The sequence below is a fragment of the Lutra lutra genome, chromosome 4 (assembly GCF_902655055.1).
Source record: "Lutra lutra chromosome 4, mLutLut1.2, whole genome shotgun sequence".
In the NCBI taxonomy this organism is placed as follows: domain Eukaryota; kingdom Metazoa; phylum Chordata; class Mammalia; order Carnivora; family Mustelidae; genus Lutra; species Lutra lutra.
In genome coordinates, this window is record NC_062281.1 from 164,202,963 (window position 1) to 164,275,051 (window position 72,089).

General features: G+C 42.8%; 2 protein-coding genes across 2 annotated transcripts; one reads left to right on the forward strand and one right to left on the reverse strand.

Annotated features, from left to right (window-relative positions):
* Positions 1 to 5,491: 5,491 nt before the first annotated feature.
* Positions 5,492 to 6,439, reverse strand: LOC125098817 (olfactory receptor 2A12-like). Its single transcript, XM_047727981.1, has one exon. It carries the CDS (start codon positions 6,437 to 6,439, stop codon positions 5,492 to 5,494), a length of 948 nt encoding a protein of 315 aa, XP_047583937.1.
* Positions 6,440 to 25,533: 19,094 nt separating this feature from the next.
* LOC125098760 (L-amino-acid oxidase-like) lies at positions 25,534 to 32,824 on the forward strand. Its single transcript, XM_047727851.1, has 7 exons — positions 25,534 to 25,549; positions 27,199 to 27,413; positions 27,853 to 27,965; positions 29,054 to 29,255; positions 29,771 to 29,839; positions 30,057 to 30,193; positions 30,717 to 32,824. Exons 1-7 carry the CDS (start codon positions 25,534 to 25,536, stop codon positions 31,540 to 31,542), a joined length of 1,578 nt encoding a protein of 525 aa, XP_047583807.1. The 3' UTR covers positions 31,543 to 32,824.
* The last annotated feature ends 39,265 nt before the right edge of the window (positions 32,825 to 72,089 follow it).

Below are 72,089 nucleotides of genomic sequence, written 5' to 3' on the forward strand. Positions count from 1 at the left end.
TGAGCAGAGAGCCCAATGCAGGGCTCAATCCCAGGACTCCGGGATCATGACCAGAGCCAAAGGCAGAGGCTTTAACGCACTGAGCCACCCAGGCGCCCCGGTAGAGCTTTTTACTTTTTTTTTTTTAAGATTTATTTATTTATTTATTTATTTGATAGACAGAGATCACAAGTAGGCAGAGAGGCAGGCAGAGAGAGAGAGAGGGTGGGGAAGCAGGCTCCCTGCTGAGCAGAGAGCCCAATGCGGTGCTCGATTCCAGGACCCTGGGATCATGACCTGAGCCGAAGGCAGAGCCTTTAATCCACTTAGCCACCCAGGTGCTCCTGGGTAGAGCTTTTGAAATAAACATTTCTTCAAATCTAAACTGAGTGATAATGGTGTTACAAGAGTACTCGATGCAAGAGGATACTGGCGGGAATGGCAGGATATAATGATCATAATGGTGCTGGCGTGTTTTACCAGTGTCAGAACTCTTCGCCTGTAGCTGTGGCCCCATAGACTGCCCAGCACCTTGGAGGAGGCACAGAAAAGTTGCTCCACAGAATCTCAGCAATTGAACTGACCACCCAGTGCCTATCAAAAGAGGCAGGCAATACTCCAGAAGCAAGAAAGTAAAGCAACACCTCAGTGAAGCCTGGATTAGAAAGGTAAGCTTTCATGAGGAGCCCCTACTGACCTTCACAAAATCTCCAAGTTTTGCCTTCACCCTTTCTACCACCAGGAAAAAGAAAGGAAAGAAGCAGGACTTCCTGGCATTAATTTTATCCTTGTCATGATTCTGAATTCCCATAGTCCACAAAACTATCCCAGCTTTTCCTGTTCCAAATTTGGCTTTGAATTTGAAATCTAAATCACCTAATGGATAAAAGTGAAGGGTTATTCAGTGGAATGATGCCATGGAAAAGTATTGTTAGATTCTCGCTTTGAACACAAAGGAAATTCGAAACTATTAAGCCACCTTGTGATTAATATCAGGCCTCTTTAACCTCAGAATTATGGAACCGCCATTAACTGATAGTCCTCAATAAAACCATATTGGTTCCAACAAAAGTTATACAGAGGGGCACTGGGTGGCTCAGTGGGTTAAAGCCTCTGCATTCGGCTCAGGTCATGATCTCAAGGTCCTGGGATGGAGTCCCACATCGGGCTCTCTGCTCAGCAGGGAGCGTGCTTCACCCCCCACCACCTGCCTCTCTGCCTACTTGTGATTTCTGTCTGTCAAATAAATAAATAAAATCTTTAAAAAAAAAAGTTATACAGATTCAACCCAACCAGATATCACTGAAGGTGTTTTGAACTCAGCAAATCAAGTAGTAATAATTGTGGTATTAATGGCAGTTATTACTATAACTTGAATTTGGAAGGATAATATTTGGCCTCACATTTCACAGCTGGTTATAAGACATTTACTGAACATATTTCAGAAAGCAGTAAGGAAGGGGGCTTGAGGAGAGATGCTGGGCATTGGGAGAGAGCAAGCAGATACCACACAGAAGGATTGACAGGACACACCAAGCCCCCAGATTACATGGGCAAAGAATGGATAGTAGAGCTATTACGGGAGTTAGTTATGCTTTCCAGGCTACTTCAAGATAATAGTGGTACAAAATGGGAGGAAATGGAAGGACGAAGGGATTCAATTAGGCCAGAGAACAGTGTCGTGGTATTAAGGGTTAGAGAGAACTGGGGGAGTTCTGGAGGAGAGGAAGAATACAGGAAATTTAGACTTCAAGGTGCACAATATTCCAGGTGATTAGGAAAAAAATTAATGCAAGAGATGCAAGAGTGTTGCCTCTAGGGAAAATTCAAGGACACTCTACTGGGAAGGGAGTAAAAACCAAAGCAAAAAACAAAAAACAAAAAAACAAAAACAAAAACAAAACCTAATTCATTGATACCCAAATTAACAGAGAATTTATTTAACAATAATTTCTTTTCCTAAAGGTTTTGTTTATTTATTTGACAAAGAGAGTGAGTGAAAGAGGAAACACAAGCAGTGGGAGCAGCAGGCAGAGGGAGAAGCAGACTTCCCACTGAGCAGGGAGTCCAATGCAGGGCTCCATCCCAGGACCTCAGGACCATGACCCTATCCGAAGGCAGATGCTTAACCAACTGATCCACCCAGGCATCCCTAACAATAATAATTTCTAACTCCATCCCTGAATATACATCTGCATCCTATGAACTGTGCTGGTTTGTAGACCAAATTCCAAGAGGACAGGGGCTGTGACTTCTTTCTGCAGTGCCAGGGATCTGGGAATGACAATGGGCAATCAACTGGCTCCCATCCACGAACTATAGGGAAGCAGAGATGGAGGTGGCTGGCTTAAGTAAAACCTTGCTAGCTTTCTTGATTTCTCCATTTCACCAACACACCAAGGCATCACGTATCCTCCCTTCTTCCTTTGTCACATCTTTCAGCATCTCCCCATTCAGTGCCGCCATCCATGACAAGCCCCTTCACAAACCATGCCGAGATCTCCCTCAGTAAGTACTCTTTAATCCAACCCCTCATCAGGTATCCCAAGCCATTCTTCTGAAAATATTGCATCACTACCTCTCCTCCACCCCATCCCTCACCCCTGATGCTTAAAAATACAGGTTGTTCATCATTGTTAAAATAAAATCCATTTTCACCCTGAATTACAAACTGTAGCAATCTGTCCTTGTAGAAAAACTAATAAAACCTCATCACACTTTAGCCACAAGACTCACCTCTCCACTACCCTGATCCCTGACTGTCTAGTTGTAAAAGAGCCACCAGGTGGACATCCCACCTTCTGGAAGGAACTCCAACAGCCACGAAGACATCTCTCCCATTATCGAGAAAGCCCACTTCCCCACAAGGCCTGAAGCAGGAAGCTCTCATCAGCTACCAAGTTCCCTCCACCAATGCCATAGCTTCCTACCCCGTCCCCAGATGGGGGAAACACTTCAAAAACCCACGAGACCCTTCACTTTCTGCCTGAAGCCCTCTGGAACTGCTGCCCGGCTCTTTGTCATGCCAGATACTGGAGCCCATTGGTGCAGCTGTACCCACCCACCCAAATGCCCTGCCTAGCCCAGCGCTGTTTCATCATTGAGTAAATGCTTTTGGACAATACTAGCACCCAAATCTGCACCTAAGTACCAAAATCTCTACCACCCCAAAACCCTGAACTCTCTAGTCATTCATTATTCCCAGACTCTGCACAGCCCCCCCCCCTCCATTTACCCAAGTCCCCACTTCTCCCTTTCCCCAGTTCTGCCTCTCTTGCTATCTTGGCCTCATATTCAGCCACTGTGCCCACAGTATCTTTAACCTGGAATTCTCCCTGGGGACACCACACCCCCTGACGCTTTCTAAGAGAGAAGTGCTTTGTTCTCATTCCTAACCTGTGAGTTCCCAGACATTCTCAACCCTATGACCTCTTCTCCCACTTCCTTTCTGGTCATCTCAAGCCACACCCACAATGGAGTTCATCACCCCTAAAACTGCACTGCTCCTCAGTAAGAATCCAAACATTCCCACTGCACTGAGCATAAAGTAAACACTTTCTAAAGGGCTCATTAGGACTATCTCTTTCCTACTTCTCAATGTCATCTCTACCTCTCCTGCTCACTTTATGGTGACCATGGGAGCCTTCTTCCAGTTCTTTGGAAAATGCAAAGTCCTTTCCTGACCTGAGGCCTTTCTACCTAGTATCCGCTTGCCTGAAATGCCATTTTCTTGGCTCTTTGCAAGGGTGACTCCTCTCATCCACAGGTATCAGCTAAACCTTAAACCTTACCAGGGCCTTAACCTGTTAGCTTTCAGTAAGTAGATTTCCCTCCATTTTTCTCTATTACAGAAACTACTTATGTCCTGAGACAACTGTAACTTCATTTCTCAATAACTGAGCTTATTTTCCATTTTGAGCTATCACTCCAGTGGTGAGAAAAACAATACTCATTTTCTAGGGATTTCTATCTCCCTCCCCCTGACTCCAAGTTCTGGAGAATTTACAAAGTGTTGGGGTATACAGTGGTGAATAGGAGTGGGACGAGAGGTAGCCTGATCTTCTGTGCCTGGCACCCATTGAAAGAACCTCATTCCTATGAGGTCATCAGCCCTTCAGAGTCACTATGGCATTGGGTTTGGCATTGTCATTTCATGACTGTAAATCTCTCCACATATCTGTTTTGGTTTCCCCAAGGCTTGATACTGGGCCAAAATGGATGCTCAAGAAATAATGGAACTGAATTGACTCATCCCTGAGGCCTTTGGGCCACCACTGAGGCATGAAAGGAAGCTGCATGTTCATGCTAACTCTGAGCCCCCATGCCAGGATTCTTAGCTTCATATGTCATTTAAATCCCTTGAAAGAATGAGAGTCACTGCTATGTGTGCTGCCCACTGTAGTTTACAAAAGACAATGCACGTGCAGCGACTTTTATTCTTCTAGGTTCTCCTTAACCCGTTTTGTGGTTCAGAGAGGATTCACAAGTTTACCGCATTCAAGTTTCATTTACTCCACCTTCTGTGGCATAGAATTTTAGAGATACAGAGGTCTTGGATACCATTACATTTAAGATGATCATTTTATAGATGAGGAAAGTGAGATTCAGAGAAAGAAAGTGAATTGCCCAGAGTCATAAAACAAGTTACAAGGTTGGAACTAGAACCCAGGTCTCTTAATATCAGATTCTGTGTCCTTCTGCAACACAATGCAGAACATACCATTGGCTCCATGAACCACATTGGTTCTGTACACCAAGTCAGGTATCGGGCTACCTTGGTTCCATATACCAGTGGCTTAATTTTCAATGTTAGCTACATATATTCACTGTTTGCATGTACCACTTTGATCGCCTACATCATCTTGGCCCTCTACTGTGTCCATGTACCATGTCATTTACAATTACCATGTTTCATGTTGGTTACATGTATCCTATTCCTATACCATTATGGTAGATTATATTACCACCCCCATTATTGCTGCTTTCACTATAGAAGAATTCTATATCTATACTGCTGCCACATGACATGCATTACTTTTCTGTGGGAAGAAAATACTTCCTGCCCTTTTGCTATTGGGTTTGACCATATGATTGCTTTGACCAGTAGGATATCAGCAAAGAGATGTGTTTCACTTCTGAGCAGGAGCTTTAAGAGCCATCATGTGTCTTTCTCTTTGTCACAAGAATGGGATATTCCAGATAGAGTCTCCCCTTTCAGATTGGATCCAAGAATCCAATGGCAGAAGGCCAAAGTCCACCTACAACTGACATGGAAAATGAGCAATAAATGAGCTTCTGCTGTTGTGAGCCAGGAAGATTAGGGAGTTCTTTGTCACTGTACCACAATGTAGCAAGTTCAGCAAGACGGCCCTGTTGGTTTCATGCACCACATTTGTTCCACTGACTAGGTGCTATATTTGTTCCAATGTGCAGTACTGTTTGCAGACATTATAAATGCTGTCCTTTTCCTTAGCACTGGACACTTTACTTCAGGCCTCTCCTGTCTCCTAATTTACCAGGCCACCCTACCCCACCCCATCACTTTGAAAAAAGCCCCTTTAATGTCCTTGTTCCTCAGACTGTAGACCACAGGGTTGAGGAAGGCAGTAAAGACATTGTAAAAGAGTGAGATCTCCTTGTCTCGCTCAGGAGAATAGCTGGAGTTGGGCTTCATGTAGATGTATATGGCTGGAGCATAAAAGAGTGTGACCACGGTCAGGTGGGAAGCACAGGTGGAGAAAGCCTTGCAGCGGCCCTGAGTAGACTTGATCTTGAGAATGGTCTGGCCAATACGGATGTAGGAGGCCAAAATGAGGGACAGTGGGACAAGAACCATGAAGATACTGATGACCAGGTCCACCATCTCAATGAAGTGGGTATCCATGCAAGCCAAGCTTCGTACTGAGGGGCCTTCACAGAAGTAGTGGTTGACCATGTTGGGCCCACAGTATGGCAGCCTCATGGTGAGGAAAGTATGGATCAGAGAGAAGAAGAAACCACAGGCCCAGGTCCCAGCTGTCAGCTGTGTACAGAGGTCCCAGCTGAGGATGACAGTATAACGCAGTGGGTGGCAGATGGCCACATATCGGTCATAAGCCATGACTACAAAGAAAATACACTCAGTTAGGCCCAGGGCACCAAACACATACATCTGCAGCCAACATCCAGCGAAGGAGATGGTCTGAGAGTGAGCGAGGAGATGCACCAACATCTGGGGGATGGTGGTGCTGACATAGCTCATATCTAGCAGGGAGAGGATGCAGAGGAAGAAGTACATGGGTGTGTGGAGCTGCATGTCCAGGCAGATCAGGGTGATGATGAGCGCATTGCCCAGGACTGAGCTCAGGTAAAGGAGAAGGAAGGCAATAAAGAGGACTCTGTTAGATGTGGGGTCACTGGAGAAGCCAAGAAGAATAAACTCAGAAACCCAGCTTTGGTTCTGCCGTGGAGGCGTCCACATGGTGGGGCCTATAAGGGAATCACACTCGTTTAAACATCATCTGAATCCAGCAAGAATGTTGGCCCTCGAGGCAGGGATTTTAATTCTGACCCCCATGACTCTACTGTCTTGAACAAATTACTTAACAGCTCGTAACACTCATCTCTCAGGGGCTTTATGAGGAGTAGAGGATATATAGATATAGATATATACAGATATAGATATATATCTATATATAATCTTAGAGGATATATATTATACATCTAAAGCATCTGATACAATGCCTTCAAAGAATACAGAATGCCAAGTGCTCATACGCAATCACCCCAGTCTTACTCCCCACCCCTCGACGGACAAATTGGTTGCCCGTGTCTAGCGACAATCTATGTACATCACATCAGCTCCAGCCCTCAAACCTTTAGAGGTCGAGTTCCCCTCTGCCCTAGAGATCCTTTGTCTGGAAGTGCTACTACAAGCCTCTCCTCATTCCGCAAACCTTTCTCCTTGGCTGGCAGTCAATGTGAGGCTTCGTCAATAGAGAGCGCTAGAGGGGCACTGTGATGTGCTAACCCCGGGAAGGCACTGAGGTTGGGATTTCAGTCCTTCACTCAGTTTGAGAGCCAGTAGCACTCACCTCAACTGACCTCAGTGGACCAACTGTAGTCACACACTCAGGCCACACTCTTCCCATCCAGTGGCCACTCCTATGCAAACCCTGGCCACCAGCAGCTGACAGGTATCCCTGTGGTAGCCACACCCTCTTTGAAAAAGTATGAAATCCGTCTTTTTTTGGGGGGGTGGGCAGGAGCGGGGGTGGAAGAGAAAGAGGTTCTAAATAGTCAGTTCCCGGGGCGCCTGGGTGGCTCAGTGGGTTGGGCCTCTGCCTTCGGCTCAGGTCATGGTCTCGGGGTCCTGGGATCGAGTCCCGCATCGGGCTCTCTGCTCAGCAGGGAGCCTGCTTCCCTTCCTTTCTCTCTCTGCCTGCCTCTCTGCCTACTTGTGATCTCTGTCAAATAACTAAATAAAATCTTCAAAAATAAATAAATAAATAAATAAATAGTCAGTTCCCCTCAGTGTGTCCTTTCGTTCAGCCATGAGATAGGAGCTGCTTCCCCCCCGCCACCCCACTTGCTATTTATGGATCTCTTTCATCCTTTTTAGTAGTTACCCACGTTTTACCAGTTAATGATTCTTTATATTGAATTTTCCCTGTTCACACAACTGATGTGCTCTGTTTCCTGACAGCACCCTAACTGGTATGGATGCTAATTCTATGTCAAGTGAATTTGATAAGGAATGGAATGGGACATAGTTACAGGCTCTCTATCTATAAAGTATTATTAACTACCTAAGTAAGAAGTAATAGCTCTCAGTGGAGAAACTGGGCAATATCTTAACTGAGCGATTACAGTTAACATCACCATTAAGGAACAGATAGACACACTGTGTCTCCATATCTGAAATCCTAACAATATAGCATCTATATATTAGTTCAGCCCCAAACACAAAATCTAAATCTAATTATGAGGAAACATCAAAGAAACCTAAATTGAGGGATACTCTATAAAAATAACTAGCTTTTAATCTTCAAAAATATCTTCATCACAAAAGACAAAAAGAGGCTGAGAATCGGGGTGCCTCAACGGCTCAAGCCGTTGAGGCTCTTACACTCAGTTCATGATTGCAGGGTCATGGGATCAAGCCCCAAGTTCCCCTCAGAGCTGAGCAGGGAGCCTGCTTAAGACTCTCTCTCTCTCCCTCTGCCTCTCTCCTCACTCATCCTCCCGCCCCACATGCGCTCTCTTGCGCTCTCTCTCTTTAAAAAAAAAAGAAGAAAGAAAGGAAAGGAAAGGAGAAAGGAAGAAAGAAAGGCAAGCTGAGACTCAATATAGGTGGAACGATACTGAAAAACAAAGCATAACAATTAATGCAATGTGTAATTTGGGAAGGGACGAATGGCATAAATAACATTACTGTGACAACTGATAAAATTGAAATATGAATTAGATTAGATAAATGTGTTGTTAAATTTCCTGAATTAGACAACTACTATATAAGAGAATATTCCTTTATTCTCAGGAACTATTTACGAAAGTATTAAAGGGTAAAGGAATGTGATGTCTGGAAATTACTCTCAAATCATCTGGAAATTATAACATTAACATGACAAATTATTAAAAATTAATAAATCTGGGTGTGGGGCATACGGGATTTTTTTGTAGTATTCTTTCAGCCTTTCTATAAATTTGAAATTATTCCCAAAAAGTCTTTTAAAAATTAAAAAAAATATTTAAATGTGAAATAACTTTTTCAGACAAACAAAAAGTAAGATTATGTGAAGGGAGTTCTTCAGGCAAAAAGAAAGTGATAGAAACATGAAAATGCAAAAAAGAAGGGCAAGTCCTTCAAGGAAAGGATAAATATGTGGGTAAATATAAATTTAAAATGAACATAAAACAATAATAAACTCTTGTGGAATTTTAAAAAATGAAGGGCAAAGATCATGATAACAATAAGACAAGAAATTGAGGGGGAAATAAAGTCAGAGTTTTCTAAGTATGCAGTGTAACTGGAAAAATGGTAAAATTAATTATTTGCATTAGACTTTAACATGCAAGATTTAGGTTGTACCTCTAAGGAGATCATTAAAAGACTAAATAACGTGGGGCACCTGGGTGGCTCAGTGGGTTAAAGCCTCTGCCTTTGGCTCAGGTCATGATCTCAGGGTCATAGGATCAAGCCCCCTGCATCGGGCTCTCTGCTCAGCGGGGAGCCTGCTTACCCCCACCCCCGCCTGCCTCTCTGCCTACTTGTGATCTCTGTCTGCCAAATAAATAAATAAAATCTTTAAAAAAAAAAAAAGAATAAATAATGCATTACTAACAATCTAAAGTAGTAGAAAATGGACAAAAAAATGTTTACTAATCCAAAATAATGCTCTTTTGAGAGAGGGAAAATAATCAAACAGAAAAGAGGTAGACCAAATAGAAAATAAATAGAAAGATGGTAAATATGAACTTAAGTACTTAAGCAATTACTTCAAATGCAAAAGGACTAAATATTTTAATAAAAGTCATATTTTCAAACTGAGTTTAAAAAAACCCTACATATTACTTACAGGAAAAGCACCTTAATCATTTTCCAATATTTCAATGTATCAAATCAATGCACACCTTAAACTTACATAATGTTATGTCAATTATAGCTCAATAAGGTGGGATGGAGGAGAGGAACACATTTTAAGGACACCGGTGCACTAGGAAGAAAGAACAGAAGAAAATATACCATGCAGAGACTAATCAAAAAAAATGTCGCTTCATGAAACATTTATCAAAATTGACCATATGTTGCATCAGAAATGTAACATCTGGGGGCGCCTGGGTGGCTCAGTCAGTTAAGTGTCTGCCTTTGGCTCAGGTCATGATCCCAGGGTCCTGGGATTGAACCCCACACTGGGCTCCTTGCTCGGCAAGAGCCTGCTTCTCCCTCTGCTTCTGCCTGCCCTTCCCCCTGCTTGTGCTCACTTGTGTGCGCGCTCGCTCTCTCTGTCAAATAAATAAATAAAATCTTTTAAAACAGAAAAAGAAAAGAAATGTAAGGTCCCAAAATCCAAAGGATGGAAGTCATTTAGAGTATATTCTCTGATTACCGTGAAATTGGCTAAAAATCTATTTCAAAATAAATACAATAGGAAGCACTGTTTCTCCCCTTACTAAAAATCCTTTAAGTGTTCCCCATGACCCCTCACTTTAGACAGATTCACAGAGCCCTTCCTAAAAGATCTGTCCCCCACCCCTGACTTCTTCAGCCTCAGGACCCAACCCTCTCCCTGCGCATCTCCTTCCCTACAAGTCTAGTCTCCATACAGGTGTGCCCAATTTCCTGTATGTGTCTACCTCTGTCACACCTTCACACCTTTGCCGAGGTCTTCAGCATGGAGGAGTACCACCTGCTGTGTCCCTCCACCCACATGCACTCCGCTGTGGTCCAGCCCTTATTCCTACATCAGGTTTCAGTTTAGGTGTCATCCCACCAGGAAGCCTCCGCCGCTGACCTACACCACCATCTCCCACTCCTAAACCTCCACTAGATGCTGCCTCTATTTCTCCCAGGACGCCTGTGCTTACCGGCAAGTTGTAATCCCAGCAATCCTAGAGGGTTCTGATATGCAGCTGGAGATCTAATATCTTGGGAAATCTTTCTCCCGTTAACTTAATTCCCACCAATTGAGTTGGAATACCTGTAATAAAGTATGGATATATGGGTGAATTTATAACCTCCTTTTCAACAACAACAATAATAATAATAATAGATAATATTTAACTAATTAACTAATATAATATTTAACTAATTTCTGTGTGCCACGCATTGTTACACTACCTCATCTTCACAACAGCCCCTTGAGGTAAGTACGATGACCTCCATTTTACAGAGGGAAAAATAAAGGCACACAGAGAGAAGTGATTCAGTCCAAATAATGGGGTCTGTGTCGTGGAACTGGGGTTTGAGTGGAGGCAATGTGGTTTCAGGGCCAACTCTTAATTATTAACTTCACTTGCTTCCAGCAAACAGGCTGTACGTGGGAAGGGTGAAGAAAGCAAACTTCCCCATCAATGCATCAGTTTGATCTTGAGATTTGTCGGGAGCTGCTCAATGGAATCATGGCCTCTGAGGTTCAGACAGCCACTGGACAAGACTGGATTGGAATCCTCCAAAGGCAAAGGACTAACTAAAGTGGCAGCCACAAGCTCTCTCTCATCATAAAGTTCCCTCCATCTGCTCCCATCATATGGGTATGAGGAGCCACAGGATTGCACTAGAAGCAGACAGAATCCATGGAAGAGGGGGCGCCTGGGTGGCTCAGTGGGTTAAAGCCTCTGCCTTCGGCTCAGGTCATGATCTCAGGGTCCTGGGATCGAGTCCCACGGCGGGCTCTCTGCTCAGCAGGGAGCCTGCTTCCCTGCCTGTCTCTCTGCCTACTTGTGATCTCTCTCTGTCAAATAAACAAATAAAATCTTAAAAAAAAAAAAAAGAATCCATGGAAAAGGACTTGGGAAAGTATTGCCATTCTGGAATTTAGCAAATCTTCATAAAAGCCTCTCTCAGAGTCATAGTTGATTTCCATGGGATGGGGGACATCATTTAGTTTCAAAAAACAACAACAACAACAACAAACTTCTGAGATTCTGTCAGCCCAGTAGTCTCTGTCTTAATAGACAATACCCAAGCCAGACTTGTGAGAGCACGGAGGGGGGTCCTAGTCATCATGGCGACCCCTGTCATTGTTGCAGGCTTCTCCCAAGATAACTATCATCATTATCCTTTCATGGATATAGCTTTCAGCTAGACTGGGAGATCCTTAAGCTTAGGAAATTATATGATTCATTTCTCTGTTTCTAGCCCTTAGAAAGTGGCTTAACACAGGGGAACTATGAATAAATATTTATTAAATAAATGAGTGAAAGAAGGGGGTCTAGGAAGAAGAAAGGAATGGCAGGGATTGAAGTGTGAAGTGGTGAGGTAAGAACACTAGGAAATAAGGAAACAGGGCCGGGGGGTGTTGGTGGGGAGGTCCAGAGAAGACCCAGGGACTAGGGGACTGGGTTACTTCTGATTCCTAGGCCCTATACACGCCTGGATCCTGACCACAGTCCCAAGCCCAGTGACCATCCCACCCCTCAGATAGCCACAGAAACAAGTCATAGAGAGGCTGTCACTTGAACTTGAGGAAAAGACTTAACAGGAGCACACCTGGGCAGTTGAGTCCAGTGTATCAGAATTCCAGACAACCTAGTCTCCAGAAAAGCATGAGACTTCTGAGAGGTTGGAGGCTGAACCCCCTCCCTTCTCTCCATTGTGCAGCTGTCTGCACCTAGCCCGGCAGCTCTGGCTCCTGAAGGCCTTGACTGTCTGGTCCTGGGGCACAGGAAAAGGGAGTTTTGGCTATCTCAGGCTCTCCTCAGTGGACCAAGCTGCTGAGGCTTTATGGACCTGCTCCTTACCAGGCTCTCCTAGGTGACCTGAAGAAGGGCCATCCCTCTGTCTCTTGCCGCCACCATCCCTGTCCCTGGTGAGGATGGCAAATGGTATTCTCTGAACATAGTTAACAAGAACGTTACAAGGAAGAGGCCTTTGGGGACAAAGCAAAAGCAAACAACACCCAGGTTGGGGCGGGGGACGGGGGGCGGGGAAGGGTGGTAACCTGACTTTCCTTTTCCAGCCTTTTGGAGGATATGCTCAGCCAGAGGAGAAGGGGTTGGACCTGGTCAACTTGAAGAAATGTTAAGAACTTTAGGAAGGCCTCATTCTCATTTGCCTCTTAACTTCCCAAACCCCTGTTCCCCCAACTTGTCAATTAGACCATGTTTGAGTCACATCTCTATTGCCTACTGAACCACCTGGGACAAATCACAATCCTCCCCCAATTCCCCACCAGTCAAATACCTTGGACAAGTTACTCAGCCTCTCCAATGATAATTAAAGAGTTGACCATGAAGCACCTACCCTATGCCAGGTCTTGAGCCAGTCCTGGCAAATAGTATCTGGAAAGGAAATGGAGCAGTCTTATTTGCATATAAGGAAGTTGAGGTCCGGAGGAGTAAGGAACTTGCCCAAGGGCTTACATCTTATGAGTACAGAACCAGAACTCAAAGCAGGATCTATCAAGATCTTGTGCCTGTTCTCTTAAACTTGCTGTTAGCCTGCCTCAGCTTTCTCCTCTGTAAAATGATAATAATTTCTTAATATCCCCAACCTTCTCTGTAAAATGATAATAATTTCTTAATATCCCCAACCTTCTCCGTAAAATGATAATAATTTCTTAATATCCCCAACCTTCTACAGTGGCTGGGAGAATTAAATATGATAATGTGTTGAAAGCCCAGGCATGAGTCCTGGCCATGCTTCCATGACTATGAGTTCTCGCACCTGCCTTCTGTCTGGGCCTCGGTTCCCGGTCTATTCAGAATGAGGAGGTTGGGCTCTGATCACCTCCCCCACCAGCCACAGGTCACAGAGCCCATTTGAATGTTCAGAAATGTCATCAGATGGTTACTAAACAAAGCCATTATTAAAGTCAATCTATGTAAACAAGGATAAGTAAATGACACCAACACAAATGGCAATGGACCTTGAGGTTATTATGCTAAGTGTAATAAATCAGGCAAAGACAAATACTGTATGATCTCACTTATTTGTGGAACACTAAAAACATCAAGCTCGGAAACAAGAATGGTTGTCAGACCCGGCAGGGTGGGGGAGATGGAGAGGCTGGTTAAGAGGTACAAACTTTCATTTATGATCAACTTCCAGGGACCTAATGCACAGTGTGTGACTACAGTTAGCACTACTGTACTGTACGCTTGGAAGTTGCTATGAGAGTACAGCTATAACGTTCTCATGACAACAACAAAATGGTAATTACATGAGGTGAGGATGTGTTAACTAACTTTATAGCAGTGAACATTTTACAATATATACCTGCATCAAATCATCACATTTGTATACCTGAGACTTATGCAATGTCATATGTCAATTATAGCTCAATAATTTGGAGCAAAAAATCAGCTTACAAAATGAAAAATGAAGACCAAAAAGTGCTCAAAACTCTTCATACCTTAATTATTCTACATTTTAGCGTTCTCCATGTTCTAGAAGTTGTTTGCATGTACTGGATCTGTATGATGGAAATACTCCATAATGAGGTAATTCTGTGCATCTCCTCCCACCTCTGGGTGCAGTGACATCATGTTTTTAGCTTGAAATTGGCCATGATGGGTTATTAATGCCATAGAAATCTGCAAGCGATACAAATCAGAACCCCTCTCTCCCTTCCAGGAATGATAATTACACATTTACCAGCACATCACTGCTTCTAGTCCTGAGTCCTAAGAATCTAGATATCTCAGGATAATCTAATGGTGGAGGCATTGGTAGGAGTCAGGAGAGCCCTGGAGGAACAGCCTCATCCAGGAGAGGCACAGCCTACCAGCTCCAGTCCTTCCCCCGCCCCAGCCCCCAACAGAGGCTCCCAGACAGTCTGGCATAGCCCCTGGCCCTTCCCTCCCTTCGGTCTGGACCTTTGTCAGCCTCCTCAGACCCATGGTCGAGGCCTTCTGATGCAGACCATGTAGCAGGCTGGCTCTGCCATTTGGCTGTTCAGCAAGTAGAAGCGCCTCCCAGGCCCCAGTGGAAGCAAAGGACAAAATCCCTCCAAGCTTAGTTTGCATGGGCACCACTTCAGCCTCAGGGGACAGGGATGTACAGGTGAAGAAACAGTAGGGAACTTGCCAAAGGTCACATGGCTGAGAAGCAGAGGAACACTGGGGCAGTGTCCAGGGCTGCCTCAGATGAGACAAGCTGAGTTCACACGTCTCTAAAATAGGGAACACTTCCCTCTCCCACTCTGTTACGATGCAAATCAACAGATGGTGAGAGATGGTATGGGTGTGTGTGTGTGTGTGTGTGTGTGTGTGTGTGTGTGTTGGAGCCCAGGGTTTAGCATAGAAGAAGCACTCAGTAAAGGTTAATCTCATCCCTGTATCTACTTCCTGATCTCCCTTCACAGTCCCCCTGCCTCGAGTCACACCTGGCAGGGAGGGGACACATTCACTCCTGCGTGGCATCTCTGGAGCTTGCTCTATTGCGTGCCTCTGAAAGGAGCTTTCATGGAATTCGCTTTGTGGTTCCTTGGGAGGGGTGGGGTAAGGGGAACTATGATCCCAAACCTCTCTCCAACCCCCAGCTCTTCCTCAGCCTCAGCTACACTCTCAGGGGACTGCCCTAGGGTAGTCTTCCCCTGTACCCCAACCACATCCCCCCACTTCCCCCAGCCCCTCCTGATGAGCTCACAGATTCAGGGGAGGACCGAGTTTGGGTGAAGAACTCAGGATGATAAACACATGCCTCATTCAATTCTCTTTCTCAGAACCATGATGCAAACGATAAGCACCCCTTGCTCAGACCCAAGGCCCTGAAGTACTTGTCTTGTACCCTCACCTCAGATGTGAAGAGGTATCCATGCCGGTGCCCACCTTCTCACTAAATGGAGGAGAAAAACTGGGGCCCAGGCAGGTACACTGACTTGCCCCAGGTCAGAAGCAATCTAGGGTCATAAACAGGATGAAACTTGGGACACCCTGAGTTTTCCATGATGGAATTACTTAAAGACTGCCAAGCATAGTCTACCCTCTGTTTCCCAGAAAATGAAACATGGCCAGAAAGAGCCAAGGGATTTGGCCAAAACCACACAGCTAAACAATGGAACAGCCAGCACCGGAATCCTGGTGCCTGCCTCCTGGGCTGAGGCTGTGTCCACAATATCACATGCTTCAGTACTCCAATCTGGACTGATGGCTATACAGGACCTCTAACTGAAATCCTGCCTGCTGTCCCCAGAGCTGGTTGCAGTCGCTAGTGGGGGTGAGGTCAGCCAGGAGTTGGCATGAGAGAGAAGATTGTACTCCAGCTGCTTGATTCTGGACCCAGGGGCCCGCAGGCCTCAAAGAGCAGAGGGTGGGCTCTTGAGAAGGGGAGGGCTGGGGCCCACAGTGCTAACCACCAGGGCTGTCTAATTGGCCCCAGGAGGAGAACGCCTCTGGGAGGGACCCTGTGGGAATTGGCCCTCATTTGCTAAGACAGGTGCCCCAGAAAGTTTTCTGGGTTTGTGTCTAGGAGAGAAGCTGAACAGATAGTAGGAGGTGGTGATGATTCTAATGATCAAGATTATCTTATTGGTGCTTTGGGACAGGCTCATAGCACTTTACAGTTTACAGAGCACTTTCACATGTGTTGTGTTTTTTTTAAAGATTTTATTTATTTATTTGACAGACAGAGATCACAAGTAGCCAGAGAGGCAGGCAGAGACAGAGGAGGGGAAGCAGGCTCCCCACCGAGCAGCTCCCTGCCGAGCAGATAGCCCGATGCGGGGCTCGATCCCAGGACTCTGAGATGACCTGCGCTGAAAGCAGAGGCCTCAACCCAGTGAGCCACCCAGGCGCCCTCACATGTGTTTTTTATCACCAGGTCCTCTAAGCACTCCTGTGAGGAAGGTGTTATGGTCCTCATTTCACAGATGATGAGAACAATGGTGACAGACACTTGCTGGGCACTTGTCACAGGCCAGGTCCTCAAGTAGGCATTGATAGTGGTTTTGGTCACTTTGCTGCTGAGGTCAGAAGGGGCCTTCAAGGTCAGCATGCCCAGCTCCCCACTCCTCTTCCACAGCCAGGAAAATTAAGCCCGGAGAAGGAAAGTCATGGGCCTATATGACTTAGTGGAGGAGACTAGAACCCAGACCTCCTGCCTCTTGGCCATGGGTCCATTCCATCATCTCCAAGCTTCCTCCCCTGCTCTGCTCTCTGGGAAATTGGAAGAACAAGCTGTCCATCTGACCAGCAATAATGAGTCACTCGCAGGGACCCAACCATGTATCCCCTCAGCATCTTGACTCCTGGGTGTCTGTATCCCCCCAAGGCTGTGAATCTTGTGTGAGTCAATGGCAGCCACCCAGACAAGCTACAGGGATAGAATAATAGTAACAGCAAAGACAGTGATACTGATCATGGTAATGATAGTAGTCACAGCCAGCCCTTATGAGGTATTGCTTCCTGAGTGACTGGCACTCTTCTAAATCCTTTACTTACAGTAACTCATTTAATATTCAAAACATTCTTATGAAACAGATGGTGTAATCTTCATTATTTTGCAGATGAGGAAACTGAGTCATGGAGATTTGTAATATGAACAATGTCTGAGAGCCACTAACTGACAGTGTAGATACTAACAAGTGGTATAATGTTAAACGTTTAACAACCAACTCCCTAGAAAGAAAGGAAGGAAGACATGCACCCAGGTCAGCCTTGGTGAGTCAAAGTCCAAGTCACTAAGCCCATGCCTATCCTTCCTCCTTGCTACCATGGCCACTTTGTTCATGAACCCATTGAGCAGTGATTGTGGTGGCTGGGGAAAGAGGCTGACTTATAGATAGAACATATTGTTCTACCCACTTGATTATTAAAATCCAGTTCTAGGGCACCTGGGTGGCTCAGTCAGTTAAGTGTCTGCCTTTGGCTCAGGTCGTGATCCCAGGGTCCTGGGATCTCTGCATCATAGGGCTCTCTGCTCAGCAGGGAACCGGCTTCTCCCTCTGCCTCTCCCCCTACTTGTGTTCTCTCTGTGTCTCTCTCTGTAAAATAAATAAATAAAATCTTTATAAATAAATAAATAAATAAATAAATAAATAGAATCTTCTGCTGGGGACACCCTTTGGTGAGCATTCATACGGAACCCAAACATCATCACATTCTTTGTTAGCTGGAAGAGGACTACCCTCAGACCTGGTCTCTCCAATTTTCTTCCAAGTCCAAGTCCCCAGCCATCTAGCCAACCCACTGGCTACAGTCCACTAATTAATATAGATTCTTACCTCTTGCCATTTTTCCTTCCAGATGAAATGAACAACCAAGTACCCGGCTTGATGTTCTACCGCCTAGGAGGATTTCTTTCCACCGTGGGCCTTCAGGGGTGTCCCAGAAAGGACCCAGAAAGTAGTACAGCTGTCCACTTCCAGATGGTGCCTGTTTATCATGCAGACCCATCTGTAAACTGGGCCTGAGTTTTCTCTTCCTCATCAGTTAATCACAGGGGACCCCCACGAGACCACAGGCATTTGGGCTACTTTCTCATGCAAATTACTTGTACCTTCAGGGATTGCTGGAGTCCAGTTGTACACATTTCAATTCTATTTGATGGTGTGGTATTACTGTGCATGACAACGTTGGAACTGGTAAGTCAGACAACAAGACCAGGTTCACAGTGGGAGTTTAGATGACAAGCTCATTTGGTGGTTCATGGTCAAGCCTTCAGTCTCTATGAGAGCCCAATAGCAAGCCAAAAGCTGTTTTTCAAAAAGAGAGTAATTATCCTCAGAGGGTATCAAAGCTTTACTCCAAAATCCTCAGAGTCTGTGTTGTGATTCACCTTTAGTGGCCTGTCAGAGGCCCCAAACAACATCCCTATCTGCTGCTGACTTGAGCTCCACGAGATCTGCTGGACCATATGGTTCAAATCGCAGAGCAGCTTGCATGGCAGTCTGGACTTGCTGCAGAACTTTGTCTTGTCTTGGGCTTCACTCAAAACTAAAGGCTTCTTAATCTCATCACCAATTTAACCCATCTTCAGATTATATTCTATGCCCTTAGTGCTGCTCCCCCAAGATAGTCATCAAGTGGGAAGTTTAATCAAATCCCTATCACTCCCTTTCAAAGAGTGGAGAGAGAGAGAGTTGCCCAATGCATTTTATGAATCGAATTTACCCTTGACACCAAAACTAAGTAAGGGCAACACAAGAAGAGAAAATCATTGACTAACCCCCAAATGAATATAAGTACAAAAATCACAAATAGCGAAGTCTGAAGTCCCTCCTCCTCAATTCTAAAAACAACAACAAAACTCTGAAAACCAATTTCTTTCATAACTTATTTAGAGGCAAAACCTGGAACAGATTGATCTGACCTAACCTGGTTTGAACATTTATACATTTTGGTGCTGAAATATTTAATTACAGCATGCTGCCCTACACCCACCTGTGTTCTGTAAGTTAGGATTTGGAGGAGCCTGAAGAGACAGGACAACCAGAAGTGGTGGCATCCTGGGTGATCTTGGAAAAGAGAAAGGACATTTTGGGGAGGACAGTAAAAATAAGGAAATCTAAATATAGACCAGTTAATAGTGATACATTGATGTTGGTTCATTAATTGCAACAAACGTACCATAATAACATAAGATGCTGATAACAGGGGAAACATGGTATGGGGTATATGAGAACTCTTTATACTATCTTTGTAATTGGGTTTATTCAAAACAAAACAAAAACAAAAGCAAACAAAAAAAACCTCTTCTGACTCCACTTCATCCTGCAACTACCTACCTATTTTTCTGCTGTCCTTTACAGCAAATTTCCTCAAAAAAGCTGATCTACTCACTATCCCAAATTTCTCCTGTCTTTCTCTTTTGAATCCACTGTAATCAGCCCCCTGTTTTTATTTTTATTTTATTTTTTCAGTGTTCCAAGATTCATTGTTTATGCACCACACCCAGTGCTCCATGCAATATATGCCCTCCTTAATATCCACTACCAGGCTTACCCATTCCCCCATCCTCCTCCCCTCCAAAACCCTCAGTTTGTTTCTCAGAGTCTACACTCTCTCATGGTTCGTCTCCCCCTCCAATCTCCCCAACTCTCTTCTCCTGTTTTTAAACCAATTCTCGGTCATCATTCCCATTGACAGCACTTATACAACTGATCACTCCTTCCTTGAAACATTCTCTTCATGTGGATTCCTGGACATGGACCGCTCACTTCCTGTATTCCTCCTACCTCTCCAGTTCCCCTTCTCAATCTCCTTTGCAGAGTCTACTTTTTAAAGACGGTGTGAACCTGGCTCAGTTGTGGAACTTGTTCTCTCCTCTCTCTGTTGAACTCTTTGCTGTCTTCAAACATTTGCTCCTCTTCAGGAAAAGAAAGAACACCTCCAAGGGCAGAGGTAGAGAGGAAAGCAGAAGCAGAAGGCAGAGCTACAGGCCCAGAGGGTGGAGCGGTGAGGCAGGAGAGCAGAGCATCAAGCCATAAAGCATTCTTTTCCAGCCTTGAAACCTAATGGAATTTGCTGTACTGGATCTCAAACTTGCTTGACACCTGTGACACCTTTATTTCTTCCACATTCTACTTCTTTAAACAGGATGTTTACTCTTTGTCTTTCCACCATTGTATTTGAAAGCATGTAACTGGTTTTTCAGGTTCCCATGTCCACCATGGAAAGGAATTTTGTCCTACAATGGATCATACCCAGAGTCTTCCCCATACCAGATCTAGATGATTCAGAAAACCACATTTGGGACTTTGAGCTGACAATATTTAGACGAGATCTTGGATTAAGATGATACTGTCAGGTATCAAAACTTTGAGGGACTTGAGGCCAAATATGTTTGGCACGTGAGACAGACATGAATTTGGGGAGGCAAAAGGTAGACTGCAGTGAGCTAAAGAGTGGCCCCCCCAAAAGCAATGTTCAAGTCTTAACCTTTGGAACCTGTAAATGTGACCTTATTTGGGAAAATGGTCTGTTCAGATGAAATTAAGTTAAAGATTTTTGAGAGGAAATCATCCTGGTTTAGGATGGGACCTAAACCCAGTGATGTCCTTATAAAAGAAGGCAAAGAGAGATTTGAGACACTTAGACATGAAAGAGGAAGACCATGTAAAGGCAGAGACTGGTGGTAGGCAGCCCCAAACATAAGAACACCTAGAGTCACCGAAAGCTGGGGGAGGCAAGAAAGAATCTTTCCCTAGAGCACTAAGGGAAGTGCCCAAAGAGCATGACCCAGGCAACAGCTGTGATTGAGAACTTGTACCTTCTATAAATGTGAGAGAGTAAGTTTCTCAGGCGCTAATCTGTTATGGCAGCCCTAGGGAACTGCTAGAATAGCCAAAATAACTGAAAATAAGTGCTCAAATAATTGTTAAACAAATGTACATAGCAGCACTATCCACAATAGTGAAATGGTGGAAACATCCTAAATGTCCTTTAAATGATGAATGGATCAACACAATATGGTATACATATACAATAGAATATTGTGCAGCTATTAAAAGTAAGGAAGTACATACAGATACATGCTATATGTGGATGAACCTCCAAAACATTATGTTAAGTAAAAGAAGACAAACACAAAAAGTCACATATAGTATGATTCCATTTATATGAAATATCCAAAATTGATAAATCCACAAAGAAAGAAAACTGCTGGTGGTCAGGAAATGCAGGGATGGAGGAATGGGGAGTGGCTGCTTAATGGGTACAAGGTCGTCCTTTGGGATGATGAAAATGCCTGGAACTTTTGATAGAAGTGTCAGTTGTACAATACTGTGAATGTGTTATGAATTCATAGTTAATGTGCCCCTGAATTGTACACTTTAGAATAGTTACTTTTATGTTGTATGAACTGCACCTCATAAGAAAAAGTTCTTTAAAAACAAAAGTACAAAAATCATACTCTGAAAACTATAAAACATTGTTGGAATAAGTAAATACTATCCAAATAAATGGAAAAACACCCTGGTTTATGGATCAAAAATAATATTGTTAAAATGGCAATACTTCTCAAATTGATCTATAAATTCAATGCAATCCCTATCAGAATCCCAGCTGACTTCCTCATAGAATTTGACAAGCTGCTTCTAACATCCATATGGAAATTCAAGGGACTTGGAATAACCAAAACAATTTTCAAAAAGAAAAATAAGGTAGGAAGACTCACTTCCCAATTTAAAAACTTACTATAGAATGTTCATCAAGACAGTAGGAGAGTCCAGAAATAAAACCACATGTCCATGCTCAACTGCTTTTCGACAAGAATGCCAAAATCATTCAATAGGGGAAAGACAAGTCTTTCCAACAAATGGTGCTGGGACAACTGATAGTCTCATGCAAAAGAATGAACTTGGACCCCTACCTCACCCCATATACAAAAACAACTCAAAATGGACCGATGACCAAAATATAAGAGTTTAAAAAAAAAAATTAAGAGGGGTACCTGGGTGGCTCAGTTGGTTAAGCATCTGCCTTCAGCTTGGGTCATGATCCCAGAGTCCTAGGATCAAGCCTGGCGCTGGGGGACTCTGCTTCTCCCTATACCTCTGACCCTGCTCCTGTACTCTCTCACTCAGTCTTTCAAATAAATAAATGAAATCTTTTTTTAATTTAAAAATTGAAAAATAAAAAGCCATTAGGAGAAAATATAAGGGTAAATCTTCATAACCCTGGATTTGGCAATAGGATTTTATATATGATATTCAAAGCACAAGCAATAAAAGGAAAAATAGATAGCGTGAGTCTCATCAAAATTTTAAAATTCCATGCTTCAAGAAAACATCATCAAGAAAGTGAAACCCTGGGGCACCTGGGTGTGTCAATTGGTTAAGCATCCAACTTCAGCTCCAGTCATGATCTCAGGGCCCTAGGATCGAGCCCCATGTTGGGCTGTACGCTCAGTGGGGAGTCTGCTTGTCCCTTTTCCCCCACTTGTGTCCACACTCTTGCTCTCTCTCTCAAATAAATAAATAAAACCCTTTTCCGGGGGCACCTGGGTGGCTCAGTGGGTTAAGCCTCTGCCTTCAGCTCAAGTCATGATCTCAGGGTCCTGGGATCGAGTCCCACATCGGGCTCTCTGCTCTGCGGGGAGCCTTCTTCCTCCTCTCTCTCTCTCTGCTTGCCTCTCTGCCCACTTGTGTTCTCTCTCTGTCAAATAAATAAAATCTTTAATAAATAAGTAAATAAATAAATAAATAAAACCCTTTTCCAAAAAAAAAGAAAGAAAGAAAATGAAAACCTATAGAATGGGAGAAAACATTTACAAATACATGTGCATCTATCTGGTAAGAGACTTGTATCTGGAGTATATAAAGAACTGCCCCATAATAGAGAGACAAATAATCAGATGTAAAAATAGGCAAAAGATCTGAATGCACATTTCTCCAAAGAAAATACACAAATGTTCATTATGCACATGAAAAGATGTTTAACATCATTAATCATGAAGGGAATACAAATCAAAAATACAATGAGATATGACTCCATACCCACTAGGATGGCTATAATCAAAAGCAGATAGTAATAGGTGTTGTCAAAGATGGGGAGAAACTGGAGCTCTCCCTTGCTACTAGTGGGAAAATAAAATGGTGCAGCCTCTTTGTAAACCAGTCCGGCAATCTGTCAAAAGGTTAAACATAGAGTTAACATGTAACCCAGCAATTCCATTCCAAATATATATACTTAAGAGAAATGAAACTCTATGTCCACATAAAATCTTATAAAAGAATTTTAGAGCAGTATTGTTTATAGCAGCCAAGAAGTGGGAAAAACCCAAATGGCCATCAACTGAAACATGGATCAACTTTATGGTGTAAATGAAATATTATTCAGTCACAGATGGAATATTATTTGGTCATAAAAAGGAATGAAGTACTGATGCATGTTACAACATGGGTAAATCTTGAATACATTATACAAGCAAAAGGAGCCAGTCACAGATTACTTCATATTGTATGATACCATTCGTAGAAAATGTCCAGAACAGGCAAATCCATCAAGACAGAAAGCAGAATAATCTAGGGCTGGGAGGACAAGGAGAATGGGCAGTGATGGTTAACAGGTACCATCGTTCTTTCTGGAATCTTGAAAATGTTTTAAAATTGATCATGGTGGGGAGCCTGCTTCTCCCTCTCCCTGCTATTCTGCCTACTTGTGCTCTCTCTCTCTCTAATAAATAAATAAAATCTTGAAAAAAGATTGATCGTGGTGATAGTAGCACAACTCTGTAAAGACACTAAAAATGACTGAATTACTCACTTTCAATGGAAGAAATGTAAGGTATGTGAATTATATCTCAATAAAGTTATTATAAAAATTAAAATGGGAATGGAATAAAAATAAATTTTCTTTTAAAAAAATGAACAAAATAAAAATAAAAAAATGGTTGAGTCTACAGAATTTTATATACTTAGTTCCTATTATCTGTAAATAAATACGCAATTTTACTTCTTTAAAAAAAATAAAAATAAAAAAATAAACAGAAGCAGAGAGAGTCCTTGACCTGTGCCTAAAACCCAGCTGTTCATACTGTAACCTCCATGTGTTATTTTCTTTGGTTCTTCCAGCCACCTTGTGGTAAAGGAATAACCTCCACATGAAAGATATTATGAGGGCACCTGGGTGGCTCAGTGGGTTAAGGCCTCTGCCTTCGGCTCAGGTCATTATCTCAGGGTCCTAGGATTGAGCCCCACATCAGGCTCTCTGCTCAGCAGGGAACCTGCTTCCCTTCCTCTCTCTCTGGCTGCCTCTCTGCCTACTTGTGATCTCTGTGTGTCAAATGAATAAATAAAATCTTTAAAAAAAAAAGAAAGATATTATGATTGTGTGTGATCTGGTATCAAATCAGACCCTATCTCCACAAAAGAAAAAGGAAGCCAGTTTAAATGCCTATAGAGTGTAAGGTGCTACACCAGGCTCTTTGCAAACATTATCTTGTTTAATCCTGAGGTACCCTATAAAGAAAATGTTACAGCATCATTTTACAGATAAAGAAACCCAGGCTCAAACAGATATAAGCCTTATACCCTAAGACACACAGCATTGATATACTAAAACAGGATTTGAAACCAGTTCTGTTGGACTCCATTGCTGCTGTCCTTTCCCCTATACCACCTGTGGTTCCCAGGATCTGAATCCTGTATCCCTGATACTGGGTGCTCCTACCTACCCTCCTCCCCAGCCCCATGCTGCTAGATTGGTGCGTGTTTCCTGTCCACTTCTCTCACCAGCCAGACTGTCTCCACTCGCACTGTATACAGAAAGAACAAAGAACTAGTCTTGGTGCCACAGCCAGCTGGCCTGATTCCCCAGGAGAAGGAATTCCAGTGCCAGAGAAGCCTGCTTGTGTCTATGGAAACCCCAGAAGATCTAGAGGAAGAGGGGAAAAATGAAACACTCCTCAGCCAGAGATGTCTGCCCAGCCTGCTGGGGGAGACCCTGAGAAGGGCAGGAAGGGCACGGTCCTCCATGGGAGCTCCTGGCCAGAATCCCGACCTTGGACAGATGTACAGTGGAACAGAAGGCTCACAGTGGGACAGTAGTAGGACCAGACATTCTCTGGTAGGAGCAGTTGGGTGCTCTGACCTGGGCGAGGATCCTGGACACTGGCCTTCCAAAGAAACCCAGACACATTAGCCTCAATCCTCACTCATTTCCTGGAAGATTGTTCCAGCAGGTTTGGGATGGCCCAAGGCTCCCACAATGCCACCTCCCCACTGGTACCCAGGGGATGGGGACTGATCTGGGAGAAGGGGTTTTCCCTCAGAAGGAAGACAGTCCAGGAGGAAGATGAGGCCCGGTATGGGGCTGAGTCATCCTGGTCTTTTCACCATGAGGGCAGGGCTTCTCTGCTTGGCCCAGCCCTGGGGGCAGGCTGGTGGGACGTGGCCAGCCACTCCTGGAGTAGAGCTGGCTCTTCATAAGGAGAGGGAGAGCTGCCCCAGACTCAGTAGGAGCTGCACGGCCATGACCAAGATGAGGGGTAAGTGTGGTGCCCCCTCGAAGTCTGAGAGTGAGGCACCTGAGGGTTGAATGTTGGATGCTGAAACAAGGCAAGGAACTAGATGGAGGAAGGGGGTGAAGATGGGCCAGAGGAGGAGTCTGGGCATGGAGCCATATGGACTGAGACAGGACAGGGCTAGATCAGGGGTTGCACATAGGTCCAGGTGTTGAAAGTGAGTCAAGAGAATGGGTACAGGTCTGGATAATGAGTCTGGGGGTTGGGCCCATTCAGGGAGAAGGAGAATGGGACCTGAGACACGAATGGTGGTAGCTCAGGGAGATGGGAGAGTTTGTCAGGTTAGAATAGATTTGGGAGGTTGAGGTAAGCCTGGAAGGTGGGGAGAGTGGGTGAGGGTTGGGGAATCTCTGCCACAGTGTGTGGTCACCCTCTCTTCTTTTCCAAGGAGTCACCCCAGCAGAAGCCTCTCCTGGGATTTGGAAGGGCCTGCACTGGGAGCCCGCTGGGTCTCCTGCCCCTCTTCAGGGGAGGCCCCTGAAGATCTCTTTCCTTCTGTGTGCCTCCTGTGTCCAGCATGGACAAAGGCTGGACTAAGGGGGTTCTCACCCACCCAAAAATCCTAGGGCTAGTGCAAGGGGGTACAGTGCATCACAACTCCTGGCTGTTCCCCTTCAGAGCAAGTGATACCCAGGAAACCACACAGGCTCTTGTTGCAGACTCCCAGGTGAATTCTCTGTGCACCAGAGCAGTTAATTGTGGAGACGAAAACCACGTCACTCTGGACTTGTTGCACGTTACATATTAACTATGGTTTCCTGTCTTGGCTGCACAGTAGGAAAGCTGGAGGGATTTGAAAAAATACCGTGAGGCTGGAAAAGAGCAGTGGGCCTGCCAAGATCCCATGGGGCACTGGTGATGCCACTGAGAAACTGGCCACAATTCCCCCTAAAGAGAAGCTGCTTCACATGCTCCAGCTTCCACACACCCATCCTCTCACAAATGCACACATTCTCAAAGAACAGACACCTTCTGGCTCTGCCACCCAGCCTCACACTCAAACAAACTCACAGAATCACACACAAGAACACCAGCAACCACATTCCCTCTCAAACTCCAGCAAATGCACACATGGCACGCGCACTCTTCAGACCCAGGCCACACACACCCACCTCACTGTCCCATACAGATTCATCCACACATCTGCTCAGGTGCCCACACCACGCCACAGACACACCTTCTTCCATGAAATCACAGATGATCCACAGTCTTATAGGGCACAATCACAAATTCACAATTACTGCAACTTACATCACAGACAGGTTCACACACACACACTCACCAGCAGAAGCAGGCATATTCACAGTCAGAGATGACCCTGTACACACTCATGAGTTTCCAATCACGTGCACATACATGAACACAGCATTCACATCTACCATCATACAGCTAACACCAGCATGGCTCACCCATACATCCGTACCCCATACAACACAATTGCCACCACATAGACACAACCAGAAATAGACATGTTTACAACCACACATTTGACATATACTGCCTGACCTCACCACCCCACCCCCTCATTCACACAGCCAAGCTCATCCTGGGTAGGGCAGGACACAGAGTATGAGTCCCAGAAAGGCAGCCCTCAATTCCCTTCTCTACCACAGGAATCCTGATCCTGGGGCTCCTGATGGCTACTTCCAGCTGCCTTGGCTTTTTGGAGGACCTTTTCAAGTGCTTTCAGGACCCCGAATATGAGTCCATCCTTGTCACGGCGCAGAAGGGGCTCCACACCTCCCCGCTGCCCAAGCATGTGGTAGTAGTGGGAGCTGGCATGTCAGGCCTAGTGGCGGCCAAGGCCCTACAGGATGCTGGTCACCAGGTGAGCAGATCTTGGAGGGCTTCAATCCTTTGCCTCTGGTTTGCTTTCTTGGGTGAGAAAAAGAAAAAAAAGAGAAGATACAGCCAATTCTTAGATGGCTGCTCATAACTGGCTGGGTCTCTTAGCCCTTAGTTACATTCCTCACAACTCCCGAAACTTGACCTTAACTTCACTTATGTTCTCATAGGAACAAAAGTGGAGAAGAGTTACACTAACAAGAAAAGTTTAAGAGGCACTCAGTCCCCTACCCCCACAGTGCATTCTGCCCCACTTACATTACTCAGGACCTTGCCAGCCTCCTTCTGGTTATCCTGAACATTCAGAGAACCCACTGCTGGGAATTCCGGACTAGAGCCTATGGCGAGAAGGAGATGGGTGTACAGGGTGGGAGAAGGGAAAACATGATGCTGGCAACAACAGCATGTTCTTTGGACCCCAGGTAACCATCCTGGAATCCAGCAACCGCATCGGGGGTCGAGTTAGCACAATCAGGAACAAGGAGGAGGGCTGGTACTATGAACTGGGGCCCATGCGAATCCCAGAGTCCCACAGGTAAGTCCCAGGGAAGGAATGGGCAAAAGGTAAGCAAGAGGAATTAGGTGGTGGAAAGGGGGGAGGTGAGAGAGGTGAGGTGAGAGACCCTGGGCCACTGTGTCAGAGCTTCTCAGATCCACTGTCTCCTGTGGTTCAATCATGCAAGTAGGGACAAACACTGGTCTCCCATTTGACAGGGAAGACTGAGTCTCAGAGCCCAGAAAGTGGTAGGTCCCAAACTAATAATAATAGTTACCATTAATTCATCAAATCGTGTACTTTGAATATGGACAGCTTCTTACATTGTCAATTATACCCCATTAGGCTACAAACTAATAATAATTAATAATCCCATCAGCTGCATTTTTTGAGCACCTCTATGTGCCAAGTGCCCTGCTGAATGCCACAGGTGCATTATTTCATCTGACCCTCTTATCTTCCCCAGTTACAAATCAAGAAACTAGGCTCAGAGCTATTAAGTGACTCACCCAAGGTTCTCCTAGGAGAAAGTGACAGAGCTCCTCTTCAAAATCGAGGAGGCAACTGGCCCAAAAACATATGCTTGACCCCTACGCTCTAACTGGCTCCTGGAACACAATCCAGCCCCTGGTTCTGAAGTTTCTAAGACAAAAGAGGTCCTTTGCCTAGTGTCCCACCTACCTGAATACATGGGACAGGACGACTTTTTTGCCTTAAGTGTAAACTGAACCCAAGACTTGCCTCCAAATGCCACCAAAAACAAAAACAAAAGGAACTAGCCCAAACTAGATTTGGCCTCACCTTCCTTAAAAATGGAAGATGGGATTTCAAATACTGTCTGAAACCAAAGGCCTTGGTCTCTACTTAAATCCCGTACTTGGGGATTTCTTACAGGGCATTCCTTGGGGAAAGGGTAAACCCTGTCCTTGCAATTTTCCTTGGGGCAAAAACAGAAGGAAGAGAATGAATACCACAACAGGAGGAAGGAGGGTTAGAGTTGAGGAAACAGACTGAGCTCCCTTGGCACATGAAGGAACTGGTTTCCCTGGAAATAACTTCTATAGTGAGGACAGCAGGAACAAGTTGTCACTGGGAGAGGTGCCATGTCATCCCTGTTTCTGCTTCAGGCTAATTCACACCTACATCAAGAAGCTTGGCCTGAAGCTGAACAAGTTCATACAGTATGATGGCAACACCTGGTACCTCATCAACGGACGACGCCATCGCAGCAAGGAGGTCCAGGACCATCCAGAGATCCTGGGCTATTCCTTGAGCCCAACAGAGGAGGGCAAAAGCCCTACAAAGCTCTTCCACCAGTCCATTGCCAAGGTGCCTCCTGCCTCACTCCTACTAGGGTTGGGAAAGAACAAGTTCTGGCCCAAGGTCACCTGGCAAGTTAGTGGACAGACCCAGTGACCTGGTCCCATCTAGCACTCTTGTGATGGGTCTCTCCTCTAACGTCCCCTAAGAATGCTGCCACCCTGTCCTAGTGCCTCATGCCATCTTTTCCCCATCCCTGTTGGTCCAATGGCTCACTGCTTGATGGTGACAGTAGAAGGAAAGGGAATCACCAGATAACCCAATCCTTGGTAATGAATCAATCTTCTTGAATTACAGTGAATGTCTCCCCCTTAAATTTTAGTCTCCAAATGTCCTTCAATGAAGGGGAGACTTGGGAGGAAAAAAGAACATTTAGGAGATCTTGAAAGCATCCTTTCCCTGGTCTTTCCATCCCCTATCTCCGTGTCCCCCCCCCTTTAAAGGGACATCCAGAGAATGCCGGAGTCCTCCCACTGGTTGTATGGCTTCAATCTAAGCTGCTTCCCCTTTCTCCCCTTTCGCAGCTCAGAGAAAATTTGAAAAATTTCAACTGCAGCCAACTGCTGTCCTTTTATGATTCTTACTCCACCAAGGTACGTGAGGCACACAAATCCCAGGAGAGGGGTGGAGGGGGTCTGTGCCCAGCCTAGCCCCCTGGGGTTGTCCCCTGATGACTAGAACCTTTTCGTCCCACCACCAAAGACTTCACCTTCCTGGAGTCCAGTGCTGCCCCCCGCCTGCCCTAGACCCCTGCTGAAGCCCCTTCCTACATGCTGGGTGACCCCATCTGAACCTTCCACCTCCCCACAGGCTTACTTGGTGAAGGAAGGAAAACTGAGCGAAGGAGCAGTAAAGATGATCGGAACTGTGATGAATGAGGATTCTGGATACTATAAGTCCCTCCTAGAGTCCCTGCGGAGTAGCGTCATCTTCTCCCAAAGTAACAAGTAAGGCCAACTGGGACCAGGGCTGGAATCTGCCCCTCCTCTAACCCTCAGAGCAAAGAAATGGAACTACGGTTCCTGAATAGGCACTATGTGCCAGGCACAATGACACTTTCCACAAACAGTCCCATTGAATCACCTGGAAGATTGGTACTATTATTCAGACCCATTTTACAGGCGAGGATGCTGAGGCTCAAGGAGTTCTATAATTTACTCAATTTCACATAATGGGTGAAAGCTGGAGCCAGAATCCACACCCAAGTCTGTGGGGCTCCTCCTGGGATCTAGGACTGCATGGTAGCTGAATCCATGGGCTGTGGGTCTAGGCTATGAATGCCATTCTGGGAAAGTTCCTCTCCATCAGGTATCAGTTTCCCAAAGTATAAAATTAAGCAATGATCCCTCTCTCCCAGAGACTAGTTAAGGAGACATATATGAAGCATCCAACATGGGCTTCGGGCAGCTAGTTTCCTTCTAGGCCCAGGGCCCCTACACTCACCATCTGCCCTCCCCCTCACCCCTGCAGCTTTTCTGAGATCACTGGTGGCTTCGACCAGCTCCCCAAAGCCCTCGGCGCTACCCTGAAGCCTGGAACCATCCGCCTGGGCGCCAGCGTGGAGACGGTAGTGAGGGATGGGTCCAAGGTCCGGGTTTCCTACCGGGTGGGCAAGCCCGGCTCAGTGCTGAACCACCTCACTGCGGACTTTGTCATCATCACGGCCTCAGCCAAGGCCACACGCCTCATCACCTTTAAGCCACCGCTCTCCCAAGACAAGAGGGAAGCACTCCGCTTGGTGCATTACACCAGTGCCACCAAAGTGATCCTGACCTGTGAGGAGCCCTTCTGGGAGAAGGATGGCATCCGGGGTGGGTACTCTATCACCGACCGGCCCTCGCGCTATATCTACTACCCCAGCCACAGCTTCCCCAATGGCAAGGGCATCCTGCTGGCCTCCTACACTGTGGATGACGACTCCCTCTTCTTCACCTCCATAACACATGAGCAGATTGTGGATGTGGTCCTGGAGGACCTGGCGGCTGTGCACCAGATACCCAAGGACAAGCTGCAGCGTATATGCCCTTCTTCTGCGGCCAAACGCTGGTCTCTGGACCCCCTCACCTTGGGCGCCTTTGCTGAGTTCACACCCTACCAATTTATTGACTATTCACAGGAGCTCTTCAAGCCCGAGGGCCGCATCCACTTTGCAGGCGAGCACACCTGCACGCCTCATGGCTGGATAGACACTGCCATCAAGTCCGGCCTGCGGGCAGCCAGGAATATCCAGGCCGCTGTGGATAAGGAGGCCACGGGAGAGCAGAAGACCTTCCCTAACACCCAGAACCAGGTCTAACCCAGAAAGAAATCCCCGAAGAAACCTGGCAGGAAAAGTGCTGGGAGGTAGGAGCTGGAGGCAGAGACCCAGGAGAGAGGTCACCATTCATCCCCCTGGTCCACAAGCAAGAATCCAAAAATGCCAAAGAATCAGCTGGCAAATCCACAAAGAATCACACCCTTTCCTGTTTCTCTCCCATGCCCGGCCTTAAGGAGGGAAGCAACGGAGTCAGCGTATATGGAACGTAAGGAACAAATCAAGGATGGTAAACACTAGCTAGCATCAGCTGTTAGCTTGGATTACAAGCAAAAGAGAAACGCTCCAATAAACCCAAATTTCTGTCATATACAACTAGAAGCTTCTAAAGGAACAGACAAACCCCAAACCGCAGCAGTGTTAAACCCATAGTGCACATAAACCCCATTATTGGGTGCCTGAGCTAGGGGCCTCACATCTTGGCCCAACATGGAGTCTAGAGGGATGGGAGAGTTAAGGGTTCTTCTCTGTTCTTTTTGAGCTTGCAAGAGCAGGATCTTGGCTTCCCAGAGACACCTCCTGGCCCATAGACTTTTCTTCTCCACTCTTACCTCCCTATCACCAACCAGACACCCCTCCCCGCCTCTGCCTGTCCAGCCTACACATCTCCCTGGGAGGAGACAAAACTCAATTTCCATACTCCACTCTGCTATTCTTTAATAGAAGAGCCCTGTCGTTCCAGACCCAGCTAACTTATTCCCCTCCCGAATCCTCTCTTAATAGCCACAGCCAAACCCCAGGGATCTTTCTCTCTCTTAAACCTCCACCCTTCCTCCTTAGAGTCCTAAATGTTTGGACTGTGGATCTTCTTACATTGTTACACAATTACTTTGTGAGGGCATATTAACTGCCCATCTACCCTGAGAGCCCCAAGTGCTGGGATCATATCACGTATGCTTTGGTTAATTTTCCCCCATAAACATTACGTATATGCTCATTCCCTCACCCTCTCAATAAATATTCATTTTGCATCTACCATACGTCGGGCAATGTGCTGAATGCCAGTTACAAAGAATAAGCAAAGTTATGCCGTTGAATCCAACCTCCAACCCTACCTGGGTCCCCATATCTCCAATGATCAGCTCCCAAACACAGCTCATTTTTTATCCCAATTTCTTGGGTATCTGGGCCCAATCATGCAAAATGAAGAAGTAAGTAGAAAGGTAACCCCTCTCCTTGGAGAATATTTCTACGAGGGTGGCCCTGGAAGACTCTGAAGACCAGCATGATGCAGGGAATGTTATGTCTTGAGACTGGCGTATTGCATGGAAGGAAGGGGATAAAGAAAGAAGACACATTTTCTTACTGCATTGTTAAAATCCCAGCTGGCTTTATTCCAGTTTTTCACTCACCCCTATATTAGTCAGGGCCTTTTCGGTTACAAGTGCTGGAAACCAAACTCAGACTAGCTTAAAGGAAATGAAATGTTTTAGCTCACCTATCTGGAAAGTCCAGGGTAAAGCTCACTTCATCCAGGCTGACTGGGTTTAGGGTTAATTCATTGTCATTAAGGTTCTCTCTCTTTCCGCTTCTTGACCCTTAGCTAACTTAGCTTCCATATTGAGTTAAATAATGTTTCCCCCCAAAATTCATTTCCACCCCCCCAAACCTGTGAATGTGATCTTATTTGGAAATGGGGTCTTAGCAGATTTAATCAAGTTAAGATGAGGTCGTACTGTAGTAGGGTGGACCCTAATCCAATAACGGTATCCTGAGAAGAAGGAAGTTTGGACAGAGACACACACAGAAGGAAGACTGCCCTGTGAGGATGGAGGCAGGTGGAAGTGATGCATCTACAAGACAAGGAATGCAAACGATTGCCAGCCACTTCCAAATGCCAGGAGAGAGGCATGGAACAGATTCTTCCTCAGAACTACCAGAAGGAACTAACCCGGGTGACACCTTGATTTTGAACTTCTTTGAGTACCATGAGAAAATAAATTTTTGCTGTTTTAAGCCATCGGATTGTGTAGTAATTTGTTATGGCAGCCCTAGCAAACTAATACAGCTTCCTTCCTTGTTCTGCTAACAAATGTTCTGAATCCATTTGGAGGTCAGAAGCAACTCCAAGGTTGTATCTTCATAGGTTGTCATTCAAGGGGAAAGAAAGGGCTCTTCTCTCCAATGCATTTTTTAAAATTTATTTCTTTTCAGTGTAACAGAATTCATTGTTTATGCACCACACCCAGTGCTCCATGCAATACGTGCCCTCCGTAATACCCACCACCTGGCTCCCCCAACCTCCCACCTCCCGCCCCTTCAAAACCCTCAGATTGTTTTTCAGAGTCCATAGTCTCTCATGGTTCACCTCCCCTTCCAATTTCCCTTAACTCCCTTCTCCTCTCCATCTCCCCATGTCCTCCATGTTATTTGTTATGCTCCACAAATAAGTGAAACCATATGATAATTGACTCTCTCTGCTTGACTTATTTCACTCAACATAATGTCTTACAGTCCTGTCCATGTTGATACAAAATTGGGTATTCATCCTTTCTGATGGAGGCATAATACTCCATAGGGTATATGGACCACATCTTCCTTATCCATTTGTCCATTGAAGGGCATCTTGGTTCTTTCCACAGTTTGGCGACTGTGGCCATTGCTGCTATAAACATTGGGGTACAGATGGCCCTTCTTTTCACTACATCTGTATCTTTGTGGTAAATACCCAGTAGTGCAATTGCAGGGTCATAGGGAAGCTCTATTTTTAATTTCTTGAGGAATGTCCACACTGTTTTCCAAAGTGGCTGCACCAACTTGCATTCCCACCAACAGTGTAAGAGGGTTCCCCTTTCTCCACATCCTCTCCAACACATGTTGTTTCCTGTCTTGCTAATTTTGGCCATTCTAACTGGTGTAAGGTGGTATCTCAATGTGGTTTTAATTTGAATCTCCCTGATGGCTAGTGATGATGAACATTTTTTCAAGTGTCTGATAGCCTCCCAATGCATTTTTTTAAAGATTTTATTTATTTATTTGACAGAGATCATAAGTAGGCAGAGAGGCAGGCAGAGAGAGAGAGAGGAGGAGGAAGCAGGCTCCCTGCAGAGCAGAGCCCCCTATGTGGGGCTCGATCCCAGGACCCTGAGATCATGACCCGAGCCGAAGGCAGAGGCTCCAACCCACTGAGCCACCCAGGCGCCCCCCCGCCAATGCATTTTTTAAAAGTATTTTCACATTACCTGTCCACCTGCTGGATCAGGAGCCCACTCCTTGGCGTTTGTCTTGTGACTGGCAGCCCCAGCCACCAGTGGAAGAGGAGAAAAGACCATCTCTTAAGAAGAGTATTTGGGGCAGGTAAAAACAACAGATGTACACTACAAATGGCAACTCCTCCAGACCCCATGGTTGGGCTAAAAGATGCTGCAGATAGCCACGCTAGATAAAGAACCAGACTACCTCCTTTGTTTCAGAGATCTCCATTGAGTTTGATAACTGACCATTTGGGCCACGTGTCTTTCATCTTCCTAAGCTTTAAATTCCTGCTCTTCTGTTTTAAATTCACCAAAAAAGAGTATACCGATAAAACCTAGTTTCCCCACCCTCAACCCCAATAAAAACAGAACTCCAGGCCCATGTGTTCCCTCTACCTGCAACTTTCCTATGTGGACCCAGGTGTGCTGTGTAATTCCCAGGTCTTATAAGAAATAAATCTTCATTTTTTCAACAATTTCCTGATGCTTGTTACTGAAAGGTGCCTTATAATCGTAAGAACCACAAGGGTCAATCCAGTCATAACACTGGTTTGGAAAGGGGAAATGTCTGCGGGAAGCTCTCCAGGGCCAGGTGAGTGCCTCCTGGCATTTCTAGCCAACACTGGCACAAAGCAGAGGCAAATGACTCCCAGGATTTAGAAGGGAACATTAGGCAGAAAACGAAAAGGTTCAGAAATACCAGAGGACTATCTTTGGGGACACACAGCTGCTACGCAGAGTTCTTGATGACAAACAATAGAAACCAAGTCTGAGTGACTTAAGTTGAAGAGGAACTTGACCTGTTGCTGTCAGAATGAATTCTCAACTGTCCACTGCTTCTTTGTGTCATTTCCCTCAGACTCAAAGTACTAGATGGGAGCATCCAATTGGCTGAGTTGAGGGTGGTGCTCACTCCCCGCCTGGGGGTCAGGGAGAGCAAGCAGCCAACACCACTCTGTCTTTTGAGGTGGGAGGGGAGGCACTGCCTTCCCTCAAACCTTACTGTGCTGGGTTCCCCAGCATAGGGAATAAGTGTTGATGCTGGCAACCATAAGACAGAAGTCAAGGTAAGGCCCAAACTGATGATGGGGCACAGAACACCGCTACTACATTAGCCATTGAATACTCTAAGCCTCAACCGGTCAACAAGGACAGCACCCGCCACATCACCGGTGAAGGGATTAGAGATTGTGCTTGAAAGGCACCTGGAGGGTCTGTGTACAGAGCACATGCAGTAAGTCCTTGCACTCTAATGCTTTGAGAGAGGAGTTATTCCCAATTTAAAGATGAGGACACTGAGGTTTAGCAGGGCTGAGGGACTTGCTGAAGGTTTGACCGTGACCGGCGCACAGAGGATTTGCAGCCAGGGCTGCCTGACTCAGAAGTCTAGCTCCTTCCACAACACAACGTTGCTGGTCTAGCAGAGAGAGGAATGACTGGCCTGAAGGAGATGGGGCAAAATCCAGACCAACAGACGCTGAAGAAGGCAAGGTGGCAGGAGCTCCACGAAGGCCTAGAAGAGTGTGGGTAGAATGGACCACCTCTCTGGGTGATACATTATTCCTAGAATGTGACACTCCCTTATTTCCTTTCCTACATGCTTTCTTGAAAAGGGAAAAAAGAATGGTGTTACAGCTCATAAAATCAACAGCCTCTCTACAGATCTCTGCTTCAAATTGTAGTAAGCCGCTTTTTTATCTTATGTATCAAAATCTGAGAACACTATAGAAGTGTGAGCACATATAACAGTATATGTAACATAAACCTTAACAGAAGGTTTGAGCAGTTGATAATGACTCAATAACTATTAAGAGGTGAAAGCACGCCCCATACCTCCCCAAAATGCACCAGCCACACAATCTATCTGGAGGTCTAACTTCTGATCATTCCAGGCTGAAGCTCACTTGGGAGCATGGAGCACCTTGAACTAAACCTCACTTGGGAGTCCTTGGGCATGACATCTTATCCTTCTGCCCACAGACATCTTCTTAGAACCTATAAGGACATCAAGGATCAGGTTCCAGAACTCTGATGAAGAATCAGGGCTGGAACTTGGAGCTGGGCCCCTTGGATGCCAAGAACCCACTAATCAGCCCCAGGAAAAAAGGTGAAGCAGGAGGGGCAGAGAAGGAAGAGGAAGTGGACCCTGCCAGGAGCAACAACTCAGCCCCTCTACAACTTCATTTTCTGAGCCATTTTGTATTCATCACTGAATGTTAGTCATCCTTTGACAGACAAGGAATTCAGGCCCCAAGAGTGAGATGGACCCAGTATGCAAGTGGAAGAGTTCAGACCAGATGATAATAAGAATAGCCTTCACTACTCAGTCTCCACTTGCAGGTACTGAGCTAGAACCATACATTCATATTCTAACTGAATCCCCACTCAAAAACAAACAAAACAAAACCAAAAAACCCTCTATGAAGTAGACACCATTATCATTTCCATTTTACAAATGAAAGAATTAAGAGCTAGAAAAGTTATTTTTCTAGAAGTTCCTCAAATGACCAAACATAGTTTCCATACAACTCAAAATTCTATTCTGAGGGTAAGAAATGAAAATATGCGTGCACATAAAACTTGTACTTGAATGTTTACAGCAGCATTATATTCATACTAGCCAAAAGTAGGATTGCCTGGGTGGTTCTGTTAGTTGGACATCTAACTCTTTATTTTGGCTCAGGTCATGATCTCAGGGCTGCAAGATTGAGCCCCATGTCAGGCTCCAAGCCCAGCATGGAGCCTGCTTAGGATTCTCTTTCTCCTTCTGCCCCCACCTCCACTTGGGCTGGATCGATCTCTCTCTCTCTCTCTAATAAACATTTAAAATTTAAAAATAAATAAATAGGGGTGCCTGGGTGGCTCAGTGGGTTAAAGCCTCTGCCTTTGGCTTGGGTCATGAACCCAGGGTCCTGGGATTGAGCTCTGCATCGGGCTCTCTGCTTAGCAGGGAGCCTGCTTCCTCCTCTCTCCCTCTGCCTGCCTCTCTGCCTACTTGTGATCCCTGTCTGTCAAATAAATAAAAACAAAATCTTAAAAATATATAAATAAATAAATAAATAAATAAATAACCAAAAGATAGAAACCTCTCAAATGTCCATGAACTGACAAATGGATAAATGTTTAGCAGTTATACAATGGAATATTATTCAGTCATACAAAAAGAATGAAATACTGACAACTAGAACATGAACCACTAAAGCATTATGCTAAGTGAACAAAGCCAGTAACAAAAGACCACATATTATGATTCCATGTATATGTAATGTCCAAAGAAGGAAATTTATGAGATGGAAAGTAAATCAGTGGTTGCTGGATTGGGAGGGAGGACGGGAGGGAATTAATAGCTAAAAGGTAAAGGTTTTCTTAAGGTAATGAAAATGAAAACTGACTACAGTGAGGTTGAATAGATGACTATACTAGAAACCATTGAATTATATACCTAAATGGGTGAATGTAGGTATGTGGATTGTATCTCCAAAAAAAACTGTTTAAAAAAAAGAAAAGTTATTTTGTTCTAAATTGCATAAATAGACATTTCTCTTTGGTGCCCTGTATGTCCACACAAATTTAAAGTTTTAGTTTGATAGGTAAATTAAATCAAAAGATTGCCCAGATCTCCTGTAATAAAATGTGAGCCAGTACAAACCAGAGCCAGACTTAATACTGTCTTTGAAGCTGCTTAACTCAAAAGAATCAGAATGCTGCTTCTTCCTTGATCCTCTAACTGTCTGAAGAGTTTCTCTTCAATACAAGGGGTATGGCCTTGACCATCTCTCCAAGACTAGAGAAGAAGGAAACAAGCTCTCTGGTGATACTGGAAGGAGGTGCAAATTGACTTTGGGAAGTATGTTCATCTGTGTACCTGCGAAGATTGGAAAATTGCTTTCATTAGAAATGGTCCCCATCATGATGCCCCATGGGTATGGAAGTGGAGAAGTGAGTCAGCCACTGCCCCCAAGGCTGTTCTGCACTTAGCAAGCAGATGGGACTGAAGATTTTCAGGCTTAGCCAGTGCAATGGAAATGCTGGGTCCCTAATGGGAGGTGGCACCAGAGTAGGACTTCTAGACCAAACCTGGCATCCTGAAATACCCAAAAGAGAAGGGTATTTCAACAGAAGAGCTCTAACCTAAAAGCCGATCACCACCAGCATGCCACACTCCACCCAAGAGGAAGGCAGGGAGTGTTTACGGATTGAAAGTGTCCTTAAAATACATGGAGCCCAACCCCAATTTTTAAAATAGGAAAACTGAAAAGCTCAGAGGAACTTAAAGCATGATCAAGGGAAAGAGAATATAAAAAATTCGATGGTCTGGTGGGAGGAGTCAAGATGGTGGAGAAGTAGCCGGCTAAGACTACATCAGGTAGCAGGAGATCAGCTAGATAGCTTATCAATCCATTGCAAACACCTACAAATCTAAAAGGAGACCGAAGAGAAGAAGAGCAACAATTCTAGAAACAGAAAATCAACCACTTTCTGAAAGGTAGGACCGCGGAGAAGTGAATCCAAAGCGACGGGAAGATAGACCGCAGGGGAGGGGCTGGCTCCCAGCAAGCAGCAGAGCAATGGAGCACAAAATCAGGACTTTTAAAAGTTTGCTCCACTGAGGGACATTGCTCCAGAGGCTAAACCGGGGTGAAGCCCACGTGGGGTCTGTGTGACCCCAGGTCCCACGGGGTCAAAGAAGGATGGGGGTGTCTGAGTGTCACAGAGCTCGCAGGTATTAGAGTGGGGAAGCCAGCTACAGGACAGAGCCAAGGAGTGAGCCCTCAGCTTGGGGTTACCTTGAACTGGTCTCAGGCTGGGTGAACTCGGTGCGCAGCTAGAGCAACCAGAGGCCAGGGAGACGGGAGGGATTGAGCTCTTTTCTCTGAGGGTGCACTCAGGAGTGGGGCCCTGAGCTCTCTGCTCCTCTGGGCCAGAGATTGGGAGGCCGCCATTTTCATTCCGTCCTCTGGAACTCTACGGAAAGCATTCAGGGAACAAAAGCTCTCGAAAGCAAACCCAAGCAGATTACTTACCCCGGCCCCTGGTAAGGGTGGTGCAATTCCTGGGGCAAAGACACTTGAGAATCACTACAACAGCCCCCTCCCCAAGAAGATCAACAAGAAATCCAGCCAAGACCAAGTTCACTTACCAAAGAGAACAGTGGAATTCCAGAAGAGGAGAAAGCAAAGCATAGAATTCATGGCTTTCTCCCCATGATTCTTTAGTCTTGCAGTTAATTTAATTTTTTTTAATTTTTTTTTCTTCGTCTAAAATTTTTTTAACTTTTACCCTTTCCTCTTTTAACGTTTTTTAACTAGTTTATCTTAACAATACCTTTCATAAAAAAAAATAATAATCTTTTTTGAACCTTCATTATTATAGTCATATTTTATCCTTCATTGTATCTAACTTTATTTTTTGTATACACATAGGGTTTTTTCTTCTAAAAAATTTGGGGTACAACTTCTTCTAATAGATCAAAATATACCCTAAATCTAGCTCCAGGCTTGTTCTAGTCTCCAGCCTGAGCAAAATCTCTCCACTTACTTTTTCTTTATTCTCCCAACCAACTTACTTTATCAACTCCTTTTTTAGAAATTGAAAAAAAAAGGTTTTTTTCATCTTTATAGGCATATTCCATCCCTTCATTGTGTTTGCCCTTATATAAGTTTTTTATTTTTTTAAAATTTTGGGAGGTAGTTTCTTCTAAGAGACCAAAATACTCCCAAAATTAAGTGGGTGACCCTGTTCTAGTCACCAGTCTAATAAATATATTTTTCTTTTTTATATTTTTTTAAATTTGTTTTCTTTTTTTAAATTTTTTTTCTGAACTTCTTTTTTTTTAAGATTTTATTTATTTGACAGAGAGAGGTCACAAGTGGACAGAGAGGCAAGCAGAGAGAGAGAGAGAGAGAGGAGGAAGCAGGCTCCCTGCAGAGCAGAGAACCCAATGTGGGACTTGATCCCAGGACCCTGAGACCATGACCTGAGCTGAAGGCCGAGGCTTAACCCACTGAGCCACCCAGGTGCCCCCTTTCTGAACTTCTTTTTATCACCTTTCTCCCCCCATGATTTGGGGTCACTTCTGATTTGGTTAACGCACATTTTCCTGGGGTCTTTGCCACCCTTTTAGTATTTTATTTGCTCCTTCATATATCCTTATCTGGACAAAATGACAAGGCGAAAAAACTCACCACAAAAAAAAAAGAACAAGAGGTAGTACCAAAGGCTAGGGACCTAGTCAATACGGACATTGGTAATATGTCAGATCTAGAGTTCAGAATGACGATTCTCAAGGTTCTAGCCAGGCTCGAAAAAGGCATGGAAGATATTAGAGGAAACCTTCTCTGGAGAGATAAAAGCCCTTTCTGGAAAAATAAAAGAACTAAAATCTAACCAAGTTGAAATCAAAAAAGCTATTAATGAGGTGCAATAAAAAATGGAGGCTCTTACTGCTAGGACAAATGAGGCAGAAGAAAGAATTAGTGATATAGAAGACCAAATGACAGAGAATAAAGAAGCTGAGCAAAAGAGAGACAAATAAATACTGGACCACGAGGGGAGAATTCGAGAGATAAGTGACACCGTAAGACAAAACAACATTAGAATAATTAGGATTCCAGAAGAATAAGAAAGAGAGAGGGGAGCAGAATTATTGTAGAGAATTTCCCTAATATGACATAGGGAACAAGCATCAAAATCCAGGAGGTGCAGAGAACCCCCCTCAAAATCAATAAGAATAGGTCCACACCCCATCACCTAATAGTAAAATTTACAAGTCTTAGCGACAAAGAGAAAATCCTGAAAGCAGCCTGGGAAAAGAAGTCTGTAACATAAAATGGTAAAAATATTAGATTGGCAGCGGACTTACCCACAGAGACCTGGCAGGCCAGAAAGAACTGGCATGATATATTCAGAGCACTAAACGAGAAAAACATGCAGCCAAGAATACTATACCCAGCTAGACTATCATTGAAAATAGAAGGAGAGATTAAAAAGCTTCTAGGATATCAACCTTTTGTCTGTACTGTCATTTGCAAATATCTTCTCCCATTCCGAGGGTTGCCTCTTTGTTTTGTTGACTGTTTCCTTTGCTGTGCAGAAGCTTTTGATTTTGATGGAGTCCCAAATGTTCATTTTTGCTTTTGTTTCCTTTGCCTTTGGAGACGTATCTTGAAAGAAGTTGCTGTGGCTGATATCGAAGAGGTTACTGCCTATATTCTCCTCTAGGATTCTGAAGGATTCCTGTCTCACATTGAGGTCTTTTATCCATTTTGAGTTTATCTTTGTGTATGGTGTAAGAGAATGGTCGAGTTTCATTCTTCTACATATAGCTGTCCAGTTTTCCCAGCACCATTTATTGAAGAGACTGTCTTTTTTCCACTGTATATTTTTTCCTGTTTTGTCAAAGATTATTTGACCATAGAGTTGAGGGTCCATATCTGGGCTCTCTACTCTGTTCCACTGGTCTATGTGTCTGTTTTTATGCCAGGACCATGCTGTCTTGGTGATCACAGCTTTGTAGTAAAGCTTGAAATCAGGCAACGTGATGCCCCCAGTTTTTTTTTTTTGTTCGGGGTCTCTTCTGATTCCATACAAATTTTTTGATTATTTGCTCCAGCTCTTTGAAAAATATCAGTGGAATTTTTATCAGAATGGCATTAAAAGTATAGATTGCTCTAGGCAGTATAGACATTTTAACAATGTTTATTCTTCCAATCCAAGAGCATGGAATGGTCTTCCGTCTTTTTGTGTCTTCTTCAATTTCTTCCATGAGTGTTCTGTAGTTCCTCGAGTACAGATCCTTTACCTCTTTGGTTAGGTTTATTCCCAGGTATCTTATGGTTCTTGGTGCTATAGTAAATGGAATCGATTCTCTAATTTCCCTTTCTGTATTTTCATTGTTAGTGTATAAGAAATCCACTGATTTCTGTACATTGACTTTGTATCCTGCCACGTTACTGAATTGTTGTATGAGTTCTAGTAGTTTGGGGGTGGAGTCTTTTGGGTTTTCCATATAAAGAATCATGTCATCTGCGAAGAGAGAGAGTTTGACTTCTTCATTGCCAATTTGGATACCTTTTATTTCTCTTTGTTGTCTGATTGCTGTTGCTAGGACTTCTAATACTATGTTGAACAAGAGTGTTGAGAGTGGGCATCCTTGTCGTGTTCCTGATCTCAACGGGAAGGCTGCAAGCTTTTTCCCATTGAGGATGATATTTGCTGTGGGTCTTTCATAGATAGATTTTATGAAGTTCAGGAATGTTCCCTCTATCCCTATACTTTGAAACGTTGAGAATCAATTATCATATGGTTTCACTTATTTGTGGAGCATAACAAATAGCATGTAGGGCAAGGGGAGTTAGACAGGAGAAGGGAGTTGAGGAAAATTGGAAGGGGAGGTGAACCATGAGAGACTATGGACTCTGAAAAACAATCTGAGGGTTCTGAAGGGGCGGGGGGTGGGAGGTTGGGGAACCAGGTGGTGGGTATTGGAGAGGGCATGTATTGCATGGAGCACTGGGTGTGGTGCAAAAACAATGAATACTGTTACACTGAAAATAAATTTTAAAAATTAAAAAAAAAAAAAAGCTTCCAGGACAAACAAAAACTAAAAGAATTTGCAAACACCAAACCAGCTCTACAGGAAATCTTGAAAGGGGTCCTCTAAGCAAAGAGAGGCCCTAAAAGTAGTAGATCATAAAGGAACAGAGACAATATACAGGAAAAATCACTTATAGGCAATACAATGTCACTAAACTCATATCTCTCAATAGTTACCCTGAATGTTAATGGGCTAAATGCCCCAATCAAAAGACACAGGGTATCAGAATGGATAAAAAAACAAAACCCATCAATATGCTGCCTACAAGAAATATGCCTACAATATGCTGCCTCATTTTAGACCCAAAGACACCTCCGATTTAAAGTGAGGGGGTGGAAAACAATTTACCATGCTAATGAACATCAGAAGAAAGCTGGGGTCGCAATCCTTATCAGATCAATAAGATCTTTAAGCCAAAGACTATAATAAGAGAGGAGGAAGGACACTTTAGCATACTCAAAGGGTCTCTACAACAAGAAGATCTAACAATTTTAAATATCTATGCCCCTGACATGGGAGCAGCCAACTATATAAACCAATTAATAACAAAATCAAAGAAACACATTGACAATAATACAAAAATAGTAGGGGACATTAACACTCCCCTCACGGAAATGGACAGATCATCCAAGCAAAAGATCAACAAGGAAATAAAGGCCCTAAATGACACACTGGACCAGAAGGACATCACAGATATATTCAGAACATTTCATCCCAAAGCAACAGAACACACATTGTTCTCTAGTGCACATGGAATATTCTCCAGAATAGATCACATCCTGGGTCATAAATCAGGTCTCAACTGGTATAAAAAGATTGGGATCATTCCCTCCATATTTTCAGACCACAATACTCTGAAGCTAGAACTCAATCACAAGAGGAAATTTGGAAAGAACCCAAATACATGGAGACTAAACAGCATCCTTCTAAAGAATGAATGGGTCAACCAGAAAATTAAAGAAGAATTGAAAAAATTCATGGAAACAAATGATAATGAAAACACAATGGTTCAAAATCTGTGGGACACAGCAAAGGCAATCCTGAGAGGAAAATATATAGCAGTACAAGCCTTTCTCAAGAAACAAGAAAGGTCTCAAATACACAACCTAACCACACCTAAAGGAGCTGGAGAAAGAACAAGAAAGAAACCCTAAACCCAGCAGGAGAAGAGAAATCATAAAGATCAGAGCAGAAATCAATGAAATAGAAACCAAAAAAACAATAGAACAAATCAATGAAACTAGGAGCTGGTTCTCTGAAAGAATTAATAAGATTAATAAACCCCTGGCCAGACTTATCAAAAAGAAAAGAGAAAGAACCCAAATAAATAAAATCATGAATGAAAGAGGAGAGATCACAACCAACACCAAAGAAATACAAATAATTACAAGAGCATATTATGAACAACTCTATGCCAACAAATTTGACAATCTGGAAGAAATGGATGCATTCCTACAGACAAATAAACTACCACAACTGAACCAAGAAGAAATAGAAAACCTGAACAGACCTATAACCAATAAGGAGATTGAAACAGTCAACAAAAATCTCCAAACAAACAAAAGCCCAGAGCCAGACGGCTTCCCAGAGGAATTCTAACAAACATTTAAAGAAGAATTAATACCTATTCTCCTGAAACTGTTCCAAAAAATAGAAATGGAAGGAAAACTTCCAAACTCATTTTATGAGGCCAACAACACCTTGATCCCAAAACCAGACAAGGATCCCATCAAAAAAGAGAATTACAGACCAATATCCTTGATGAACACAGATGCAAAAATTCTCACCAAAATACTAGCCAATAGGATCCAACAGTACATTAAAAGGATTATTCACCACGACCAAGTGGGATTTATTCCAGGGCTGCAAGGTTGGTTCAACATCTGCAAATCAATCAATGTGATACAATACATTAATAAAAGAAAGAACAAGAACCATATGATACTCTCCATAGATGCTGAAAAAGCATTTGACAAAGTACAGCATCCCTTCCTGACAAAACTCTTCAAAGTGTAGGGATAGAGGGCACATACCTCAATATTATCAAAGCCATCTATGAAAAACCCACCGCAAATATCATTCTCAATGGAGAAAAACTGAAACCTTTTCTGCTAAGGTCAGGAACATGACAGGGATGTCCATTATCACCACTGCTATTCAACATAGTACTAGATCCTAGCCTCATCAATCAGACAATAAAAAGAAATTAAAGGCATCCAAATCGGCAAAGAAGAAGTCAAACTATCACTCTTCGCAGATGATATGATACTATATGTGGAAAACCCAAAAGGCTCCACTCCAAAACTGCTAGAACTTGTACAGGAATTCAGTAAGGTGTCAGGATATAAAATCAATGCACAGAAATCAGTTGCATTTCTCTACACCAACAACAAGACAGAAGAAAGAGAAATTAAGGAGTCAATCCCATTTACAGTTGCACCCAAAACCATAAGATACCTAGGAATAAACCTAACCAAAGAGGCAAAGAATCTATACTCAGAAAACTATAAAGTACTCATAAAAGAAATCGAGGAAGACACAAGGAAATGGAAACATGTTCCACGCTCCTGGATTGGAAGAATAAATATTGTGAAAATGTCTATGCTACCTAAAGCAATCTACACATTTAATGCAATCCCTATCAAAATACCATCCATTTTTTTTCAAAGAAATGGAACAAATAATCCTAAAATTTATATGGAACCAGAAAAAACCTCGAATAACCAAAGGAATATTGAAAAAGAAAGCCAAAGTTGGTGGTATCACAATTCCAGACTTCAAGCTCTATTACAAAGCTGTCATCATCAAGACAGCATGGTACTGGCACAAAAACAGACACATAGACCAATGGAACAGAATAGAGAGCCCAGAAATAGACCCTCAACTCTATGGTCAACTAATCTTCAACAAAGCAGGAAAGAATGTCCAATGGAAAAAAGACAGCCTCTTCAATAAATGGTGTTGGGAAAATTGGACAGCCACAGGCAGAAAAATGAAATTGGACCATTTCCTTACACCACACACGAAAATAGACTCAAAATGGATGAAGGACCTCAATGTGAGAAAGGAATCCGTCAAAATCCTTGAGGAGAACACAATCAGCAACCTCTTTCACCTCAGCCACAGCAACTTCTTCCTGGGAACATCGCCAAAGGCAAGGGAAGCTAGGGCAAAAATGAACTATTGGGATTTCATCAAGATCAAAAGCATTTGCACAGCAAAGGAAACAGTTAACAAAACCAAAAGACAACTGACAGAATGGGAGAAGATATTTGCAAACGACATATCAGATAAAGGGCTAGTGTCCAAAATCTATAAAGAGCTTAGCAAACTCAACACCCAAAGAACAAATAATCCAATCAAGAAATGGGCAGAGGACATGAACAGACATTTCTGCAAAGAAGACATCCAGATGGCCAACAGACACATGAAAAAGTGCTCCACATCACTCGGCATCAGAGAAATACAAATCAAAACCACAATGAGATACCACCTCACACCAGTCAGAATGGCTAAAATTAACAAGTCAGGAAATGACAGATGCTGGCAAGGATGCAGAGAAAGAGGAACCCTCCTACACTGTTGGTGGGAATGCAGGCTGGTGCAACCACTCTGGAAAACAGCATGGAGGTTCCTCAAAAAGTTGAAAATAGAGCTACCCTACGACCCAGCAATTGCACTACTGGTTATTTACCCTAAAGATACAAACGTAGTGATCCGAAGGGGCACATGCCCCCGAATGTTTATAGCACCAATGTCCACAATAGCCAAACTATGGAAGGAACCTAGATGTCCATCAACAGATGAATGGATAAAGAAGATGTGGTATATATATATACAATGGAATACTATGCAGCCATCAAAAGAAATGAAATCTTGCCATTTGCCACGACATGGATGGAACTAGAGGGTATTATGCTTAACGAAATAAGTCAATCAGAGAAAGACAACTATCATATGATCTCCCTGATATGAGGAAGTGGAGATGCAATGTGGGGGGTTTGGTGGGTAGGAAAAGAATAAATGAAACAAGATGGGATTGGGAGGGAGACAAGCCATAAGTGACTCTTACTCTCACAAAACAAACTGAGGGTTGCTGGGGGGAGGGGGTTCGGGAGAGGGGGGTGGGGTTATGGACATTTGGGAGGTTATGTGCTATGGTGAGTGCTGTGAAGAGTGTAAACCTGGCGATTCATAGACCTGTACCCCTGGGGATAAAAATACATTATATGTTTATTAAAAAATTAATTAAAAAAAATTAGATGGTCTGATTTTAAAAATAACTAAGAACTTCAGAGGGAAGAACCATAAATGCAATTAGAAAGACAAGGAATAGGGCTGCCTGAGTGGCTCCGTCGTTAAGTGTCTGCCTTCAGCTAGGGTCATGATCCCAGGATCCTGGCATCGAGCCCGCCATCAGTCTCCCTGCTCCATGGGAAGCCTGCTTCTCTGTCTCCCACTCCCCCTGCTTGTATTCCCTCTCTTGGTCTCTCTGTCTCTCTGTCTCTGTCTCTCTCTCTCTCTTTGTCAAATACATAAATAAATAAATCTTAAAGAGAGAAAGAAAGACAAGGAATAGATTAAATAGATTCATCTGGAAAGATAACCAGCAAACTAAAGGAAAAAGCTAAAAGATGACAAAAAGATAAAAACTATGAAAAATAATTTAACAACCACATAGGACAGAGGGAGAATATCCAGTATAAAACTAATTTGGTATATAGCAGGAAAGGCCAGAATGGGAAAAGGCAATACTCGAAGAAATAATTACTATGAAACACCTAAAATAAGAGACACAGGAAGTCTTGCAAATTCCCAAGCTGGCTAAGTGGCTAAGTAAAAAGAAGTGCACTCCTCAATACATCATGGTCAAACTGCTGAACACACACACACAAACCCCAAACATGTAAAAAGCATCCAGAAAAGAAAGATCACCCACAAAGGACTGCCAATTAAATTGATAGCTGAATTCTCAATAGCAACAATAAGACCACAATACACTGAGAGTATTACCTGCAAAGTGATTAGAGAAAGTAAAATTCAGCCTAGAGTTCTAGACCCAGCAAAACTATCTTTCAATAATAAGGGTGAAATAAAAACATTTCTGGGGTGCCTGGGTGGCTCAGTCAGTTGGGTGTCTGCTTCTTGATTTTGGCTCAGGTCATGATCTCAGAGTGGTGAGATCGAGCCCCATGTCAGGCTTGCACTCTGTGCAGTCTGCTTAAGATTCTCTCTCTCCCTTTTCCCTCCCCAACTCATGTTCTACATAGATAGATAGATGATAGAGAGATAGATAGATAGATAGATAGATAGATAGATAGATAGACAGACAAAATCTTATAAAAAATTTTTAAAGTAAGACATCTCTACACAACAAAAACTGGACAGGCTTTCCAATGAACAGAACCTCACTGAAAGAACTTCTGAAAGGTATACCTCAGGAAGAATAAAATGAGTCCAAAGTGAACATCTGCATGGAGAAAAGGAATAGTGAGCAAATCTAAACAAACACCAACATTGTTAAGACAATAATAATTATGACCAAAGGGTTTTTTTTTGTTGTTTTGGGGGGGGTATTTGTTTTTGTTTTGTTTTGTTTTTTGGTAGCAGAGGAGGCCAGAGGAAGAGGGAGAGAGAGAATCTTAAGCAGGCTCCATGCTGGGCTCAATCTCATGACTGAGATCATGACCTGAGCCAAAATCAAGAGTTGGATGCTTAGCTGACGAAGCCACTCAGGCACCCCTCAGAGTGTTAAAAGTTTTAAGGTAGAACCAAATTCCCAGACAAGAATAACCTATAAGTCAAGAGGAAAGTGATTTGAGAAAGAAATATACCGTGTGTCTGTAAAAGAAGTAACACTGTACAGTCCATACCAAGATAAAGACTTAGCAGAGTTAATTGAACTTCAAAAATACAAAACTATGTGACAGATTACCTACCCATATCTATTATCCCTTTATTAGTAATAGATCCCTACACTATTTAAAGATTTATTTTTAAGTAATCTCTACACCCACTGTAGGGCTCAAAACTACAACCCCAAGATCAAGAGCTACACGTTTCCCTGACTAAGCCAGCCAGGTGCCCCAGATCCCTGTACTGTTTAATGGTAATGTGCCCAGCTAAAACCCCACATTTCCCAGCCTCTTTTGAAGATAAGCGTGGCCAATGAAATATAAACCAAGTCATTGGATAAAGCATCTAGAAAAGCTCCTTAAAGGAAGATGACGCTGAGGGAAAGGTCTCCCCTTTTGTCCCTTGCTCTTTCCCTTCTTCTTGTCTACAATTCAGTGAGATGGCTAGAGCTCTGGCAACCATTCTGTAAACAATAGATAGCATCCAACTTAAAACATTAGGGCAAACAACCAATAGACTAAACGTAAGGAAAACAGAAGAAAGAATTTAATAAATCCAGGGCCAGGAATATCTAATTAATAAATATACTAATTACAAAGTAAGACATGAATATTAATACATGCAAGAGCTTTCTGAAATAACAAATGTAAGTTATTAGCTAACCTATTCAAGAAAAAATAGGAGGAAGCACAAATGCATAACATAAAACATAAAAATGGGATATCACTAGCATGGAATAACTAAAAGAACCATACCTAGACTACTTTTCCCAGTGATATGGAAGTAAATTTGATACTTGAATTGATTATTTTCTCAGAAAATGAAAATTAACAAAACTGGTCTTAGGAGAGACAGGAAAGTTTAAACAGAACAATCACAGTAATTAAAATAAAGAAAGATGTGGGGCGCCTGGGTGGCTCAGTGGGTTAAGCCGCTGCCTTCGGCTCAGGTCATGATCTCGGGGTCCTGGGATCGAGCCCCGCATCGGGCTCTCTGCTCGGCAGGGAGCCTGCTTCCTCCTCTCTCTCTACCTGCCTCTCTGCCTGCTTGTGATCTCTCTCTGTCAAATAAAAATCTTTAAAAAAAAAAAAAAAAGAAAGAAAGATGTAAAAAGGCCAACCCTCCCTCAAAGAGCACCAAACCCTGATGTTTTCACATAATTTTACCAAAACTTCAGGAAACAGATAATTCCAATGCTATGTAAACTGTATCACAGTGAAAAGGAAAAGTAATAATAGAATTTTTAAAAGGGTGATAAGTGTAGACAATAGAAGTTTTTCTTAATCATAAGAGAATACTATGAATAACTTTAGACCAATAAATTTTAAAATGGATAATTGATCAAAAGAACACATTTATTTAAAAAATAATTTGGTGGGCACCTGGGTGGCTCAGTCATTAAGCATCTGCCTTCCGCTCAGGTCATGATCCCAGGGTCCTGGGATCGAGCCCTGCATTGGGCTGGGCTCCCTGCTCGTAGAGAAGCCTGCTTCTCCCTCTTCCACTCCCTATTTGTGTTCCCTCTCTCACTGTGTCTCTCTCTCTCAAAGAAATAACTAAAATCCTTTTTAAAATAAATAAAATAAAAATATAATTTGGTTTGATTTCTTGATGGCTAATGATGAATGAACATTTTTCCATGTCTCTGTTAGCCATTTGTATGTCTTCTTTGGAGAAGTGGTCTGCTCATTTCTTCTGCCCATTTTTGACTTGATTATCTGTTTTTTGGGTGTTGAGTTTGAGAAGTTCTTTATAGATCTTGGATACCAGCCCTTGATCTGTAGTGTCATTTGCAAATGTCTTCTCCCATTCTGTGGTTTGCCCCTTTGTTTTGTTGACTATTTCCTTTGCTGTGCAGAAGTTTTTTTTATCTTGACGAACTCCTAAAAGTTTGTTTTCACTTTTGTTTCCCTTGCCTTTAGATAGGAGTTTTGGAAAAAGTTGCTGTGGCCCAGGTCAAAGAGGGTACTGCCTATGTTCTCCTCTAAAGTTTGATGGATTCCTGTCTTACCATTGAGGTCTTTCATCCACTTAGAGTTTATCTTTGTGTATGGTGTAAGAGAATGGTTGAGTTTCATTCTTCTGTATATAGCTGTTCAGTTTTCCCAGCACCATTTATCGAAGAGACTGTCTTTCTTCCACTGGATATTTTTCCCTTCTTTGTTGAAGATTAGTTGACCATAGAATTGAGAGCCCATATTTGGGCTCTCTATTCCGTTCCATTGGTCTATGTGTCTCTTTTTGTCCCAATACCATACTGTCTTGGTAATCACAGCTTTGTAATATAGCTTGAAACAGGCAACATGATGCCCCTAGCTTTGTTTGTTTGTTTGTTTTTTCCAACATTTCCTTGGTGACTTGGGGTCTTTTCTGGTTCCATACAAATTTCAGGTTTGTTTGTTCCAGCATTTTTGAAAAATGCTGTTGTTATTTTGATTGGGATGGCATTAAAGTATAGATTGCTCTGGGCAGCGTAGACATTTTAACAATGGTTATTCTTCCGATCCATGAGCATAAAATGTTTTTCCAACTTTTGTGTCTTCTTCAATTTCTTTCATGAGTGTTTTGTAGTTCCTAGAGCATAGATCTTTTACCTCTTTGGCTAGGATTATTCAAAGGTATCTTATGGTTTCAGTGCTATTGTAAATGGAATTGATTCTCTAATTTCTCTTTCTATAGTTTCATTGCTAGTGTAAAAGAAAGCAAGTGATTTCTGTGCATTGATTTTGTATCCTGCCACATTACTGAATTGCTGTATGAGTTATAGTAATTTGGGGGAGGAGACTTTTGGGTTTTCCACATACAGTATCATGTCATTTGCGAAAAGAGAGAGTTTGACTTCTTCTTTCCCAATTTGAATACCTTTTACTTCTTTTTGTTGTCTGATTGCTGTTGCTAGGACTTCTAGGACTATTTTGAACAACTGTGGTGAGAGTGGGCATCCTTGTCATGTTCCTGATTTCAGTGGGAAGGCTCTCAGCTTTTCCCATTGAGAATGATATTTGCTGTGGGGTTTTCATGGATGGATTTTATGAAGTGGAAGAATGTTCCCTCTATCCCTATACTCTGAAGAGTTTTAATCAGGAAAGGATGCTGTATTTTGTCAAATGCTTTTTCTGCATCAATTGAGAGGACCATGTGGCTCTTGTCTCTTCTCTGCCTGCCTCTCTACCTACTAGTGATATATATATATATATATATATATATATATATATATATATCAGATAAATAAATAAAATCTTTTTTAAAAAAAGAAGAAAAATAGATGTAAAGTATAAGAATTGGTAAGTAGCAAAGAAAACTGTTAGCACTCACAGATAATATCACTGTTTATGTTGATATTATACCATTGTCTATAAACACCAAGAGGAAATAAAAGTCTAAAAATTATTAGCATTAGCAAAGTCACTGAAAATAGGTCAATATACAAAAACAAATATCTTTATACCAGCAAAAATTTTAAGATGGAATTTTTTAAAGATATAATTTACAATTGAATTTCAAATACCTATGGATAAATCTTACAAAAATTGTGTAAGACCTTTACACAGGAAAGGGTAAGTTGTTTTTGAGAGAAAATTTTTTTTTTAATTTTTTATTTTTTCAGCATAACAGTATTCATTATTTTTGCACCACACCCAGTGCTCCATGCAATCCGTGCCCTCTACAACACCCACCACCTGGTGCCCCCAACCTCCCACCCCCCACCCCCCACCCCTTCAAAATTCTCAGATCGTTTTTCAGAGTCCATAGTCTCTCATGGTTCACCTCCCCTTCCAAATTCCCTCAACTCCCTTCTCCTCTCCATCTCCCCTTGTCCTCCATGCTATTTGTTATGCTCCACAACATGGACGGGACTGGAAGAGATTATGCTGAGTGAAATAAGTCAAGCAGAGAGAGTCAATTATCATATGGTTTCACTTATTTCACTTATTTGTGGAATCAATGGTTCTTTTAGTTATTCCATGCTAGTGATATCCCATTTTTATGTTTTATGTTATGCATTTTTCTTGAATAGGTTAGCTAATAACTTACATTTGTTATTTCAGAAAGCTCTTGCATGTATTAATATTCATGTCTTACTTTGTAATTAGTATATTTATTAATTAGATATTCCTGGCCCTGGATTTATTAAATTCTTTCTTCTGTTTTCCTTACGTTTAGTCTATTGGTTGTTTGCCCTAATGTTTTAAGTTGGATGCTATCTATTGTTTACAGAATGGTTGCCAGAGCTCTAGCCATCTCACTGAATTGTAGACAAGAAGAAGGGAAAGAGCAAGGGACAAAAGGGGAGACCTTTCCCTCAGCGTCATCTTCCTTTAAGGAGCTTTTCTAGATGCTTTATCCAATGACTTGGTTTATATTTCATTGGCCACGCTTATCTTCAAAAGAGGCTGGGAAATGTGGGGTTTTAGCTGGGCACATTACCATTAAACAGTACAGGGATCTGGGGCACCTGGCTGGCTTAGTCAGGGAAACGTGTAGCTCTTGATCTTGGGGTTGTAGTTTTGAGCCCTACAGTGGGTGTAGAGATTACTTAAAAATAAAATCTTTAAATAGTGTAGGGATCTATTACTAATAAAGGGATAATAGATATGGGTAGGTAATCTGTCACATAGTTTTGTATTTTTGAAGTTCAATTAACTCTGCTAAGTCTTTATCTTGGTATGGACTGTACAGTGTTACTTCTTTTACAGACACACGGTATATTTCTTTCTCAAATCACTTTCCTCTTGACTTATAGGTTATTCTTGTCTGGGAATTTGGTTCTACCTTAAAACTTTTAACACTCTGAGGGGTGCCTGAGTGGCTTCGTCAGCTAAGCATCCAACTCTTGATTTTGGCTCAGGTCATGATCTCAGTCATGAGATTGAGCCCAGCATGGAGCCTGCTTAAGATTCTCTCTCTCCCTCTTCCTCTGGCCTCCTCTGCTACCAAACTTGGGTATTTGTCCTTTCTTTTTTCTTTTTCTTTTTTTTTTTTTACAGCTTTATAAACATATATTTTTATCCCCAGGGGTACAGGTCTGTGAATTGCCAGGTCATAATTATTATTGTCTTAACAATGTTGAATTGCCAGGTTTACACACTTCACAGCACTCACCATAGCACATACCCTCCCCAATATCCATAACCCCACCCCCCCTCTCCCAACCCCCTCCCCCCATCAACCCTCAGTTTGTTTTGTGAGATTAAGAGTCACTTATGGTTTGTCTCCCTCCCAATCCCATCTTGTTTCATTTAGTCTTCTCCTACCCCCTCAACCCCCCATGTTGCATCTCCTCTCCCTCATATCAGGGAGATCATATGATAGTTGTCTTTCTCCGATTGACTTATTTCGCTAAGCATGATACCCTCTAGTTCCATCCACGTCGTCGCAAATGGCAAGATTTCATTTCTTTTGATGGCTGCATAGTATTCCATTGTGTATATATACCACATCTTCTTTATCCATTCGTCTGTAGATGGACATCTAGGTTCTTTCCATAGTTTGGCTATTGTAGACATTGCTGCTATAAACATTCGGGTGCACGTGCCCCTTTGGATCACTACGTTTGTATCGTTAGGGTAAATAACCAGTAGTGCAATTGCTGGGTCATAGGGTAGTTCTATTTTCAACTTTTTGAGGAACCTCCATGCTGTTTTCCAGAGTGGTTGCACCAGCCTGCATTCCCACCAACAGTGTAGGAGGGTTCCCCTTTCTCCGCATCCTCGCCAGCATCTGTCATTTCCTGACTTGTGAATTTTAGCCATTCTGACTGGTGTGAGGTGATATCTCATGGTGGTTTTGATTTGTATTTCCCTGATGCCGAGTGATATGGAGCACTTTTTCATGTGTCTGTTGGCCATCTGGATGTCTTCTTTGCAGAAATGTCTGTTCATGTCCTCTGCCCATTTCTTGATTGGATTATTTGTTCTTTGGGTGTTGAGTTTGCTAAGTTCTTTATAGATTTTGGACACTAGCCCTTTATCTGATATGTCATTTGCAAATATCTTCTCCCATTCTGTCAGTTGTCTTTTGGTTTTGTTCACTGTTTCCTTTGCTGTGCAAAAGCTTTTGATCTTGATAAAATCCCAAAAGTTCATTTTTGCCCTTGCTTCCCTTGCCTTTGGGGATGTTCCTAGGAAGATGTTGCTGCGGCTGAGGTCGAAGAGGTTGCTGCCTGTGTTCTCCTCGAGGATTTTGATGGATTCCTTTCTCACATTGAGATCCTTCATTCATTTTGAGTCTATTTTCGTGTGTGGTGTAAGGAAATGATCCAATTTCATTTTTCTGCATGTGGCTGTCCAATTTTCCCAACACCATTTATTGAAGAGGCTGTCTTTGTTCCATTGGACATTCTTTCCTGCTTTGTCGAAGATGAGTTGACCATAGAGTTGAGGGTCCATTTCTGGGCTCTCTATTCTGTTCCATTGATCTATGTGTCTGTTTTTGTGCCAGTACCATGCTGTCTTGATGATGACAGCTTTGTAATAGAGCTTGAAGGAGAGAAATTTTTAAAGATCCAAAGAAATGGATATGAAAATATTCGTAGACTGAAATACTTAGTTTTGTGAAGATAGCATTTCTCCCCAATTAATTTGTAGTTAATGGCTACCAAATCCAAATTCCAAGTGTGTGTGCATGTGAATGCATGTGTATGTAAGTAATTTTACAAGCTGATGCTAAAATGTTTGTGGAATTGCTAGGGACCAGGAATAGCCAGTGACATCCTTGAAAAGGAACAAGATGAGCCAACTTGCTCATCTTGGGATATTATGGGATATTATAACTTTATCTAAAGCTACAGTAATTAAGACTGTGTGGGACTGGTACTGAAACAGGCAAAAAGACAAATGGAACAAAATAGAAAACCTAGAAAGATGCTTGATTCATAACCATAGAGAAGTAGAGGAAGGATGGTCTTTGCAATAAATGCAACTGACATGAGTAAGTATGTGTGAGGGAAATAACTTGCTTCCTACTACACATGATACACAATGAATCAATTTCAGACAAAAAATAAAGCTTTTAGAAGGGAGCATAAGAGAATATCAGCATTTCACTGGGGTAAGGGAAGATTTCAAAAGCAGAAAACAAAAAGGATTAACTGCTGATAAATTCGACAGCATTGAACATAAGATAATGACCACAGGCATTATCAAAAGATAGCTTCAAAAAAGTAAAATGTAAGTCAGAGGAGAGATAATAACTTGAAATACATACATCAAAGGATCTGCATTTAAAATATATAAATAATTGAGGGATGCCTGGATGGCTCAGTTGGGTAAGCATCTGCCTTTAGTCCACTCATCCTCATCGATGTGGATGGAGTACCACATCGGCTCCTTGCTCAGCGGGAGCCTGCTTCTGCTTCTACCTGCTGCTCCCACTGCTTGTGCTTTCTCTCCCTCTTTCTGACAAATAAATAAAAAGTCTTTAAAAGGTAAAATATATAAAGAACTCAAACAAATGATGGGGGGGAACCCAATAGGAACACGAGCAAAAAACGTGAACAAATATATCATAAAGTTAGAAACACAATTTTCTAATAAACATAAAAACATCCTTAACCCCAGCAGTCATCACAGAAATGCAAATCAAAACCACACTCTCGGCGTGCCTGGGTTGCTAAGTCGGTAGGCATCTGCCTTCGGCTCAGGTCATGATCCCAGGATCCTGGGATCGAGCCCTGCACTGGGCTCCCTGCTCAGCAGGAAGCCTGTTTCTCCCTCTCCCACTCCCCCTGCTTGTGTTTCCTCTTTCACTGTGTCTCTCTCTGTCAAATAAATAAATAAAATCTTAAAAAAAAACCACACACACTTTCCAGACTAGCTACAATGGACAAATGACCTTTTTAAGTCTAAGAAGGAGCGTTGCAGAGGATGTAGAGTAACAAAGGTTCTCTGCACTTTGTAAAAGTTACAGAGGGTAAAGAAAATAAAAAACAGTGGGCATAAAGGAATCACTCAGTCAATCAACATCTATTGAAACCTACCTGTAGCAAGTTCCGTGCTGGGAGTAGGACATACAAAGATGTACAAGATAGTCCTTGTCTTCAAAAGCCTAATGATCAGGAATCTTCCCCACTCAATACAAATCCATGTGGGCTTTGGTTAAACGTTAACAAATTCTCATGTATATACCCAACAACTAGATTTCTAAATTCCCTGAGAGTAGGGACCATTGTGTTCTATTTCTCTGGTGGTCTCCAATGACCACAGGCACCTAGCTGATCTCACTATGGATGGATACTATATGAGGGTTCCAAAAGAAACTAGAAAGGAGGTAACGCCAAAAAATCAAAAGTATTAAAGGTTTTCATGCAATGCTGGGGTAGGGGTGAGGGGAAGAGGGACTGGGCCATTCACAACATAGCAGGTTTCATGCTATAACTTTTACAAAGGTGAATTCAAATTCTATAATCCTTGAGGCAAACTGAAAGCTTTTTTTTTTAAGATTATATTTATTTATTTGTCAGAGAGAGAGAGAGCGCACTAGCAAACAGGGGGAGCAGCAGTCAGAGGGAGCCTGAAGCAGGCTGGGATCCTGGGATCATGACTGAGCCACCCAGCCATCCCAACCTAAAAGCTTCAATAGCCAGCCTTAGCATCATGAACATAAGTGATAACAACAAAACTGTTCTCAAGACTTTCTTTGAGTTCAGGTTCACAGAGAAACATGATGATATCGTATTCACCAATCCTGGCTCTACACCTGATTTCCAAATCAGAGAGAGCCTTAGGGGGACCCTCCACCTATCTCTGTTTAAACACTCTGTAACAATGGGTTTGGCCACAAGGATAAAGTCACAGGATCACAAGCAAAATTCACAGATCAAATTGCTAAACTCAAGAGAATCATAAATGTTCAGTGGCATTCTACATTAACTCAGTTACTCTTTCCAAGAGCTAACTCTGATTTATGCAACACTGAGAATTGATACATGGCGCACACGGGCTTCAAACAGATTCGGGATTTAAAACAATCTCAGATTTATGGTATCTTCTATCTTTGGAAAGAGTTGAAGAATATAACTCAGGGCAGATTTCTTCCACAGGTTAAGACACATCGGAGACAGAGACACCCTGTCCATAGAGCAATCAGGATTCCTGCTCGGGATCCATGAAGGCACTAGTGGTTACGAAGTCTTATTCCCTACTGGCCACATCAACTGTTTTTCCTGAGTAAGTTTTCTGATTAATAATAAGATTGGAACTGTTGCTGAAGCCCTTCCCACAAGAGGGACATCTATAAGCTCTCTCCCCTGCATGGGCTCTCCATGATGCCCAGAGAGAAATGCATTGCAGCTAAAGCTCTTCCCACTGCTGACAGCAACCACAGGGCTACTCCCCTGAGAGCTGCAAACTTCCACAGAAGCCCCGACCACCCTCCAGGCTCTCGGGGCCTTTCCCCAGTGTAAAGGTCCTGTGGGCATGCAGGCTAGAACTCTGGCTGAAGGTCTTCCCATATTCACAGGGCTTCTTCCCCCTGTGCGTCCCTTGCCGTCTAATTAAATTTGAGCTGGGTGGCTCAGTTTGTTAAGTGACTGCCTTCAGCTTGGGTCATGATCCCAGAGGCTGAGGATCGAGGCACCCCCAGTCCTGCATCAGGCTCCCAGCTCCATGGGGAGTCTGCTTCTACCTCTGACCTTCTCCCCTCTCATGCTCTTTCACACTCTCTGTCTCAAATAAAATTTTTTTTTTAATTTTTTTAATAAATAAATAAATAATTTGAGCTATCACTGAAACTTCTTTCCTAGTCTGGACAATAGGAGTATTTCTCCCCCGTGCAGGTCAGCTGCTACTTCCTTAGTGACACTCCACCCACATTCAGAGCATCTATACAATTCTACACGGGACCCCTCCTGGCTTGCAAATGACCTTACGCTGTCCTCTTCAAGGGTGGAGTTCCCCTGCTGATGATCCAGGGATGTTATTTCATGCTCAGTTTCAAAGTCCTTTCTTCGATAATACTGTACAGAAGATAAAAACGCACCAGAGGTCTCAGCAGCATCAGAGAGTGACATGGAATCCTCGACGTCCTGTCCTGACTCAAAAATATGACCAGTTTCCCAGCTTATCCCCCTGTACCCTGGGCCACTTCGCAGCCTGTCCACTAGGCAGAATTAGCCACAATGGGGGAGGTGGCGACAGCAGCCCTGGCACCCGTGCTGAGCACTTCATATCCCAGCTGCAAAACTCTGTCCGAGCTCAGCGCACACCCCTGCCGCGCAGGCGCAGGACCCAGAGTCCGTGTCTGTGGTGGCTTCCCAGAAGGAACACACTCCTTATCACTGTTGGCTGTGGCCCCTTTGCAAACCTTTTGCCTCTTTGCCAAGTCTTTTCTTTCTTTTTTTTTAAATTTAATTTTATTTTTTCAAAGTTCCAAGATTCATTGCTTATGACCACACTCAGTGCTCCATGCAATACATGCCCTCCTTAATACCCACCACCAGGCTCACCCAATCCCATACCCCGCTCCCTTCCAAAACCCTCAGTTCGTTTCTCAGAGTCCAGAGTCTCTCATGGTTTGTGTCCCCCTCCAATTTCTCCCCAACTCCTTTCTCCCCTCCTGCACCCAATGTCCTCCACGCTATTCCTTATGCTCCACTAGTAAGTGAAACCATGTGATAATTGACTTTTTCTGCTTGACTTACTTCACTCAGCATAATCTCCTCCAGTCCTGTCTATGTTGACACAAAAGTTGGGTATTCATCCTTTCTGAGGGAGGCATAATGTTCCATTGTATATACGGACCTTATCTTCTTTATCCATTCGTCCGTTGAAGGACATCTTGGTTCTTTCCACAGTTCGGCGACTGTGGCCCTTGCTGCTATGAACATTGGGGTACAAGTGGCCCTTCTTTTCACTACATCTGTATTTTGGGGGGTAAATACCCAGTAGTGCAATTGCAGGGTCATAGGGTAGCTCTATTTTTAATTTCTTAAGGAATCTCTACACTGTTTGAAGATAAGTTTGGTGCTTCTTTCCGTATCTTAACTTTGAAAAGACTAGACTATTCAACAGAATTCTATTCTATTTGATAATGTTGTATATATAGAATGTTGAATAGAATTCTATTCTATTCTATTGAATAGCCAAGTCTTTTCAAAGTTAAAATACGGAAAGAAGCACCAAGCTTATCTCCTTATCTCAATATATCTTACCCATTAGACTTGAAGAAAAAAAAATGTTCTCTTCTGTATTATTGTCTTTCTTCTCACTTCTGATCTCAAAACTTGAAAGAATGAAGAGAAAATTCAGTTATGGTACTTTTCATTATCTAGGGAAATTCAAGATTAGGATTGAGGCATCCTAACAGTTTTTTGAGTGGGGGGGATGTTTAAAGGATTTCTTACCTTAAGATTTAGACATTTCTTTTTTTTTTTAATGTTTTTTTTTTTCCTGTTGACAAGAGCCTAGATTCAAACTTTTATCTGTCTACATTAGCTGTGTAACCTTGGACAAATAAATTTTAGTAATTTAACCTTTTTTAAAAGATCTATAATATCTCTAATCTAATATATATTTCTTAATGGTGAGGAATAAATAAACTAATGTGTGCAAAGTGTTCTGCATACTAACTAGCCCACATAAGAGCTCAGCAAATGTTTGTTACTATTAAAAATGCCAGCAAACTATGGAAAGAGCCTAGATGTCCATCAATAGATGAATGGATAAGGAAGATGTGGCACACACACACACACACACACACACACACACACACACACAGGAATATTATGCAGCCATCAAAAAAGAAATCTTGGGACTCCTGGGTGGCTCAGTCAGTTAAGCATCTGCCTTCAGCTCAGGTCATGATCCCAAGGTCCTGGGATGAAGTCCCACATCAGGCTCCTTGCTTAGTAGATAGCCTGCTTCTCCCTCTGCCAGCCACTCCCCCTGCTTGTGCTCTCTCTCTCTGACAAATAAATAAAATCCTTAAAAAAATGCATATTAAAAAAAAGAAATCTTGCCATTTGCAACAACGTGGATGGAACTAGAGGGTATTATGTCAAGCAAAATAAGTCATTATGATATAATCTCACTGATCGAGGAATTTGAGAAACAAGGCAGAGAATCATAGGGGAAGGGAGGGAAAATGAAACAAGGCAAAACCAGAGAGGGAGACAAACCATAAGAGATTCTTAATTTCAGGAAACAAACTGAGGGTTGCTGGAGGGGAGAGGGCTGGGAGGGATGGGATGGCTGGGTGATGGACATTGGGAAGGGTATGTGCTATGGTGAGCACTGTGAATTGTGTAAGACTGATGATTCACAGACCTGTACCCCTGGAACAAATAATACATTATATGTTACTACAAAAAATAATAAAATAAAATAAAATAAATAATAAAAACACCGGCTAGATTAGAGAAACGAAAATGAGAAAGCAGAGCACAGAAAAAGAAAGACCATTTCCTGATTCGTGCTTCAAGGAAAACATAACCCTGATATTAAAACTGGATGATAGTACACAAAAATAGAAAACTATAGACCAATTTTACTCATATATATAGATACAAAATTCCTGAATAAAATAAGAGCAGAAAAAAATTAAAGCCAGTAGAGTTCTAAACAAGAATGCCATGTCCAAGAAATGACTAAGATATGAGGCAGATTTTTAAACTTTTCAGTATCTCATTATCCTCATCTGTAAAACAACATGACAATAACACAGTAGCAGCTGTGTCATAGGGTTGTGGTGTTGAGTTGTGCTGAGAACTGAGTGGTCCATAGTAAATTCTTCATAAATGTCAATTATCAATATCTTCATCACCACCACTATTGCCAACTCTGACATACAAGAATGGCTCAACTTCCGGGAAATAGAAAAACCATGGTCATCCAAATTGCTGTTGAAAAAGCATTTCATAAAACTCAACACCCATGTCTTTCAAAAATACTTAGCCATCAAAAGAGGGGCGGGTACCTGGCAGCTCAGTTGGTTAAGCGTCCAGCGCTTGTGTCAGCCCACGTCCTGATCTCGGGGTCATGAGTTCAAGCCTGGCATTGAGTTCAAGCCTCCACCCAGAGTGGAGTCCACTTAAAAAAAAAAACAAAGTGGGGGTGGCACCTGCATGGCTCAGTCAGTTAAGCATCCAACTCTCGATCTCAGCTCAAGTCTGTATCTCAGTGTCATGAGATCCAGCCCCACACTAGGCTCCACGCTGAGCGCAGTCTGCTTGTCTCTCTCCCTTCCTCTGTGCCCCTCCCTCACTCACTCTCTCATATAAATAATCTTAAAAAAAAAAAAAAACCTTAGCCACCTAGAAATATAAGTAAGCCAACTATGTACCAAAAAACTATAGGAAATGTCATTCTTGGAGGATATCTATTATTACTTGCAAGAATAAGAAACAAGAGGTATAAATATTAGAAAATAAGAGGCAAAACTCTCTCTTACTTGCAGATTATTTGCAGATACTCTAAATAGCCAGAAGAATCTGAGGCAGGAGGATGAGCCTTGAAACTGAGGATTTAGGGAGAGGGTTAGGGAGAGAGTGGTTGGATTATGGACATTGGGGAGGGTATGTGCTATGGTGAGTGCTGTGAAGTGTAAGCCTGGTGATTCACAGACCTGTACCCCTGGGGCTAATAATACATTATATGTTAATTAAAAATTAAAAAAAAACCCAGAAACTGAGGATTTAGTGAGATGGCCTGATACAAAAATAATATATAAAACCAAAGCCTCAGGGGCGCCTGCGTGGCTCAGTGGGTTAAAGCCTCTGCCTTCGGCCCAGGTCATGATCCCAGGGTCCTGGGATCAAGCCCCACATCGGGCTGTCTGCTCCGCAGGAAGCCTGCTTCATCTTCTCTCTCTCTCTCTGCCTGCCTCTCTGCCTACTTGTGATCTCTGTCTGTCAAATAAATAAATAAAATCTTTAAAAAAAAAAAAACCAAAGCCTCAGAATGCACATCAATAAAATGGAGATTATGATATTGCAATTATAAAATGAAACAGTAAGTGTAAATACAGTATTTAGCAAAATGCTAGCCATATAGTATGCTCTCAATACACAAATCATTATGAGAGTTCATTTATTTGAAAAGCTTGCTCTGAAAATAACATTTACATATAGTATGCAATAATTTTGTTTAGACTCGGCTGTTTCTGGAAATGAATGGAATATTCTGTAAATGAATGGCAATAAACAATCAGACATGTTACATAGTCCAGATCTTATGTTCAAGGCATTTTGCTGCCATCTGGTGACAGTTTATCTAAAAATTACAGTCAACACCAAATTATAGTAGGTCTCATGGCCCTTTTTCACCCAGAGACAGATGCTGACTTTATAATCTCAGGAAATCCAGCTGCTAACTACAGACAGAAATTTGAGAGCCAATCTTAGCAAGCAACTTTAGAAAAAATACTTCCAGGAAAAATCAACTATCTTTTACTTCTGCTTACTTGCCACATTCCAAAACCTAGCCAGAAGCAGACATGGCTAAGAGTTCATCCAGCAAGGGGTATCATTATTCTGGGTTGGAAAAAACGATGAAAGGAATAGGGGAAATCTGCCTGAAGTGGGACTTGTGATATACGTGTGAAAAGTATGGGCTCTGGAGCTAGGAAGACCTAGATTTGATTCCTACCACCATCATCATCATTCACAATCATATGACCCAAAGCAAGTTTCTGATCCTCAACTCATTTTCTTATCTATAAAACATGAATTGCACCTACTGGGCAAGGTTGCAGGATAAAATGTACAGTTGAGTCTGTTCTACTCCAAAGACTGTTCCTGTGGCACAAACTAGCTATCCTGTGACTCACATAAAGGTGAGGGTGTTGTTATTACGCAGATGTCGCATGGGTCCATACATAATTTTTCCCACATAAATTGTTATTCTCGGTGCCTGATTTTATATACAGTGTGAGATTTGTCGGTATGGCATTATAGCAGGTGTGTCTGTACTTAGCTGACCCCCTCCAAAAATAGAAGCTCTCTTCCCTGTCCTCCAGAAGCAGAACCAAAATGCAGTAATAGCGGAGGGAGGTGGGGGGGTCGTATAAGTGGGGGATGGGCATTAAGGAAGGCACTTGATGTAATGAGCATTGGGTGTTCTATGCAACTGACGAATCAATAAATTCTACCCTGAAAGTAATAATACATTATATGGTAACTAACTTGAATTTAAATAAAACCAAAATAAAATAAAATGCAGTAATAACGATATCTCATTTATGTAGTATTTACTAGGCACCAACGCTTTTCTAAATGCTCTATTTATATTGTTGCATTTCATTAAATCTAAGACATCATCAATTTTAAGATGCATCATTATTTTATGTATTGCTAAGAGAGAAAAAACTCCGCCATTTAAAATATAATACAATGCTTTTTTATCACATTGAATTTTTATTGAATAAATATGGAAAGAGCTTTCTTAGATTTTTAGTCTTTATTATTGCTGTCTATATTAAAAGGAAATCAAGTTGGTGATGTGAACAAGTGAAATAAACATGTAAAAGTAGTCCTAAAACTTCTTTATATTCAGTCGGACTCTTACGAATTAAATTTTGACTCAGAGTTGTCAATTTACATATTTACAGACAATTTACAATGTATTGCCTTCCGTACAATTATGAGCATTAGGTTAAAGCATGTCTTAAATGGTGCCTTGTGAACTAAAAGCCATTTGGTGCTGGGTTACCATGGCTCCCCCAGCAGGAACGCTGCTGAGTACATTTCATTTACTATCTTCCCCACCCCTTCCCTCAACCATTTCCTTCCTAGGAGCTAAAATGGCCCCCCACTATTATCTCCAAGATCATCTTCCAACCCGCTGACTCCCATTCTGAAAGGTTTGATGTTTAAGTTTTTGATATTTGCAAACACACAGATAATGATTTTATCCCTATTGCCACCTAGCCAACAGAGATTGTAAGCTGTCTGCCATCAGCTTCAAGAAATATTCCATTTTCAGGGCGCCTGGGTGGCTAGGTCACTTAAGCATCTGCCTTTGGCTCAGGTCATGATCTCTGGGTCCTGGGATCAGCCCTGCATTGGGCTCCCTGCTCAGCAGGAAGTCTGCTTCTCCCTCTCTCTCCCTCTGCCACTTCCCACCGCTCATTCTCTCCCTCTTTCAAATAAATAAATAAATCTTAAAAAAAAATAAAATTTAAAAAAGAACCATTCCATTTTCAAAGGTATAAAAACATGGAAAAATGTGCATCCAAAAGAAAATCATTAAATGGGTACCATATTTAATTCTTACAATAACCCTATGGCATAGGCACCACTGTCACCTTCATTCTACAAATGAACTGAAGCACAGAGAAGTTGAGTAGCTTGCCGGGGACCACAGAGTTTCTCAGTGAAGCTAAGATTCAAATCCAGGCATCTGGCATTGGGGCCTATGTTTTTAAGTAGCACTCTGCTTCAGAGCTCTCTTCCTAGTTCACCAAAATTTTACTCTAAAATATCCAAGAAGCAAACATTGACACCATTCTCCTAAGTCATGCTACATGGTACAGATCATAATTAGAAAACCCCTAGGCCCATAGCGGGCTTTTAATTAATTTAATTCTCCATATAGTAGGCTGCTGGAAAAGTGCCCTCATGTACCACATCTTACAAATAAGAAATGTTAGTCTATTCTCCCCAGTGCTTGTTCTCCAAACGCTTACCTTGGTGCATTTTCCTCAAGGAGGTCACGTCTCTCAAGACTCAGCATTCTCCCCCTTGTTGTTCTAGCCTAGAGAGCAACATAGCTTTTGAATATAGGATTCCCAGATCTGTGGGAAGACAAGGGTTATGACTATATATAATTTTCTCAGAGCTCTGGTGTTAGAGCCACGGATCAGGGATATGCTGAGACAAAAGATCATGCGAAGCAATTCAAATGACCACTACTTAGTATTGGATGAAATACTCTCCCTTAGACATTAGGACTTTTTTCTGATGTAAATCTTCAGTTAATGTCTATCTTCCCCCCACCCCCCAGAAAACTCGAAGCTCTATGAAGGCAGGCGCCATACTGCTTTTCTCACCATTATATACCCAGCACCTACAACAGGATGTGATGCATTGCTATGTAAAAACCAAGTAAAAACTGAAATTATTATTAAACACATTTTCTCAGACATATTTGCTTTCTAAATCAAGACCATAAGGAAGGAAATTTTTAGATACGCAGACTGCCAAGAACTTAAAAAAAAAAAAAAAAAAAAAAACAGATGGAGTAACACACAGATCCCTCCAAACTTTTGTCAGCTGAACACACCAAAGGTTATCAAACTTGCTTACCCCTCTAAGCAGCAAAAAAAAAAAAAAAAAATCTGAAATCACACTATCTACATAAACATTTTTTATTACTGCAACAAACACATCCAGTCTCAGTCAACCAGCTTTCCTGACTGCCTCTTACTGAAACTTCAGATGCCAGAGAAAGTCAGATTCTGGAGCTGACTGGGGAACAGGAGGCTAGACACATCCCAAACACAGACCAGATACTTCATACCATGGATTATCAGAAATGAGGCCAAGGCCTTGAAGCCCAGGCTGGGGTCCAACCTTCTTTGTCTGTGGCCAAGTTTCCCTATAAAGTTCTAAGGGAGGGAAAATGCATTTTGCGTATCATTCAAATAGAAAATCATTTGCTTATCTTACAGTCTATTGGCATGAGGTAACGACAGCACAGCAATCAAAAGACACAAAAACAAGGGGCACCTGAGTGGCTCAGTCAGTTAGGTGCCGACCTTCAGCTCAGGTCATGATCCCAAGGTCCTGGGATTGAGCCCCGCTTTGGGCTCTCTGCTCAGCGGGGAAGCTGCTTCTCCCTCTCCCTCTGCTGCTCCCCCTGCTTGCGCTCTCTCACTCTGTCAAATGGGTGGATAAAATCTTTAAAAAGAAAAAAAAAGAAAGAAAGAAAGAAAAGAAAGGAAGAAAAAGATACAAAAACTCTAAAACTAAATTCATCACACTTTACAGAAGTAGCCTAAGATCCTGGATCACAGAACTAGATGACTATTAGTTTCCATTTGAATGTTTATAAGCTGAGTTAAATTCTCAAGACTTCACACCTTGAATGGAATTACCCTGACGGGCCCTCACCTCTGTGTCTTGTTTGGTGTCTCCTCTCTGGGGAATCCTGGGAACCCAAGAACCATGAGTCTTCCCCTTGTTCCAGCCAAAGAGTAGCATTAGATTGGAGGTTTTGAAGGCCTGTTAATGTGACATTCAAAGGGGGTAAGAAGTTAAAATAAGATTACCTGAAAAAAATCAACCCTCTCTCTCACTCTCTCTTTCTCTCTGTCCCTCCCCTTGCCACTTCCCCAAGCCCACCTCATGACTCCATGCTTCTAGAAGTTTTCTACTGAAACACCTATAAAATGTCCATGCCCGTGTACTCCTACAAAGAGACGGAGTCTGGAGAACAAGATGAAGGTACCCTATTATAAACAACAGAATACTCATAAAAATCTTTATTTTACCTCAGGATTTTGTGCAAAGTTTGAAATCTACCTCAATAAATCTGTTTTGCTTAACTAAATATTTTCTGTCCAGGAAGGTGGACCATGGCACATGGCCCCATGTCTTTGAAGTTTCAATGGCACCAAATTTGAGAAATATGTTCCTATAATATCTACAAAGAACCCCAGCTGCAGTTCCATTAGCACAGCAACCTGTTCACAGTAATCCATTGAACAGTGGGTGTCCAAAAAATGTTTGTTGGATGAATGGAAAGATGGATGGATATCATTTGGAGAGGTATCCTTTAGATTTGCAAGAAAAACAAAACAAAACAAACAAGTTGTTCTTGACCCAACCTAAGGAAGTCCCAGAGTCTCAACAGGATTAAGTATAAAAGCAAAATAAAACAAAGCAAAAACAAGCCAAACTGGAAGTTATTTAAGCCATGTTTTGGGGGGCGTCTGGCTGGCTCAATCAGAGCATGGGACTCTTAATTGTGGGGTTGTGAGTTCAAGCCCCATATTGGGTGTAAAGATTACTTAAGAATAAAATCTTTTGGGGCGCCTGGGTTGCTCAGTGCATTAAAGCCGCTGCCTTCAGCTCAGGTCATGATCTCAGGGTCCTGGGATGGAGCCCCGCATCAGGCTCTCTGTTCAGCAGGGAGCCTGTTTCCCCCTCTCCCTCTGTCTGCCTACTTCTGACCTCTCTCTCTGTCAAATAAATTTTTAAAAAATATTTTTTAAAAATAAATAAAATAAAATCTTTCAAATCAATAAAAAATTTAAAATAAAAATAACAAAACCATGGTTTTGGAGCAATCCCATATGCTTGCCTATCCAGATAAAAGCCATCAGAGTATATTTACCAGTACCTCTCAAGAACGTTCAAGTCAAGGGGAGCCTGGGTGACTCAATGGGTTAAGCATCTGCCTTTAGCTCAGGTCAGCTCCAGCTCAGCAGGAAGCCTGCTTCTCCTCCCTCTGTTCCCCGCCCCCTGCCCGCCACTCATGCTTGCCCTCTCATTCATTTGCCCGCTCTCTCTCTCAAATAAATAAATAATAAAACCTTTTTAAAAAGCCAAATTGAGACAAACCATAAGTGACTCTTAATCTCACAAAACAAACTGAGGGTTGATGGGGGGAGGGGGGTTGGGAGGGGGGGGTGGGGTTATGGACATTGGGGAGGGATATGCTATGGTGAGTGCTGTGAAGTGTGTAAACCTGGCGATTCACAGACCTGTACCCCTGGGGTTAAAAATATATGTTTATAAAAAATAAAATTAAAAAAAAGCCAAATTGAATCAAACTAATTACACTAAAAGAAAAGATACTAGGAGGAAAACTTTCAGACTAAATTAATTTCCACCCTGACTGAAATTCTCCCAATTAAAGAGAGGCAACAAAGCTACCCAAAGCAAGCCCTTGGAAGAAGTCACTTAAAGAAACTCCCAGACCTCTGAGTGAGATCTCTGTCCTGGCCTTCCCAGCACTAAAAGGTTTTATGTAGAAGCACGTTTGGTGTGTCTTTGCATTTATTCTTACACAGTTCAGCTGATGGATGTCTCAGGCAGGCAGGATCATTAGCCAACTCATCAATCAAGGTACTGTTTATAATTCTCTTATAAAAGGAAACCATTTGCCAATTTAAATAAGTGGCCGCAGCCAAGTTTTAAAAGACCTCGGTCTAACTTAAACAATATTCTAACATTAGCCTATTCTTGTTATGAAAAGCAAGTATGATATAAATCATCTGCTCCTGTCACAAATGATTTTAATAATGGCAGGGCAGCTCAAGAAAAATGATGGGTCTTGAGAGCAGATGAGTGAAAAATAATTTGCCTATTAGATGATGGTTTTCTCTCTGCCTTTCTAGTAAGTCCTGCAGAGGAAAAGCAAATTACAAGTATGATAAGATACTAAAACTCTCGGGGCACCTGGGTGGCTCAGTTGGTTAAAGTCTCTGCCTTTGGCTCCGGTTGTGATCCCAAGGTCCGGGGTTCTGCTCAGCAGGGAGCCTGCCTCTCTGCCTACCTGTGATCTCCATCTGTCAAATAAATGAATACAATAAAATCTTAAAAAAAAAAAAAGATACTAAAACTCTCCTGTCAGACATAGGGTCGGAATATCCTCTCTCATATCACATTTTATGGCTCCAAAGGACTGATAAGCCCAGTCTCATGGAATTCTACTTATTAAGAACTTATTCTACTTATAAGAACTCTTACAGTTCCTGGGTGCCTGGCTGCCTTTGGCTCAGGTCATGATCCTGGGGGGTCCTGGGATCCAGCCCTGCTTCTCCCTCTGCTTTTCCCACTCCCTCTCTCCCGGCTTGTGCTCTCTCTCTTTCTCGCTCTTGCTCACTTTCTCTCTCAAATAAAAAAAATAAACTCTTACCAAAAAAAAAAAAAAGAACTCTTACAGTTAGAGGCAGAAATGAATTCTTACAAAGAGAGACTATGTTCCCATAATTCTCAGGCACCATATCCCTACAAAGCTGCTTCTAAGCCAGAGGCATATACTTCCATTCTCCCTAGAAAAGAGAAACACTCATATCATTAAATGTCAGTGATTTGTACAATGACTCAAAGAGCCAGTTGTCACCTCAGGGTAGCAAAAGAAAATCAAGTAATAACATCCTCAAAATAATAATCATAACAATATCATCTTACATTTATACAGAGTTTATAGCTTTAGAAAATATAGTCACATATTGCCATCTCTCCAACTCCTCACCAAAAATATTCTTGGCACTCTCTGCACGCAGCTCCGCTACGCGCCCGCTGCCCTCCCCCCCCCCCCCCCCCCCCCCCCGAGGAGCCGCTCGGCAAACTGGGAGTTGTAGTCCTTGCCGCGGTCCCTGATGAAAGACTGGCCCCTTTGCGGACTCCCCGGGGGACACCGCGCTGGAGATCAGAGCCGCCGAGGTGACGCCAGGATGCTGAGAGGTGGACCTGCCAGCATCCCCCCCGCCCCGTCCCCCAAACTTAACGTGCGTCCTGCCGTCAGGGCCCACGGGCACCAGAGCTGGACCACTGGACCACTGTCTCCCTAAGGCCCAAGCAGCCAACCTTTCGCAGCAACTAGACTTATCCTGCCCAGCCCCACTCATCGGCATTCCAATAACTTTATTATAATTACTTCCTATTTCTTTCTTTTCTTTTCTCTTTTTAAAAAAAATTTTTTGTGTGTATATATATATTTTTCTATTATCAACATCCAATGGCTATTCCTCTCTTACCCATTAAGTAATAGAGGTGATTGTGATCGTTTCCCAACCCCTTCGTTGTCTTTTTTTTTTTTAATTAACATACAATGTATTATTTGTTTCAGGGGTACAGGTCTGTGAATCATCAGTCTTACACAATTCACAGCACTCACCATAGCACATACCCTTCCCAATGTCCATAACCCAGCCATTGCATCCCTCCCACCCCCTATCACCGTTTCTATTGGGTTTTACGGAACACTAAGACCCTTCACATGCTCCTTTCTGAGCTAGAGTTCCGCGGAAGCTACACGCCTTTCAGAAAATGATTTCAGTGACTCTTTTCACAATTCCCTCAAGGATGACACCTAGCAAAGATCGTTCTAGATGCCTAGTAAAGACGTTAATTCCTTGCAGACAGTAAGATGCCTAATAGCATTAGGGCACAAATCTCTAGTGAAGATTTTCCCAGCGGGACTGTAAGGCTCTTATCATCCCCATTTTGTCCACGGGTAACTAAAGGATGGAGAAGCAAAGGGGTGCTAGGATGGTTAGCACCAAAGCTAAAGCCAAAGGGAGAGCATGCATCTATTTCATTCTTTTGCACCCTTAGAGCCCCTCTTAAACTCCTTTATCTACCACAGAAGTCTGATCTGAATGGAGACCAAATTCCTTTTTGTCCTACCGCTAGTGCTACTAAATAAATCTCTCACTTGGTAGAGCATTTTTCACCAACGACCATTATTTTTTATTGGCTGAGGAATAAGCCAAGATGGGTTTGCTGACTTGCCCAAAGTCGCCCAGCCAGCCAATGATAAAACACAGAGGAGAAGCCCCTCCTGAGTCCAGCCAAGCACAGTGTACTTTCCAGGGCACTGGTCACCTCTCTGAACTGGAGTCCTGCCCTCCCTAAACCCCCGAGTCGTAAAGAGAGGCTACATCAGGCTTCCCTAAGTCCTTCAATTTGGAGATCGGCAGAATCAGAAGAGAGAGCATCAACAATAAAGTAGAGGTTTAATCATTTAAAAGTGCAATTCTCCCAGGAGCTCAGTTCTAGTAAAGCAATACAACAAACATCTGCTTCTTAAGTGAACAGCAATTTTTGGTGATGATTCAGGACTGGAAAGTAGCAACTGAGCTTCTGCCAATGGATCACTCCGGGAAGAGAGTCAAAGAAGAGAATCTGAAAGGCTGTGTTGGCTTGTTTACTGGAAAACCAATTTGGTTTTAGAAATAAATGGCAACACAGCAAGGATGTCCTCAACAGATTCATT

Excerpts from the sequence above, each read along its gene's own strand:
- LOC125098817 (XM_047727981.1), bottom strand. The coding sequence starts at position 6,439 with ATGTGGACGCCTCCACGGCAGAACCAAAGCTGGGTTTCTGAGTTTATT.
- LOC125098760 (XM_047727851.1), top strand. Across the intron at positions 27,414-27,852 it reads TACAGGATGCTGGTCACCAG|GTAACCATCCTGGAATCCAG; the intron begins GTGAGCAGATCT and ends TTTGGACCCCAG. Across the intron at positions 29,840-30,056 it reads ATGATTCTTACTCCACCAAG|GCTTACTTGGTGAAGGAAGG; the intron begins GTACGTGAGGCA and ends ACCTCCCCACAG.